At 32.7% G+C, this 72,089-nt stretch overlaps 3 protein-coding genes and 1 long non-coding RNA gene across 7 annotated transcripts; 2 read left to right on the forward strand and 2 right to left on the reverse strand.

Moving 5' to 3' along the window:
• The first annotated feature begins 556 nt into the window (after positions 1-556).
• Positions 557-4,217, forward strand: LOC141710620 (uncharacterized). Its single transcript, XR_012570980.1, has 8 exons — positions 557-707; positions 1,012-1,088; positions 1,393-1,522; positions 1,758-1,811; positions 2,682-2,751; positions 3,388-3,588; positions 3,721-3,792; positions 3,871-4,217. It is a non-coding gene; the product is annotated as an uncharacterized LOC141710620 (long non-coding RNA).
• Positions 4,218-29,112: 24,895 nt separating this feature from the next.
• Positions 29,113-41,253, forward strand: LOC141711905 (uncharacterized). 3 transcript variants are annotated; one of them, XM_074514609.1, is made up of 12 exons: positions 29,113-29,200; positions 29,363-29,400; positions 30,402-30,613; positions 30,698-30,819; positions 31,318-31,426; positions 31,537-31,576; positions 31,686-31,775; positions 31,871-31,970; positions 32,113-32,249; positions 38,735-38,837; positions 39,455-40,092; positions 40,713-41,253. In XM_074514609.1, the coding sequence occupies exons 3-12, from the start codon at positions 30,475-30,477 to the stop codon at positions 40,975-40,977; spliced, it is 1,743 nt and encodes a 580-aa protein (XP_074370710.1). In that variant the 5' UTR covers positions 29,113-29,200; positions 29,363-29,400; positions 30,402-30,474; the 3' UTR covers positions 40,978-41,253. The 3 variants fall into 3 exon arrangements, with proteins under 3 accessions (XP_074370710.1, XP_074370709.1, XP_074370711.1); XM_074514610.1 differs by having other exon boundaries at positions 29,188-29,206; XM_074514608.1 differs by having other exon boundaries at positions 29,138-29,400.
• Positions 35,844-37,947, reverse strand: LOC141711203 (pectinesterase-like). Its single transcript, XM_074513614.1, has 3 exons — positions 37,270-37,947; positions 36,753-37,047; positions 35,844-36,660 (listed from the first exon to the last, which is right to left on the reverse strand). The coding sequence occupies exons 1-3, from the start codon at positions 37,945-37,947 to the stop codon at positions 35,960-35,962; spliced, it is 1,674 nt and encodes a 557-aa protein (XP_074369715.1). The 3' UTR covers positions 35,844-35,959.
• Positions 41,254-41,386: 133 nt separating the features above from the next.
• LOC141711907 (putative glycosyltransferase At5g03795) lies at positions 41,387-43,485 on the reverse strand. 2 transcript variants are annotated; one of them, XR_012571480.1, is made up of 3 exons: positions 42,456-43,485; positions 41,664-42,250; positions 41,387-41,566 (listed from the first exon to the last, which is right to left on the reverse strand). XR_012571480.1 is itself a non-coding variant. In XM_074514611.1 (2 exons), the coding sequence occupies exons 1-2, from the start codon at positions 43,337-43,339 to the stop codon at positions 41,764-41,766; spliced, it is 1,371 nt and encodes a 456-aa protein (XP_074370712.1). In that variant the 5' UTR covers positions 43,340-43,485; the 3' UTR covers positions 41,387-41,763. The 2 variants fall into 2 exon arrangements, 1 of the variants encoding a protein (XP_074370712.1); XM_074514611.1 differs by having other exon boundaries at positions 41,387-42,250.
• Positions 43,486-72,089: the final 28,604 nt, after the last annotated feature.

Genomic DNA, 72,089 nt, shown 5'->3' on the forward strand with positions numbered 1-72,089 from the left:
TTGAAGAAGACGAGAAACTCGTAAGAAATAGAATAAGAGATACCTTTTTAAGAAAAACCTGTACAAAGATATAAGTCAAACAAATACGTATATCTATATATCTTAATGACTACTACTTATTTTACCCATGGGTAAATAAATTTACCCATGACCCAAATCCTATATATTTTGCTACATCCATGGACTATCCAATTAGGTTTAATTGACCCATCTTAATTACTATTTACCTATTTTTGAATTTCAAAATCCATCTATCTATGGAAAATAATTTTAAAAAAATCAAATCATGCATAATTTTCTCATAAGGATATTTTTTTAAATTCAAATTCAAATTAAGATATTACCATGATTTTCTCATATCACTCATTATTTGTTAACCAATACTCCTTTATTTGTAACATTTTTGAATTTTGAATCACAAATTACTTATTTATAGAAACTATCACTAATTTATATCTAACTTGATTTGTGCATTCAGTTGAATTAGATTAGATTGATATATACACATACACAAATTCAAACACACGTATAATCAATTAGTTTTCTTCACACAACTTTCAAATCTCAGAATCTCATTCATCTCCCTCTCTTTTTTGCAGGTTACATGCAAATTCTCATCTGGTTTCGTTTGATTTTCATGTTTTACAAGATGATGAATGCGAGATAAAAAGCAGTCACAAGAATTCTCACTTTTAATCTTACAAAAGGTTCGTAGACCAACTGTTTGATTAAAATTCTTAGAGAATTTCAACTATTTGTATTTGTTTTAAGTGTTTGTATGTGTTTTAGAGTAGATACGTATTTTATGCAATAAGTTTTGTGAATTTAATTGTTTTAAATCATGAACGGAGGTATGTGTTTTTATTATACAAATTGTATGTTTTTTGTCTAAATTTTATGCTAATATATGTTTGTCCTCGTGTTTTTGTCCACATTCGTTGTTGGTACTTATAATTTTGAAATTATATCTTGATTTGTAATTTGTTTTCTAATTATGCTATCACAATGGAGATACCATGTCAAGCATCACGATAAAGGAAAAAAGAAGTATGGTAAAGAAGGTGAAATTCGTATTCTCTCTTTACACGGTTAGTAAAGTTGATTTGTATTTGTAATTTTCTAAAGAACAATGTTGCAAAGTTGCACTTCTCGGTAGCTGAGGCTACTTGAGACCCTTTTTTCCTATATAAGGAGTGCTATCTTAAATTAAGTTTTCTCTCTCCCATTTTTATGTATCCTATTTTCTTTGATTTTTTTGTTACTTCTTGATTTGTTCATTCTCTTTTCTTTTAATTTATTGTTGTTACCTTGGTATAACTTAGTTTTGTTGTATATGATTTTAAATATTTTGAACTAACAAGTTTTAAATTGGTGAATTTTTCATATTTGTAGCCGAAAACGTGTATCTTGCAGAAGATGTGAAAGTTCTCAGCAAAATCGAAGATTAATAACTGCATCTATGTCTTTAAATTGATGCATATAAGAGACTTGTGTTAATGTTGTAGTTCCTATTGATTTTGAGGTAACTTTCTTTAGATGCATATGAGATATTTGTAAAATTGCTCTATAATTGATATAAATGTCATTGCGTGTTTGATAAAATGCATAGAACAAATTTACTGATTGTTATAGTTTAAGGTTTTCTTTTTCTTCGTCTCCATAATCTATCTTTTTTGTGATTTAAATATTGGCTAAATGTATTGATTTTAAATTTTTATATAGATATTCTTTAGTTAGATTTGTTTTGGTTTGCACAGGAGATTGATATGTTGATAAATTATGCAACAGTGGTTACAAAATTGTGAACGGAGGTATGTGTTTTTATTATACCAATTATATGTTTTTTTAAATTTGTGGATTGAGTTTTGCAGATTGATGAATGTGTGTGATTAACAACTCCAAGAATTACTAAATTTTAATTTTACATGCGAGTTTGTAGACTAACTGTTTGTACGCTAATTGTTTGATTTCAAATTTCAAACATGTAAATCTTATTTATTTATTTATTTATTAATTTTTGTTTTTATATTTCTTCCTCTTCCTGCAATTTATTAATACATGTTTGTACATATTTATCTGCAAATCCATTATTTGTTTGTTATATTTTAAGAAAAATATTTGACTTTCTTTGAGAGTTCTTGAATCTTTTATTTTGAGGCTTTTTATTTGAGTCTTGAGATTTCACATGTTACGTGTTTGACTAAATGCTCAAATCAGGTTTGACTAAATGAATTTGAGGCTTTTAATTTTGTTGAAATTTATTGCAGGTTAAATGCTTTGGTACATTTAGAAATTTTATTACAGGTTTTTACCACAATCCTCTAAACTTCTAAACAAAATTTAACCGTGAAGTATATCATCACGTGATCTATAGTTTTCAATCTTACAATATATTTTGATTTCAAAATAACTTGCTCTGTACTTTTAGTCTTATAGAAAATTCAAAGTTATACTTCTGAACGTATTAATTTTATATGTTATTTTTTATTTGTGCAGCTTGGGATGATGTGTTGATTAATCATGCAAGAGTGGTTATAATGTCGTGAATTAGTGTATCTGTTAGCTTTATAATTCACACATTATTTTGTTTTAACATACAGTTTGTACACTAATGGTGTGTACCAATGTTATATACTAATATAAGATGATTCTGTCTAACATCAAATTTTTTAATATGAAAGAAACCACTGCTTCTGATGCTTCACTTCCTTTGAGGCCATGCTACAGAGCTCTTGGAAGAGTTTTCACCAGGTAAGATACTTTCAACTCTGTTTATTAAAAATTTAATACCATCAGCTAGGAAATTTCTACTATTGTACTTGAATTGTTTTACAATAACAATTGTTAATAAATTAGTTTCATGGCTAATAACCAAAGTATCTAGATATTCCACTCGAAGTACATAATGCAAGTGCATGTAAATAATGTAAATATGGATTGTTAAATTAATAAGATTGTATCATGCAGACATGGTGACTGGCTGCATAATATTTATGTGCATGCCTTCTGTTATTTTATCAATTCACTTCTATTTTTGCCTTAACATTTTGTTGACGCCTTAGCAGTTTGGTCTTGAAACCGTATCTTAATTTCGCAGTAATTTGCACTTCTTGATCAAAGATTATGTAATGATCTCATACATCCACTAGCCGTGATGAAAAACATATAGCTTAATCTATTTATGTGATTGTATGCAAGTTTTTTGATGTTTGAACATGATGTACAACAAACTTAATCCCTCTTGCAATGTTTCCTATAATCTACCAATGCCTAAAAAATAACATAATTAATTCAATAATTTTTACTTTTTATATGGCTGGTGTTCTTGTGTTGGTTAGTGCTGAGTCCTATATGTTGATTATGAGTTTGTCCGCGGTTGTACTATAGGCAAGAAAAACATGGAATGCACTAAAAGTATTGGTGAAACTCCAAGCGTGAGTAAGAGGCCACATTGTGAGAAAGCAGAGTACACATATGCTCCAGCTGATGCAAGCGACGACCAGAATTCAGGCCCGGGCATGTGCACATCAGGCTTACACTTCAGAATCACCATGTTCTAGCAGCAAGACATCCCACTCGCACCAAACTGTATGTCTTATTTCTCATATAAACTTAAAAGAAAGATATTATTATCTGAGAAGTTTTCATTTACTTAAGTATCTTCTCTTTCTTTTATTATGTTTTTAATGAACTTTTCTTCAAATTATGGACTGACAACAGGGAGTCGCACCTTATGAAACATTCGATCACCAAATCCATACATATGGTAAAAAAACATTATCTTAAATCAAGGTATGCAATTTGTCTTCTGATATGATAACTGAATGCAACTTTGATCTTAAAATTGTATATTTGACTCTTATTTTTCAGATTTTGGAGAAGTGATTTTGCTCTTGTAGCTCTTATTATTTCTCCAACTAAAAAGGAGGAAAGTACTAGGACTGCTGCAGTTAATACTATTAAGTTGCATTGATATTGCACATTATATCATGTATCATGCAAAGAAGTGCTGCTGCAATTGGCAATGATTGAAGAAGCTAATGCTGGAGGAATGAATTGAAGTTTAACTGTAATGCCATATTTCAGTGTTAGCGTCGTTGATTTTTGCTAATTTGTAGTCTGTTGCTTAGTGAACTTCAATTTTCTAAATTATGTCCAAGTTAAGTAATGTAAGATTGTAAGAGTAAAGTAAATAGCCAGTTGGTTCTTTTTTAGTATATTTGGTCCAAGAATATGTAAGAATGCATGCTATATTTAATAAATATATTAATGTCTTCTTCGTCAGGTTTGAACTATCAGGACTTGCTGTGTTCTATTTTAATATATCAATTGACTTTATAAAAAAATGTACGTTTTATAGTTACGGAAATTGGGTAGTATAAAAATAATAAATTTAGTACAAGTTTATTCATTTTAAATTTTATTGAAAAAATCATATTAAAAGTATCATAGTATATAAATAATAAATTTAGTTTATATGCATACTTTTTATTGTAATTAACTAATAAAATTATTAATTTCATTCAAATTGTGTAAAAAAATATTATGAAGATAAAAGTGCAATATTAAACTATGAAAAGTTTGGATAAATTATGTAACCTTATGTAATAATTATTTTTAAGGTCAATTATCTTTTGATATTAAAATCTCAAATATTGAATGAATTAATGAAAATCTCCAAAAATTTAAAAAAGAGACATTGTGATATTTATGTGACATTTTTATGCATTTCAAAATATATGCATAAACAGTTTACATTTTCGAAGAATTATATTTATCTGCATTGCAAAATTATTGTTATATTTTATGTAATTTTAATTTTTTTACAGCAAACTATGTCGAGAAAAGAATATTTTCATTTTATAATTTTTTTCCAAGAATTAATTTTATAATGCTTAAAACAGGAGGTGTCAATGTAAGGTGGATATCAATAATATTAAAATGAATTTTAATAAAAAAATCTGTTAGAAAAATAATTTTAATGCACTAATGTTTACTTTTGTAAATTGTATACATTTAATATAACATAGTGGTTGTCAATTAATATATTTAAAATAACTTATGTAGTGTATTTTTTTTTCAAAGTTTAAAGTGTGAGGCGTCACCCTAAGGTGACGCGAGTAATATTGAACTAAACTGTATATCAAAATTCAGCTATTTTGAATATACCTATATAATTTTCATATGTCAATAGTATATATTTACCTTTTGACAATTAATGTAATTTATATAATTTTATATTTTTTTTATATCTTACCGTGTCGAGAAAATAAATATTTTGATTTTATTATTTTTTTTGAATAATTAATTTTATAATGTTTAAAATTGGAGGTGTGAGTTTAAGGTGGCTATCAGTAATATTGAAATGAATTTTAATAAAAAGTTTACGTTGCAAAATAATTTTAATGCACTAATATATATGATAGGAATAAATAAATCCTGATTGTGTAATTAAATATTACATTAATTATACATAATTTGGGTTGCTAGACCCAATAACGAGATGTATGACATTCAGACCAAAAAGGTTAACACAGTGATCAGGCCTGATGGACCAGATCAGGCCTGATGGAACAAAGAAGGCCCAAAAACCCTGAATATTAATTAATTTCGTAATTAATTAATAAGGGAAAAATCAGCTATTGAGAAGAGTCCCGATAAGGACATAAATCCTTGCAGATTAGCCTCAAAGGGACCTAGAAGGATAAGGAATCAGTTTCCTACAATTTAGGACTCCAAAGTCCATTCTAATTCTGAAACTTGACTACCAAGTCTCCTATACCAAGTCCAATTCAAGGACTCCCACATTTATATAAGGGGCCTCACCCCACAGATCAGAACTACGTTTTTTGGCTTGATTCTCTAATTCACAGAGATACGTAGGCATCTCGTAAAGGCAGAGTTAAGCTACGAAACACGAGAGCAACCATTAAAGGCCTTGAGCTCACGTTCCTTAGTAATAAATACAACAATTATATATATTAGTAAGGATCAGGAATTTTCTGGTCCTTACACTGAGAGAGACTCTGAATCTTCGGATGATGAAGTAGCCCCAAGAAGGAGACGTGCTGGCAAAGAGTCGATGGCTGATGGTAGCCAACGCCCTCAAAGCACCCAAGGGACGAATCCCCAAGAAGTGCAGGAAAGAATCAGGGCTCACGAGTCTAAGATTCAAAGGCTGAGGCGCGACCTGGAGGCGCACCAGACCACCAGACCCCCAGTACCTCCTAGGGGAGAAATCTTCCTCCCATCATAGACCTGGATGGTCCAGTGCAGAGAAGGGTTGTTGTTTCAAGGGCTGATCCAAGCAATCTTCTTCCCCTTGGGGATCCTGATGATCCTACTCCACCCTTCACTGAAGATATAATGAATGCCCATATCTCAAGGAAGTTCAAGATGCCAACTATAAAAGCTTATGACGGCACGGGAGATCCCGTTAATCATGTTAGAACATTCTCTAATGCACTGCTGTTGCAGCCCGTGAATGATGCTATTAAGTGTCGGGCCTTTCCTCAAACCTTGTGGGGTATGGCTCAAAGGTGGTATAGTCGCTTGCCCCCAAACTCTATTGGGTCGTTCAGAGAATTAAGTCAGGCTTTTATTAAGCAATTCATCAGTGGGAGAGTTCATGAGAAAAGTTCAGCATCTCTTATGAGCATTGTGCAGGAAACAAAGGAATCCTTGAGAGATTACCTGAATCGTTTCACAAAGGAGGCTTTAAAAGTCCCAGACCTTAATGATAAGGTAGTCATGATAGCACTGCAACAAGGAACTAGGGATGAGTTTTTTAAGATGTCCTTGGCCAAACGTCCCCCTGAAAGCATGTTGCAGCTCCAGGATAGGGCAGGGAAGTATATCAAGGTTGAAGAAAGCATGAGGAAGACCGTAGTAAGTAACGAGCCCACTGGAGGCAAGAAGCGGAAAACTGATCTGGAGTATATCGCTAAGGACAAGTATCCTAGAACCGAGCAAAACCCTGATTCAACCCCCAAGAAGGGAGGACATGGGCAAAAGTTCACCGAGTACGCTAAGCTGAATGCTCCTAGAAGCCAGATCTTGATGGAAATCGAGAAAGATCGAGATATTCGTTGGCCTAAGCCCTCGAAGGCTGATCCTGCCAAGCTAGATAAGAGCAAGTATTGCAGATTTCACAAAGATGTTGGTCATGACACCGATGAGTGTAGGCAGCTGAAAGATGAAATTGAATTCCTCATTTGAAAAGGAAGATTGAGCAAATACACTGGAGAAGGAGGAGATAGAAATAATAGTGGAAGGAATAACTTTGAAAATGGTAGGAGGGACCAAGACGATCAGGGGCGGAATCCCCAGCCTAGAGGACCGGTTATAAACACAATTTATGGAGGGCCACGACCTCGAGGGCCTGTGATAAACACAATCTTTGGAGGACCAACTGCTGCTGGATTGTCCAAAAACTCCAGAAAAGCATATACTAGAGAGGTTATGCATATTGTCGAAGAAGCCCCGAAGAGGGCCAGGACAGAAGTAACATTGGCTTTTGATGATTCTGACCTAGAGGGTGTGAAATTTTCTCATGACGAACCGCTAGTCATAACACCGATAATAGGAAATAGCTCGGTCAAGAGGGTCCTTGTGGATAATGGTGCTTCAGTGGATATTTTACTCCATGACGCCTTTCTAAGGATGGGGTATAACGACTCCCAATTGACCCCAACCGACATGCCAATATATGGATTTATGGGAGTGGAATGTCCTGTGGAAGGGATAATCAATTTGCCAACCACCATAGGTCAGGAACCAAGGCAAGCAACACAGATGTTGGACTTTGTGGTGATAAAGGCTAGTTCAACTTATAATGCTATCATGAGAAGAACAGGGATACATGCCTTCAAGGCAATCCCTTCTTCCTACCATTCAGTTATGAAGTTTCCCACCCGGAACGGGATTGGAGAAGAGAGAGGAGATCAAAAAATGGCTAGAAGCTGTTATGTAGCCTTTCTGAGGGCATATGGAGTTGGGGGGCAGGTTCTTCCTATTGAAGATATGGATGTCCGAGAAAATGATGAGAAGAGAGGAAATCCAGCAGAAGACTTGGTGTCGATTCCTTTAGACCCCAAGAATCATGAGAGGATGACTTTCATTGGAGCCACATTAGATGAGCCCCTTAGAGGGAAATTGGTGAGATTTTTGCAAGAAAATAGTGATGTGTTTGCATGGTCAGCAGTTGATATGCCAGGCATAGACCCGGAACTGATTACTCACAAGCTGAATGTGGACCCAAACCGGAAGACGGTAAAACAAAAGAAAAGAAGTTTTGCTCCAGTAAGGTAAGAAGCTATAAAACAGGAAGTGAAGAAGCTCTTGGAGGCTGGTTTCATTGAGGAGATTCAATTTCCAGAGTGGTTAGCAAACCCTGTAATGGTGAAGAAGGCTAATGGAAAATGGAGGATGTGTGTGGACTTCACTGATCTAAATGACGCCTGTCCTAAGGACTGTTTTCCGTTACCAAGGATCGATACTTTGATAGATGTCACTGCTGGGCATGAAATGCTGAGCTTCATGGATGGACTTAGTGGATACAATCATATCAAGATACACAAGGATGACATTCCAAAGGTATCATTCATCACTGACTTTGGTGTTTATTGTTATCTTGTTATGGCGTCTGGTCTCAAGAACGCAGGAGCCACCTATCAAAGGTTGGTAAACAAAATTTTTAAGGATCTTATTGGCAAGACTATGGAAGTCTATGTTGATGACATGTTAGTCAAGAGTCTAGTAAAGACTGATCATATAGCCCATTTAAGGGAAGCTTTTGAGGTCCCGAGGTACCACAAAATGATGTTAAATCCTACAAAGTGTGCATTCGGAGTAGGATCTGGAAATTTTTTGGGATTGATGGTCTCCAAGAGAGGGATCGAGGCTAACCCCGATAAAATAAAGGCAATCCTGGACATGGAACCACCAAAAACTATCAAGGATGTTCAGAAGCTCACGGGAAGGGTTGCTGCGCTGGGACGATTTATCTCCAAGTCAGGAGACAAGTGTCTGTCATTCTTCAAGTCACTAAAAAACATTAAGGACTTTGTATGGAGTGAGGAAAACCAGAAGGCTTTCGAAGAATTGAAGAAATATATGGCGCAGGCCCCGTTGTTGGCCAAGCCAGTTTGAATGAAGTTTTATTCTTGTACTTAGTTGTTTCAGAGAGTGCCCTAAGCGCTGTATTGGTTAAGGAGAAACTGAAAGTCCAGAAACCCGTATACTATGTCAGCAAAATTCTGCATGGAGCTGAGTTGAATTATTCAACTATTGACAAATTTGCTCTAGCCTTGGTAATGGCTTCGAGAAAGTTAAGACCTTACTTTCAGGCTCATCAAATTGAGGTGCTAACGAATCAGACCCTGAGAAATATCATTCACAGTCCCAAGGCTAGAGGGAGATTGATCAAGTGGGCAATAGAGCTGGGAGAGTTCGACCTTAAGTATAAGCCAAAAATGACAATAAAAGCCCAGGCATTAGCTAACTTCGTGGTGGAATGTACCATACCCAACCAAGAAGTCGGGGGGCAGGAAGATAACATACCTCAAGACAAGGAAGTTGATAAGGGGGATAAAGAGAAGGTTAATAAGAAAAAAGAATACTGGGTTCTCTATTTTAATGGAGCATCAAAAACAAATTCAAGTGGAGCAGGTTTGGTTTTACAAAGCCCTGATGGGTTCTTAATTGAGTATGCCATGAGTTAGACTTCCCAACCACAAACAATGAGGCAGAATATGAAGTTCTGATAGCTGGTCTTGGCTTAGCAGAGACACTTAGAGTAAAGAACTTAAAAGTCTGTGGAGACTTGAAGTTGGTCATATCCCAGGTGAAGGGAGAGTTTGAGGCAAGGGATGATACAATGGCTAAGTATGTCCTCCTGGTAAGGGCTGTGATGACCCAATTTGATGAATGCCATGTTGAGCACATTCCAAGGGAGGAAAATGCTAAGGCAGATGTGTTGTCAATGTTTGCTTCGTCTGAAATGGAAGAAAGCTCTGGAAGTGTATACTATCGCGTTTTGAAAACACGGAGCATTGATGTTAAGCTTGTAGCTCCTATAGGCCTGGGGACGTCATGGATTGATCCCATTAAGGCTCACATTCAAACCGGATGGTTACCAAACGATGCTACTGAAGTGCGAAAATTGGTTGTTCGAGCACTAAGATACTCTTTGATAGATGGAATTCTGTATAAGAGATCTTTCGTGGTTCCCTACTTAAGATGTCTCAGGCCTGATGAGGCTCGCTTGGCTCTTGAAGAAGTACATGAAGGCATATGTGGGCAACACTTGGGGGGCAGGGCTTTGGCTCATAAGATAAGCCGTTTAGGCTTCTATTGGCCAGAAATGATGGCCGATGCCAAAGAATATGTGAAAAAATGTGTCCGTTGTCAGAAGCACGCACCAGTTGTTAGACAACCCCCCGAGATGCTGACTTCCATCAACTCGCTCATCCCCTTTGTTATGTGGGGAATGGATATATTAGGGTCTTTCTCCATGGCCACGACACAAAGGAAGTTTCTGATTGTGGCCATTGATTATTTTACCAAGTGGATTGAAGCCAAACCCTTGGCCAAGATCACAACTAAGCAGGTTGCACAATTCCTGTGGAAAAGTATTATGTGCCGGTATGGAATTCCCCGCATCCTAGTCACTGACAATGGGACACAATTCAATAATGAGGAATTCAAGAAGTATTACATTAATTAAATATTACATTAATTATACATAATTTGGGCTGCTAGGCCCAATAAGGAGATGTATGACATTCAGACCAAAAAGGTTAACACAGTGATCAGGCCTGATGGACCAGATCAGGCCTGATAGAACAAAGAAGGCCCAAAAACCCTGAATATTAATTAATTTCGTAATTAATTAATAAGGAAAAAATCAGCTATTGAGAATAGTCCCGATAAGGACATAAATCCTTGCAGATTAGCCTCAAAGGGACTAGAAGGATAAGGAATCAGTTTCCTACTATTTAGGACTCCAAAGTCCATTCTAATTCTGAGACTTGGCTACCAAGTCTCCTATACCGAATCCAATTCAAGGACTCCCACATCTATATAAGGGGCCTCACCCCACAGATCAGAACTACGTTTTTTGGCTTGATTTTCTAATTCACAGAGATACGTAGGCATCTCGTAAAGGCAGAGTTAAGCTACGAAACACGAGAGCAACCATTAAAGGCCTTGAGCTCACGTTCCTTAGTAATATATACAGCAATTATATATATTAGTTTTTAATCCATAACAATATACTTTTGCAAATTGTATACATCAAATATAACATAATAGTTGTCAATTAACATAATATAAAATAAGTTATGTAGATTATTTATATTTATTTTTTCAAAGTTTAAAGTGGGAGGTGTCGGCGACACTCGATATTGACTAAATTGTATATCAAATTCAGCTATTTTGAATATAACTATATAATTTTCATTTGTCTATAACATATGTATACCTTTTGACAATTAATATAATTTTTGTAATTTTAATTTTTTTTACATCAAATTGTGTCGAGAAAAGAAACATTTTAATTTTATTATCTTTTTCTTGAAGAATTAATTTTTTAATGTTTAAAATTGGAAGAGTCAGTTTAAGGTGGCTATCAATTATATTAAAAAAATTAATAAAAAGTTTTTGTTGCAAAATAATTTTAATGCACTAATATTTTACTTTTGCAAATTGTTTACAAATTGTATACATCATATATCACAAAGTGGTTGTCAATTAACATATTTAAAAATAACTTTTGTAGAGTATTTATATTTATTTCTAAAGTTTAAAGTGCGAGGTGTGCGACGCTGAGTGATATTGAACCAAATTATATACCAAAATTCACCTATTTTGAATATAACTATATAATTTTCATTTGTCTATAGTATATATTTACCTTTTGAAAATTAATGTAATTTATGTAATTTTAAAACTTTTTACATCAAACTGTATCGAGAAAAGAAATATCTTAATTTTATTATCTTTTTTTTCGAAGAATTAATTTTATAATATTTAAAATTGGAGGTTTTAGTTTAAGGTGGCTATCAGTAATATTAAAATGAACTTTTAATAAAAAAAATCATTGCAAAATAAATTTAATGCACTAATGTATATTTTTGCAAATTGCATACATCAAATATAACATAATAGTTGTCAATTAACATATTTTAAAATAATTTATGTAGAGTATTTATATTTATTTTTTCAAAGTTTAAAGTACGAGGTGTCGCCGTAAGGCGATGCCGAGTGATATTGAACTAAATTGTATATCAAAATTCAGTTATTTTGAATATAACTATACAATTTTCATTTTTCTATAGTATATATTTACCTTTTGACAATTAATGTAATTTTTGTAATTTTAAATTTTTTTTCATCAAACTATATCGAGAAAAGAAATATTTTAATTTTATTATCTTTTTTTTGAAGAATTAATTTGATAATATTTAAAATTGGAAGTGTCGGTTTAAGGTGGCTACCAGTAATATTAAAATGAATTTTTAATAAAACATTTTCGTTGCAAAATAATTTAAATGCACTAATGTTTTACTTTTGCAAATTGTATACATCAAATATAATATAGTGATTGTCAATTAACATATTTTAAAATAATTTTTGTAGCGTATTTACATTTATTTTCAAAGTTTAAAGTGCGAGGTGTCGCCGTAAGGGCGACGCCGAGTAATATTGAACTAAATTGTAAATAAAAATTCATCTTTTTTTAATATAACTATATAATTTTCATTTATCTATAGTATATATTTACCTTTTGACAATTAAGGTAATTTTTGTAATTTTAAATTTTTTTACATCAAACTGTCGAGAAAATAAATATTTTAATTTTTTTTTTTGAAGAATTATTTTATAATGTTTAAAATTGGTGGCGTCAATTTAAGGTGGCTATCATCTTATCTCTCACATTATAAGGTTTGTCCATATGCTATTTCTAAATAATAATATCTACTTTATTATTTAGGCTACGCTCTTTTTGTATAATTTTTTCTACTAATATATATGTGTCCACATAATTTGTTTACATCCATGTCCATAGTTGTTGCTTACATATTTGATGAAGGTTACCTTATATTATTAACTCTATCCCGGTGTCTATGAATGAAAGGTTTAGGTAGAAAGATAGTTTTTCATAGCATAATTGTTGAATCATTTCAGGGGAAATTATTTAAGGAGCTATTGGACCAGTCAAGAGAAAATGTACAAATTTACATTTTCAATAGTTTGGATCAAGAAAAAGAAGTCATGTTGGAGAATTAAAATTTGTGTCGACGGGTATTTCAACCATCCTTATAGTATTCTATGTCATTTGTGTCGTTTTTAAACCTGATTGGCATTTGATAACGTCATATTTTTTGTTAGAGCGCTCATCTTCTTTTATAATCTAACTAAAGTAGGTTATAAGGTTAATATCGAAACCAAGTGCATATACTACATTTGTTTATGTAGATATTTGGTTATTGTTGCAATTTCGTCAATATTATTTTGTGTATGATGCTTCATGCACGGGTAATCTTAGATGTATGTGAAAATCTTAAACATGATATCAGTTTCAAGCATGTTGAAGGGGATTTTGACTCACCACAAGAAATTTGGTTATCTAAACAATTTGGTAATCATCACACACTGCTCAAGCATATGGGAGTGAAAAAATATGGTATCACTAATACACATCCTACATTATTTTTTTATTAGTTATTCTTCTATTTTTTATTTTGACATTATTAGTGGCAAGTTTAAATACAACATATCTTATAAATTTTCAGAATTTAATTTTTCTAAGGGGAACTAATGAATATGCTTTCTATCCGGGTGATTATGCTATCGAGGTGCGTATTTTTATACCTATATCACTTTCATCACCCTCAAATGCAAGTTACACGTGACCGGTTATATTGTTCCATTTCTTACTGTGTTAGACATAATATTCATGAAGCAAGTTTTCTAAACTCTCAATTATATTCTCTGTGATTACAATTCACAGAGAATATTGTGGATACACAAACTCTCAGTCAATTAATCAATAAAAATAGTGCATATCTGTTTAAAAATTAAAAATATTATGCAACTCTACCATAATCAACTTCGTTTAACTGTACTATATATTCACATGTTTGGGCTCTCAACCTATACTCAAACATCAGAAGAACATAATAGAGATACACATTCTTGATTTTCTCAAATATACATTGAAGTTCCATATTAATTTATTAAGTTTCTCCACTTCTTGCATTCAGATATGAACGACCATCAGTATTTTTCCGCTTTGGATGCTACTCAAGTAGCTTGGACATTGAAGGTTCGAGCGACAAGAATGTGGATATCAAGGAATAACCGTGGGGAGGCAGTCAGGCACAATCTTATTCTGTTGGACTGTGAGGCGTGATTTAATTATATCAGTTACCATTGTTCACATCTATTGGCGCATACTCTGCATATTAACATCCTAATTTTATTCCTGATTATGAGAAATCCTGATTTCTTCTGCAATAGGATATGAATCAAGATCAGGATATGTTCGTGGATTTCTCCTTCATCAGGATATGAATCAGGGTTTGTTAGCATCATGATTAAAATCAGGATGTGATTACAATCTTAACTTTCAATTAGATTCTCCATGACTACAATTTACAGAGAATATTATGGCTACACAATCTCTCAGTCAACTAATCAATCAAAATAGTGTATATCTATTTAAAAGTTAAAAAGATTATGCAACTCTACCATATTCAATTTCGTTTAACTGTACTATATATTCAAATGTTTGGGCTCTCAACCTATACTCAAACATCAAAAGAAGGTAATAGAGGTACACAATTTTGATTTCCTCAAATATATATTAAAGTTCCATAGTAATTTATTAAGTTTCTCCTTTTCTTGCATTCAGATATGGACGACCATCAACATTTGTCCGCTCTGGATGTTACTCAAGTAGCTTGGACATTGAAGGTTCGAGCGACAAGAATGTGGATATCAAGGAATAACCGTGGGGAGGCAGTCAGGCACAATCTTATTCAGTTGGACTGTGAAGTGTAATTTAATTGTATCAGTTGCATTCGTACCATTTCTCACATCTATTGAAGCATACTCTGCATATTAACATCCTGATTCTAATCTTGATGCTGAGAAATCCTGATTTCTTATGCAACCGGATATGAATCAGGATCAGGATATGAATCAGGGTTTTTCAGTATCAGGATTAGAATCAGGATGTGATTACAATCTTAACTCTCAATTATATTCTCCATGATTACAATTCACATAGAATATTGTGGCATATTCAGCATCAGGAATAGAATCAGTATGTGAATACGTATAGTATATTGTTTCATATCTATGTTTTTCGCTAACTTTTTTTAAAAACATTTGCAGAACACACATATGTTTACAATCATGTCATTAGCTATTTGGAATCAAATTGTGATTTTCATGACATCTACAGTTCAAAAGGCTTCCAGCAAATCTTTTAGAAAACTGGAGAATCATTTTTCAAATTATAGAGCATTGATATGGATCTGTGTTGATAAAAGAAATATTTTAATTGTATAATGTTTAAACTACGAGGCGTCGCAGTAATATTAAAATACTTTTGAATAAAAAATTTCCTTTAACAGAATAATGACTTCTGTTTTAATGCACTAATTTATATGTTTTGTATATGTATTCAGGTAAAATATTGTGATTTTCAATTCAACAGTATTAAAATAACTTATATTAGTATTAATATCTTTTAATTTTCAAAATTTTAAACTGCGAGGTGTCGCCGTAAGGCGACGCCGGGTAATATTGCACTATTTTTTTACATTTAAGTGTTATATATAGAAATACAGTTAGAGAGTAATTGACAAAAAATGATTTTGAATTCACATGTGTAAGCAATATATGTAGAAATGTAACAGTGGAGTTTTCAATTCAACTATTTTAAAATAACTTATATTGAGTACTTTCATTTTTTAATTTTCCAAATTTTAAACTACGAGGTGTCGTCGTAAGGCGATGGCGTGTAATATAGAACTAATTTTTTTATATTTAAGTTATATATATAGAAATACAGTTAGAGAGTAATTGACAGAAACTAATTTCAAATTCATATGTTTAAGCAATATATATATATATAGAGAGAGAAATGTAACATTGCAGTTTTCAATTCAATGGTTTTAAAATAACTTATATTGTGTATTTACATTTTTTCAATTTCTCAAATTTTAAACTGCGAGGGGTCGCCGTAAGGCGACGCCGAGTAATATTGAACTAATTTTTTATATTTGAGATTTATATACAGAAATATTGTTAGAGGAGTAATTGACAAAAATTGATTTCGATTTCATATGTTTAAGCAATATATGTAGAAAACATATATGTGAAAAAATATTGATTAACTGAAAAAACTTAAACAATATTTATAAACTGAAAAAATCGTGTAAACAATATTTATTGACTGAAAAGGTGAACGATACAAAATGAAACATAAACAAAATATTGACACCTATCTAAATTGAATTAATTATAAATTCATAACAAAATATATAAATGAAATTGTATATTTTAAAATATTTTTAAAATAAATTAAAGTTTAATGACCCACTCTTTATTCCAGATGCTCTTCGTCAAGTGAAGGGCTTCTCATCAGAATGGTGGCAATTGATGAAAACCTCGACATGGTTCCATAACTACTGGCTCAGCCAGCAACATGAGGACGATAATTTTTTGTATATAATGAAGATGACTTGGAAGACATTGTCGACATGCTGCCTGATGCCATTGATCTTGGCATTGAGAAAGAAATTTTTAACATGAAAATACAGTTTGAGCACTTAATATAATTATCTGAAGTAGAAGCAGGAAATAAGAAGTTATATTCGTCAATTTTAAGGAAACTCCTGGAAGCGGTATGTTCCTAAGTTACTTAATCTGCCTTGACATAAATTTTGCTAGCCACAGGACTATCTGGGTCCATTAATGATTGAGTATGATTCTGTTATACACGTGTTTTCTAATCTGAAGAGTGCATTGCATATATATACAGTACAACTTATTTAGTATAAAGGTATTTGTAAGTGGTAAGTCTTGAATGTATCAATTTGACAAATAAATTGGTGTCTTCTAATATTAAAGTTCCACATTAATTGGTTAAGTTTCATTTGCACAAAGCAGGACATGAAGTTGATTTAAAATAGATGCTTAAGTCTTATTCTGTCAAATTATTTCAAGGAACAAAATCTTAGGTCCACATTGCAATCAACAAAGTATTGGGAGAATCCAGCCAAGTCTGTGCGCCCAAAAATCCTGTCATCGTCGCATCCATCATCCGCGTTGAATGTTGGCTTCTTAAGATTGACTCCCTCGATTCATATTTGATATGATAATTTGATGTCATAAGATGTATGTACTATTTCAATTATTGTATATTCAAAAATGAGATTGGGTGTTACAAAAAGTTATGACAATATAAAATTTAACCAATTTTGTAAGTTAATTATAATCATATAAATATATACATTAGATTCAAAAAACAAATTATTACATTTATAATTGGGTCGACAGTATAAAGGAACTTTTTCCTATATAAATATATTTTTCGTTATTTTTTATAAATATGTTTACATTGAGTAAAAAACATATATACATAAATTTACATTTATTATGTTGTCTTAGTGTCTTAAATATATTTTTTTAACATATGTGAAAAAGTATATTCGCGTAATTTTTTTCGTTAAAAGAGTAATGTTGTGTTAATGTTCAACTGAAAAGTTAAGTAAACATTTCTCTTTATATTATTTAATTTTAAAAATTTTAAATTTATTTAGAACGCGTAGCGCGGGCAAAAATCCCTAGTTTATATACATAATTAGTTCAACGTGTTCCTAGAATAATGGTATGTGACCATTATTTGAAACTGATATATATCTCCAGTAAAGGTAGTTTGTTACTGAAGTCTTTGGTTACATAAAACACTAATTAAATAAATATATTTATAAAGTAACAACACATATTTTAAAATATATAGTCATAAAACTAAAATATATTACAAAAGTTTGGACACCATTAAAAGTTCTTTTTTAGCCATTCATGTTATAAAATATTTATTTTATAACAAAAACAATTTAAATTACTCCAATATATATATGTGTTTTAACCAAGAAAAAATGTTGTTATCACATTCTAGTCTCCTTAAAAAAAATTTGGTCCCAAATTTAAACAATTTTTTTTAAAAAAAGGAACTTATATATAACATTTATATTCAAGCTCCGCACAAGTTATAAATAATTGTGTACCTTAATCTGCGTTTGGCTCTGTAGGAAGCTTAAACACACATCCAAGCTTAAACACACGTCCATAGTTTGGTCCAAGCGCGACTAGAGTGCCAATGTTCCTATTTCCCTTGTCATTCAAAGTATCGCGTTTTGGACACTCTGCAATCTTATGCCCAGACTCCCCACAGCTAAAGCAGGCCCCAGTATTGCCCCAATATTCTAGCGACAATCCTTATCCAAGTGATTCATTCTGCATCTAGAACAAGAAAGCTTAGCTCTTGAATCACGACGATTAAAGTTTTCTCGATTGTTGAACTTCTTCGATGATCCATTCTCGTTAAATCCACTTGTAGGCTCAGCTCTCTTCTTAGACTCAAAATCTTTCCTTCCGTCCTCTACCATCAAGTCTCTCTCCACTACTAAAGCTTTGTTCAAAACCATCTTGTAACTACTTAGTTCAAATGCTGACACATGCCTCTTTATCTCACTTCGTAGCCCCTCTTCAAACCTACGTGCCCTACTAACCTCGTCTGCAACCAAAGATGACGCATACTTGGCTAAATGGGCAAATTCAGCTTCATATTCAGAGACGTGTATTGTTTTTATATTAAAAATATTAAAATTCTAGTCATAAAATAATTACATAATAAATTAAAATTATGCACACGTCAATTAAAATAATTTTTTTAACCTTACTGAATATTTTAGATAACTAGAATATAAATATTTTTAATATAAAAACAATACACGTCTTTATATTATATAACTAATATATATAATAAAATGTTATTTTCTTATCTAACCAAATAATTAACATCCTAAAAGTGTATATATATTTAATTACAAAAATCATGGCTATTACATTCTACCCTCCTTAAAAAAAATTGGTCCCCAAATTTAAACATACCAGAAACATTTAATGATACCAAAAATATTTCAGTCTCGAGAAAGCCACAAAACATTTAACCACACAAAAAATAAAAGTAATTATTTTTGGAAACACATATAACTAAACTCAAAACTCACAGGTCAAGCCTAAAATGCAGCCTATGGGAAGATAACCTAGGCTCTAAATACCAACTGTAATACCCCGACTTTTCAGACAATAATTATACTTAAATATTAAACTAAAACTCCAAATTATATTCATAATAAGAATAAGTTTCTAGCTGTCCATAAATTTCTAAAATCCGAGAAAGAAATAAATTCACTAAGCTGAAAATAAAGCAAATCCTGGGAGACGCAGCTCCAATACAAACATAATCACTAAAATATTATTTCAAAGGAAGCTCAAATCAAGTACACCTTTAAGATGTCCCAAAAGCTAAGCACCTAAAAATTTGTAAGTAATAAGAAAACAATTCTACACTAGTGGATCAAATATCATAATTTTATAAAACCAAAATCATTGTTCAAAATCCATATGACATAAGACATAGAATTTCACAGATCGCTAATGCCACAAATACCTGGTGACACAGTATCAAAAGTTCATAATTTCTGTCAATAATGCGCCCCTTACTAAGGTATCATAGAGTGTGCGCTCCCGAAGTCATCATAAGTAACACTCCCTAGTAAGGTATCAAAGGATAGTTTCAGAACTATACGAAACTAACATAATAACCCGTGCGATGCACGGATGATTTTCTAGAACTCCAACAATATCATTATATAGACTCTCGAGTCAAACTTTGAAGAAATGGAGATAAAAAAAATTCCAACAAGCTCCATGTCCCCCTCCATAACATGATTCCTCACTTTTAGAAGTGAATATCCCCTCAACTATTATTCTATTATATTTTTCTTACCCGTTATTTTATATTTAATGAATGAATATAAAGAGGGTAGTAAGTGTACGTTTAAAACGAAACGATTAAACTTAATCTGTAGAATGTCGTTAGTATGTTTACAAATAAAAAGCTACAAATTAACATATATGTTGAATACAAAATTGACCAAAATCTTGAATTTTATTTAAATAAACTATATGTACTGCTCTATATTATTACTGAGTTCACTACTAACTTACAATTAATTTGCTCAATTTTAAAAGATAAAAAATGCATAACTGAAGTCAGAATGACTTGCAATCATAATATACAATAATGTAAAATTTACATTATTATTAATATTAAAGTTGATTTTAATGAAAAATATTAGTTTTTGAAATTCAACGTATGTGTATATGGGAAAATGTTAGTTTTTTATTTACACTAATGTTAACAAAGTAAGATTAAGTTATAGGTATGTGTGTGTTAGCATGTAAATTATTGTATGTTACATCTCGTAGTAAATTATGATGGTTTCAATTATTTATATGCTAAATATCTGATTTATGTACATGTATAATCATTATTAACATCTAGTGAGATAATTGATCAATTAAATAACATGCATTTATAATTATTTAAAAATTAAAATTATGTAATAAATAAATTGCTATAATTTATATATGGTATTCACATTATCACTGACAAACCATCCATATCTATTTTTTACGCAACCGGATATCAATCATGGTTGTAGCATAAAAATGAATTATATATTTTTAAGACTTATTATTGATATTCATAATTTTTTTCAAGAATTCGAAAGAAAAATTATATTTATATAGTTATTTAAACCGTTTTTAAGTTTCTTTCATTACGATCCTAATATTTCTTCATATAATAATTTGATAATATTTTATATTATTCTTCTAAAATTAAAAAATTTCAGTTCGATAAGTTTTATAAATATTAGTTGAACTGGTTAATTCCTTCAAATTATTGAACAATATATGTTTTTTCCTTGAATAATATAAAATGCATTGAATCAAATGCTACAATATAGTATAGATATAAATTTTATATGAATAATTCAAAGTATTAAAATAATTCAAAATATGTGTACAATATTATCTTGATCAATGAATATTGCTGATCAAAAAAAATTCTTTTTAAAAACTTAGTTTTTTTAAAGTGAAAAATGAAAAATAAATCGATTTAATATATTATCGTAGTTTTAACAAATCTAGTGAGATCTCATTTCAAATTTCAAATATTCTTAAAATCGGGACAAATCCCAAAAATATTAATGCGTTACGAGTGAAGTTAGTAATTTTAATATAAATAATCAATTGACTTGATCCTATAAAACCTCAAACATATTAATTTATATTAACATAAGATATTAAAAAAATTCACATTATTGATAAGATATTCTTGCTGAACTTGTAATTTAAATTTACTAAACGTAAAATGTGACGATGTTTTTCGGCCGGGTCATGTAGTCAAATTTCGAGTATTTTTTGAACAATGAGCCAAGTTCTAAAATGCATTGACTCATTATAATTCGAACTTATTTAAATATGTAATACAAATATAGATTATTTATATATAAGCGATTCTATTTTCAATATTTTTTTAAAAATTGTATATGTACATTTTAATTATTTTTTATAATAAAAAATATGTTAAAAGCATATGAGATATATTTTCAAACTAAAAAATGATTAATAATTAAGATAATAATCCATTTATGTACAATGCCTAATTTTATATCTGAAATTCAATTCTCTAAAAGTAACTGTACAAATATTCAACTAACTATTTTTTTTTGCGGAATTCAAATAAGTATATATTTAAAGTTAAATAAAATATTCATTTAGCACACTTACATATTATGTGAATGATAAAAAGCACATGTGACAATATGTTGTAATGGTAAGAGATTGTATGTATAATTGAATGAAATAACTTGTATCGAGTCCGACAAACCATATTTTTTATATAAATATTAAAAACAAAAACAGAGTAATTTAATCTTTTCAATGAGACTTTTTAATCTCATAAAATTATACTCTTGTTCTCCTATTATATATATAAGAGATTAATAACTGGTTCATAAGTGAGAGCTCACTAGGAATTCATATTTCTAAAAGAGGGTACTTGATCCATAAATTTTAAAACAAAAGCAGTGCAAAAATATTTAAAAGATTTCAAAATAAAATAAAGTGTAAAAAGTTAACTTACCTAAAAGAGGGTAACTGATCCATAAATTTTAAAACAAAAGCAGTGCAAAAATATTTAAAAGATTTCAAAATAAAATAAAGTGTGAAAAATTAACTTACCATAGTTGAAAAATTACCAAATACACAATCCCCAAATATATGCTAGGAGATAAGCCTAAATTAAACAAATAAAAAACTTTATTATAAAACTACAAATAAGTAAAATAAAAATATGTAACAATCATGAAATTAACTCCAACAAATTAATAACATATATATGGTTAATAGAATATTAATTATACAATTACATTTAGGTCATGTAAATAACGTGACAAAAACATACGTCCATACACCTAAATATAATTCTTAACTTAACACAAAGAATTATATTTAACTTAACAAATTTAAATATTTATGACTACAATAATTAAATAACAACAATTATAACCACATTCTATTTTAAATTATGCTAAAAATGCAATACTCATTCTAAAAATAACAAACCCAAATAAAAGTATACGTATTCTTTTGTCAAAATAAACATTAGGATAAATACATTTATTTATATAAAATCAAATCAACAAGAAACTAAATATAATTATAAACCCCTTTTTTATACAAATAAATAATTTAAACAAGTATACAATTTAGTCATTCTTTTGCATATATTCAAACTAATAACATTAATTTTTTTAGAACAACAAAATAAAATATTTAAGTATTAACAATTTTAACTACTTATGTAAATAGGTTTTGTGAGTCCTAACACATTTATAGAATTTAACATCAATCATTGTAACATATTTACACAATTTAACATTATAACATGTTATATAACTAAATGTAAATCATGACAACTAACAATACATATTATATTATATATGTAAGTATTACAAAAGATATAGGCGGAAAAAAAGAAAAATGGAGACACCTATTGAGACAAGTACAATATCAATATCAATCAACACCTTAAAGTACTAAGTGCACATATGAGAGATATTTTAATAAGACAAGAAATAAAGAAAATAGAATAAAATAAGAGGTTTCTTGTTAAGAATAAACTATACAGAAATAAAAATCTATAATATACTATTATAAGCAGAACACCCTCTATTTGATAGTCAGTTGCTCGGTATAGTTGTTAGGTACGACAAATAACAACCGTCAGATCTAAAGTCAGAAAGATTAGGACCCCGTCAACAATTTATTATATTTAAAATTTTATATTCTTTATTTTAACAATTTCTACAAGTTTAGGACCCGAACAATATATTATATTTTATTATTTATCTTCAGTCAATTCTCAAATTATTATAAAATATATATTGTTATAACTTATTATATTTTTCAATTTATTTTTCAACTATTGAAAATTATATTATAAAATATATTATTAAAAATTATCGAATGTTAAAAGCAATCCGTGCATCGCACATGTTAAGAGGCTAGTATAAGTGAAGCAAAGTATTTATAGTTATATACATACGTTTAACGTGCTCTCAGTTAACTGACCACTATTTTAAAATGATGTCTATCTTCACTAACAACAGTTTTTGATTGAAGATACTTAAATAAATATATTTGGCAAGCAATTGCACAAATTTTAAAATTCTAGTCATAAAATAATTATACATTAAATTAAAATTATGCACACATCAATTAAAACAATTTTTTTAACCTTACGGAATATTTTAGATAACTAGAATATAAATATTTTAAATATAAAAACAATACATGCCATTATGTTATATAACTAATATATATATATAATAAAATATTATTTTTTTATCTAACTACATAATTAAAATCCTAAAAGTGTATATAAATTTAATTACAAAAATCATGGTTATTACTTATTACAAGCAAGTTGCAACAATTGTTATTCAGCGGCGTTTTGTAAACCACACTCAAAGTCCACAAAGAAAAAAAGGTACCTTTCATTTCACAATAATAAATTTTTAATTTAAAAATGTAAAATATTTATTACATATTATTGGAGAAAAAATATATAAATAATTGTTGTTGATGAATTTTATATTTTAGTATGTTCGAATTACTTTTTACTGTCTGGGGCCGAAAGTGAAAAAATGTTTAATTTTTGTTTTCTTAATTTCAGTTACAATTACATAATTTTAAACAATTTAATTATCAGAAAGAGATGGTCCAGTTGTTAGGGGTCAGTGATCAGGGTCCTCCTATGTTGAATAAGCAGTTCGCCAGTACCAAGCAATTTATGGAAAGCGAAAACCTTTTCTCAAAATTCTACATTTCTGTGCTAATTTTGTTGGCTTCTCTTTTGACCCAAGAATATAAACATTCTTGGTTTTATAGGAACAGAACAGAATCATTTAAATCGGTTTGATTTTTTATTATTTAAATTTTAATTTTGAATCAATTTTATTGGATCAGTTTTGTCCAATTTTTCTCGATTTCAATTTTAATTCGGTTTTTTCTCATCACACTGTCATAAGCACGATCTCGGGCCAGTAACAACAGGACCCAACTCGTTTATACTCTTTTGTCCAATTTAGTTCTATACAAATACAATGAGTACGGAAATTAAGAAAAAATATAATTTATTATTAAAAAGAAATTGGATAAAATGATAAGATCAATTAATATTTAATATGTAAAGTGGGTGTAGTGGGGAAAATTTTAATTATAATTAATTTTTATATTATTAAATTTTATTAATTCCAATAATTTTTCAAACATATAAAATTAAATAATATATCTAAGAAAATAAAAGGTATAGAAATGAACGGACGGAATACTTTTATGACAGGGCAAGATTGGGCAGTTGATATTGGGGCCTACCCCCTCACGTTTCTTCTACCGGTCCATTCATAAAGTAGGAATTTGGGTCATTCGAGGCCAAAATGAAAAAATTACAAAAATGATTAATTTTTTGAAAAATTTAATCAAAATAGTTATTTTGAAAAAATGACCAATTTTAGGTAATTAAATATTTTACTGTCAATTAGGTATTTCAATTTATATAATTGGGTATTACAATTTGTATAATTAGATATTCCAATTTGTATAAGACACTATATTGACAATTGAGTATTTCATGGGATATTTCACTAATAGTTATGTATCTCATATAAAGTGCTCTGGTGAAGCATGCTTCAGGTCTAGCATCCCAAGAGTTCGGTTGTTCGCCGATTCAAGTGGTACTTCACTAACGGTTGGATATTATATCCGTTAAAATTGGCCAACTTTTCATAAATTAGTCATTTTTATTAATTTTATATAAAAGTAAGTTAAAATTGTCCTTCACGGGGCCAAAATTTGGCATGTAATATGCGTGAGTATATTTCTTTATATACAAGATTACTGATTTATCACCAACAAGGTGTGAATGTGAATGTTGTGGATGAACGGTGTAATCGAGTCGAGCGAACCTGCCAATGCTGGTTCGACTCGAATTCAATTAAAATTGTTTGGGTTCATGCTCGAGTTGAATAAAGTCTTCATTTTTAAGTTCGTAGTTTGGCTTACAAAAAGTTTGTCATGCTCAAATTCGACTCGAAAACTCAATTCGATTTTATCAAATATTGATAAAAATATGAAATATGGTCAGTTCGGCTCAAGTTTGATTATATATATATATATATAATAAAAATAGTAATTGTTCGATAAGGCTCGTGAGCCTTACGATCCGAGCAATTTGAAACTCGAGTTCGACTCGGTAAAAAATTGAATATCTCAAGTTTGAACTCGACTCGGTAAAAAATTCGAATAGTTCGAGTTCGAGCCCAGCTCGATTATTACCGAACCGAATTTAAATATTTTGTGAGTGAAGCTTCACTACCTCGCGTATAATTTGACTCATTTACATCTCAAGGTTGAACTAGTATCTTTCTTGCGGGGTATCACAAGTCGACTTCTAGTATGTGCTTGTATGATTAATTATTAAACAAAAAAAAGTACTGATTTATCGTAACAATTCTTTTAGGAAAATATATTCGTACGTGGACTAATATTTGCTTACCAAAAACATAAGTTTGAGTCTATTTGTTTTAATATAACATATATTAATATTAAATGATTTTTTTTTAAAAAGTAAAAGAGGTGGTGGGCATTAGAAATGTTTAAAAAAAATACGAAACCCGATATGAAAAAAGTCAGGTCCGGTTCGGCCCAGTCCGCGGGGCTTAAATGAGCCTCCTTTTATCTCAAAATTCTGAAAGTCGGAAAATTCGGATAAAAGTCTGGATTTAACAAAGGCCGGATAAAAGTTTGGATCTAAAACCCGAGTTTTTGAAAAGCCCGATTAAAAAACATAACTTTTTATAAAAAAAAATGAAAATATACGATACTTTTTATAATTTTTAAAAAATTATATTATATTATTAGAAGTAATTAAGATATAAATGATTATTTGTCAATTTATTTCGTTAAAATTTTCTGTTTTTTTCTTCAAATTAAAAGGTATTAAATATAATTAATAAATTAGTTGTAACTGTAATCGAATTTTATTATTATAAATTACAAATGATGTCCTATTTAAATTTATAATTTTATATTATATAGTTTGTGACTATACAAAATGTATGAATTAGACATGGTAGTGTATCAAAAAGGTATAGTGCATACTGCATACAAGATGATAGCAACTAACAAGTTTGTGTGTGACACTTGTGTTTGACATTAACTAGCGACATTAACTAGCTGATCATACCAGATTTTGGACAATTGTTGTACATAATTATGTTATTATAATTATTTATTATATTAAAAAATAATTATTTATTATAGCGTCTAAACTAATCTATCTAATATATTAAGATATTATTTTCTCCAATATTAAAAATACTTATAGTTCGAGTTATAAGATATAAAAATATTATTTAATATATAAATAAAAAGTTTAGATAAAATTCAATAGGGTCCGATTTGACCCGGTCCGCAGACGTAAAACGGTCCTTATTTTTAGGAAGCCTGGGTCGGCCAACCCGATTTTTTTAAAAAATTCGACCCGATCCTTTTCTTAAAAAACTGGGTGTTTTAGAGGTCGGATCACTGGTGTAGAATTAATTGAATGAGTCAACCTGCACCTGTACCTGCTGGCCAGTGTTGGACTTGGGTACCGTGGGTAGCCCACTTATTTCTCTACATTCCGCATGACAACTACCGCTAATGCTCTTCTGGCGCCTCTATGCAAATGGTGCAAATCCTTTAATTTTATTTCAGTTTAATTTTAATATGAGTAAAAGTTCATAAAATTAATTTTAAAAAAATTATCTAAAATTATTAATATTTTGCATATAAAAATTAAATCATATTTTTATAATAATAAAATTAACCTTCTATATTTTCAAAAATAGCCTTAACTTTGTATTAAAAACTCACTTAACTTTAAAAAATTATCTAAAATTAATTTTAATATATTTAAACCTTTTAAATATAAACTTTTTTACTAATCAATTATACACATCAACGTCAGGAGTGAACTGTTAATTTTTTTTTCAAAGGAACAAGAGTTCACTAGCTGCAATATTTTATTCACAAATAACGCACAAATAATAGAGAGAGGACGATTAAATTTTAATATAGACTTGCCAGATCTCACAGACCAATACAATTTGAAAAAAATTCAAATCTGGGTATTATGAACACTTATACACTATCGCTCCCCTCCATTTCAAAATAGGAGGAGCAATTCACTTTTAAATATTAAGGTGCAAATTGTGAAACATGAGGAGGATTCTAAAATTTATTTAAAATATTATATATGATGGGCAAATCTAAAACCCGTATAGTATAATATTTTTATAAAAAATAAAACATATTAAAAGATAAAATTATTTATTAATAGTAAGTTACAGAGTAACTAAGAAAACAACATGAAATATTATGGATGAAGATTAAAATATCCATCATTTGAAATGTAAATGTCTAAAATATTTATTTATGAAATATTCCGTTCAAAATACCCATAGAAAACGTATCTAAGAGATGCTGTTCAATTTTTCAAAAATAACAAATACCTATTCACATTTGTCTTGTAGTTAATACGAATTCCCTCATATATATATATATTTTATTATTTTTTTAGAGGAATACACATTGAAAATGCATATTTTTCGTTATTTAAAAAAAATTGAATACGTATGTGTAAAATGTGTGTTTATTCGGTACTTTGGGCGGAAATCATCAATTAGTATTTTAGGCAGTTGAAACTATAAATTAGTGTATTTTGGCCATTTTTTCAAATATTATTTTCAGAGTTAAAAAATACGGAAAAAATCAAATTAGCCTAACATATTTTTATCTCAGGACTTTGACTGTGGGAAAATTTTATTTTTCCAAGCTTCTTTTTTCTCTAAAAATAAAAGAAATATTTTTATAAATAACAATTTCTAAAACAAACAATGGTTAGTAGTAATAAAGAGGGTGAAGGACAAATTTAACCTATTTTTACACAAAATTGACAAAAATAACCAATTTCTGAAAAGTTGGTCAACTTTGACCGATGGGATACCCAACTGTAAGTGGAGTATCCACTTTATATAAGATACCCAACTGGCAGTGGAGTATCCCATATATAAAATACCCAACTACCAGTGGAGTATCTTATAAAAATTGGGATACCCAACTGACAGTGGAGTATTCAATCGGCCAAAATTGGCTACTTTTTTCAGAATGACTATTTTTGTTAAATTTTTTCAAAAATCAGCTATTTTTGTCATTTTTTCTAATAAAGAAAGAAATAAATAATTGGAATCCCTGAAAAGAAGAAGATTCTAAAAAGAGAGATTCGGACATAAAGGCTAAGCTGGAGATTAGGTTGTGCTAATAAGTACTATTTTGGACAGGTATGTCAACTCTGTAACTTTTGAGTACTTTGCTTCCTCCTTTTAGTATTAGCCCCCGTGTTTGTTTCTCCCAACAACATATCACAAAAAGTTATGATACGGTATCGGTATTAACGCACCCTGTCTGCTCATTCGTTTTGTTCAACAATTTTAAATTCTGTGCATATACATACATACATAACATCATTTTCCTCTTATTGAGATCTCTGCAACGACCCCTTCTCTCTTTTAATTCCATCTCTGCCTTTTCTTGACTACTCCAGGTTACCCAGCAGAGTCATGTTTAATTAGCTACAAAGTTGTAAGTCTCTTTTTTTTAAAGCTTAAAATCTTTGTTTAATTTGCATTCAACCTGTTTTATGTGATGATCAAGGTGTGGAGTAATTTAAAGTTGATTTGAATGATTTGTTTAAGCTTTAAATATGGGGTTTACTTTATTTTAATGTTGGTTCTGGCTTTAATATGTTAGCAGCTTTCTATGATGTGATAATTAAGCATTTGATTACCAATTACAAGTTTCCAAGTCTTTTTTGACACCCTTGTTGGATTTAATTTGTTCATATTGCCAGAATTTTATGTTGAATTTTTTCTTACTAATGTTTAGTGGATAATACCAAGTCCATCTTTAGTTCTTAGGATTCGAAAGGTTCAGTCTGCATTTGATGAATCTGGCATATATGGGAACGGGATGGACATATTTCCATCGGTGCATAAATAGCAAATGGTGATTCCTGTTAACACACACGTGCTCGCACACTTATATGAATTGGTATAAGAGTTTGTCTACATATTTCAACGAGTCTAATGGTTTATCACTTTGTCTGCTAAGTTCCAAGTTTAGACCGTTTTATGTGTTTGCACAGAAGCTAGTTGATATGATATGTCACAAATTGTTGTACCCTTTCGTATTAGAGGAGTTGATCTGTTGTGTATGCTTTTGCAAGCCCTTTTGATTCTTTGCAACAAGGCATGATACAGATGTACAAGCATAATTTTGTGCAGATGAGACTAGCAAATTGTTGATATGTAATTGAAGTTGTGTTTATGGTTCTAAAGCAATTATTGGCTATTTCTAATTATTTTTTGGTAAGAATCTATTATTTTTGCTGTGTACTCATTTTTGAGTCCAGAACAGTACTCTACCAATTTACTCTTTAGTTCCATGGCTTACAAATTTGGGTCATATATCCGTTTCTCACTTTCAGTAATGCTTGTATGAAATTTTATGACAAATTCTTTAGGTCTATGTTAACATGCACTATACCGAGAAGCCCCTAGGCTTAATGATTAATTTTCTCTCAGACTCTGTAAAGGTATACCCTTTAGCTCTAGGTTTTGCAAGAAAGGTTGTTTCTTCTTACTTGGAAATGCGTAAATGGAGGGGAAACACAACATCACGCAATACAGAGAGAGGCTAGACAAGGCACTTGCTTCTGATGACCTTACAGACGAGGAAAGACTCAAGTCACTTGTTAAAAATCAACTAATTTACTCATCAAGAAATGGACTTGAAGGTTAAATTCTCGAAACGGGTATACGCTGCTTTAAAGTGCCATTTTCCAACCATTTCATGCATTGATATGACTTCTGTTATGCAGCATATATTGATGATGTGGTGGATAAAAGAACCAAGGAAGTATCAAACTTTCTTGATATGTTGAGGAGTGCTTCTGTGGGCAATGGCGAAGCAAAAAGGAGCGAAACTCATGTTGATTGGAAAGTATGCTATCTTGTTTCCATGTATAAAACCTTAAAAGAGAACCACTAAGAACCAACAAATTGGAATTTGTTGAATCCTTACCTAAATAATATATAATTTGCTAAAGGTTCCAATACCCAAAATAAGGCATAGTTACTCAGTATCACTCTAATGATGTCACAATTCTCTTCAAGGGTTCACTCTTCTGAAAATAGGGTATTAATGCTTGTTTTATTTAATAATTCAACAAACTCAATTTGGTAAATCTCATCAATACTTTTGTTTATGAAAAAATTAAAAATGATTAGATCTTTTAAATTTAATGGGTGTTTGTTTTTAATTAAGGCTTTTGCTAAAACCTGATCGTATATATATATATATATACATTACTTCACCCATATTGACTGAGAGATTATTTGTTGCGTTGAAGTATAAGTGGCTTCATCACTGTCTCACATGCAGAAATTAGTGGTTGGAAGTTTTAAGTAAACTGAATGAAATCATTTTCTTTTTGAACAGCTTAAACAGGATACAAAAGAGTATCGTGTTATGTATCGGGAGGGACCAAAAGGCAGTCCCTATCATACACTGCTTGTTGAAGGCTATATAGACGGGCCGCTAGATATATGTAAGTCAATGAGCAATGAGCAATTTAATAACTTTTCTGGTCTTAAGTTATATTATAAATTTCTTTACGTAATTGTGATGATTCTTGAATTTAAATGCTGGGCTATGTAGGTTTATGCATTTCAATGGAATCAAACCTGTACAAAAAATGGTAACAACTGTTTTTATAGATTGTTATCACTTTTCCAAAGTTATAGAGGACAACAGCAGCCATTTGTCAGCCAATATTCATGAACATTTTTTATTCGTGCGTTTACCAGGTGGCCTCAGTCCATGTTTCCTCCTTTTAAAATTGTAACTACTGAATGTGTACAAAAAGTGGGAATCAGTGAGCAGATTTCTTATGTGAGGTATTGCCTTCTGGTGTTGGTTCGTACATATTTTTAAGAATTTGGGCACAACGCTGATTAATACTTACAAACTTCTCTGATTCTTTGGAAGAAAGGATGAAGGTTCCCTGGCCAGTGTCGGCAAGAGAGGCCCTAGTGCATTACTTTGTGTTGGAGTACTTTCAAGATGATATTGTTATCGTGCTACTTACCTCGGTAGTTACATTTTGGGTTAAAAAACTGAATTTACTTTTTTTTTGCTAAATAAAAACTGAATTAACTTAATTTCCCCTTCCCCGTCTATGTATGATGCAGCCTGATATACAATTCATGTATTCATTTTATTTTTTCTTTTCAGATCTCGGACTTGGAAAGCATCAAGATGAGTACTCATGGATTCGATAGAAATGGATTACCAGACACGGAGGCTGTAAGAGTTGATCTCGTGGGAGGTTTTGCTCTACAGAAAGTATCTGAGGGAAGAAGCTACTTCCGGTGAGTTCTTTCAAGTTAGTTTTTTGTATTTATAATGGAGAGCTCAGTAATAGGTGCATTCCTGGTTATTATTTCATAGGCCATATTGGTTTCTACTTATGCAGTGAAGGAATAAAGTCAAACCCATGTTTCCATTATAAGACAAAATTTCAAGCATAGCTGTGAATTGGGGACTGATGTGAACAATGACATTTTCTCCCATGAAAAAAAATCATTGGATACCTTATATGTATGAGTATATATAGTACAAAACCAACAACCAAGTATACCTTATGGGCCTATTTTACTTATAATAATAGTATAATACTAATTGATAAATCAATATAATTCATACTAAACTATAATAATAAGTTATCCCATTATTTTGGTTATTAAAAATAAAAATAAATAGTGTTATACCCCTATTAAACTACTAAATTGCTAAACTACTAGACATAGTTTCCCGTCACTCTCCCTGTTTCGCTAAACTACAACCATCATTGATCCTGCCAAACTACTATCATAACTTTTTAAAGTTATTTTATTATTTTTATTATAAATATATAATAATTACATATTTAAATTAAGATATTTAAGTTGTTATGTAATTGTATAAATGAATATATAAAAATATTTAAATATTAACGAAAATCCGTTCATCGCACTGGGTTTAAGTTAGTTTTTATTAAAAAGTGAAATACAATGATATTTTGATAACAATTTCGGTTCCACCTATTTTGATTTTCTCCGCACATTGTTATTTACGGTACAATTCAATTATATCTTTAATTCTATTTCCTTTACAATTATGAATTGTCTTTTAACTGTAAGTCTTTTATTATAATTCTAATGAGTTGTATAGTAACGTATTCATTAGAATCATGATATATTTTTATTTTACTTTCCTAAAATAAAATAACATTTATTAATAAGCGAAATTCTTTCTTTTAATAAAACTTCGATATCTAATTTGGTTTCACCTCTTATTTTTATTTCACTTCTAGATCCTGTCTCCTCTACGTTTCTATATTTTATTTTAATAAAATAATACAATTGTTAAAATCCTATTATAATTAAAAATTATTGTTGCATAAATAACGTAATTTTATAAAGTATATATGTGACATTCTTTATTTTAATTTTTGTGTTATTGTTTAATTATACTGCAATAAATAAAATATAATATAATAATTGTATTATAATTATTAATAAATTTAAATAAAAAAAAAAATTCGGCCTCGTACTAGGCACGACTATTATCTAGTTAATAATAATATAGAATATTAATTGAGAAAATGATCAAAATACCTCTTTCTCACACTATGCCCCTAATGCTCATAACCGAAATAATGGCCCTAATACTCGTGTAATCCCGTACACGCAACTCTGTATCATGGAGCTGGATACTGCAACATATATCACTTGCAATTTGCCTTTTGTTTTACTGTATATATTTATTTACCTGTTAAAGAAAACCTATTTATTTATTTTTGTCGTGATTTTAGCAGAGTAGTTTTAATCTAGGAAGTTATAACTTCACTGCCCCCAGAAACTGACATGGGAGAGAAGTAGTTTTATTTTAATATCAAATATTTAATATATTTTCTCTGAATCCAACTCCGTGCATCGTCTTTTTCGCCTCTATATATAAAAAACTACTCATAAGTTTGCATAAACTAGAAAGCATACATAGTTGTACAACACTACCCGTTACGGCATTGAGTGTAGTTCATCAAGTAGATACGTTGGACAATGTACCGTTTCTTAGCGGTACACGAACTTCCGTGTCCCAATTATGCTGCACACGATATCCCTTGACACACTAATGCTGCACCCAAGATTTCATATATGTTTTGTTGTTGTACACTAAATACCATGTCAGAGAGGTATTTTGGGTATTTTGGACCTCATTCTTTTAACATTAACATTGGTTATTCAAGGTCATCAGTCATCAGTCATCACCCATATTATTAAATATTATATAACAAAAAATTATTGCTCTCATTTTTTTTTACAAAATAGATAATACTAATTATAAATACTCCCCCGTCTCGGTATTTTTTGTCAAATTTAATTTTTGCACGCACTTTAAGGTACAAATAAAACATAGTTCCATATTTTTTTAAAAAAAACTCTTTTTTTGAATAAAAATTCAAATTTTATTCAGGAAAAAAAAATTAAGAAAAAATTTGTGCAACTATGTTTAATATGCACCTCAAAATGTGTGCCAAAAGTAAAATGAACAATAAAAATGGGACGAAGGGAGTATAATTTTCTCTCACGGTTTCAGTTTAACAAGGTGTATCATGTATGTGTTATTGTAGTTAATAGGATTTAAAAAGTTAAGTTTTTATACAACATTAATTTGTGTGTGATACAGAGTAATTTTGACTTTTAATATCGAATACAAATTAACTTTATTAGCATGGTTCTAAAAATCGAACAATTACCGATTAATCGGCCTATTAATCGGCAATGGGAGCAAAATTGCCGGAAAAAACATTTTTCGGTCAATTGGGATAAAATTGTGAAAAATCGGGTCCAACTCCGACAAAATTCAGATAAGTTTTTACATATCTTATGATTCTACGAAAAGCTTGCCGATAGACAAGCGATTTGGAAGAGCATAAGAGGAGAAATTGAAAATAAGAACAGACACCGAAGTAACCAAGGAAAAGAAAGAGGACACGTCCCAAAACCAATATTTTTAATCAGGAATAAGCGCACATAATCATGTACATTATGAGTTTGACGTATACCTATATGCCACATTATATACTAAAACATTGTATTATTTTTCATAAAAAGGATAATATACATAGTATAATTATAGACTCGTAAGAGCATCTCCAACCCACATGTGCTATATGGTATAGCTATTCTCTATAAAAACAGGCACTCCAACCATTAAGTCCCTCTCAGTATAATCACAGATATCCTGTTGAAACCATGGAGGGAAAGATAGATATCCTCTAAAACCCATCCAACTCATCTCCAGCTTTTTTCTCTGCCTCTTTCCTTCTCTTCAACTACAAATGTTTGCTTAATCTCCCATTTATTTTTATAATAATAATAAAATAGTGTTTTTAAAATATAGCTAATCATAATAGTTAAGACAATTGGAGTACAGGTTCCAAATTTTAGCTAATCAATAATTGATAATATTTTAGCTAACCATTCTAGCTATCTTTCTTGGAGATGCTCTAATATTCCTTTCGTATTGTGATTATAAATGAAGTTACAGAAGTTAAATTTGCATAAAATTATCTTTAAACTTTTTTATTAATATTTTTTAATTTCAATTAATATTTAATAATCATTTAGTTATATATAAATATTAAATGTTATTAAAATATATACGATTTTTGTTCTGATTAATCCCCGATTTACCGATTAATTCCTAATCCGTGCCTAAAGCGATTAGTTCCGATTACCGATTTTTATAACCATGGTTTTCAGACACTAAGTCACTAGTTTATTTAGTAATCTTGGATATATTCAAAGTCGCACACATATTGAGCATGCGACCTGTGACATGCTTGTTTGTTTGTTTGCGACTGTGCGATTGTGCATCGATCAATCTGCGTGTGCCTGACTGCATGATAGTGAAAGATGTGGCGTTGAAGCTCAGTTTATTTAGTAGATTAATTTCTGCACAGGCGTCATATCAAGAATGATACATGTACAGTACAGTGACTACGGAAAAACAAAAAAAAATAAATCTGATAAATTTAGATTTTCATCATTCCGGAGTCATATGGGATGCCGGCGACTGGGATCCATGCATCACCTTGGAAGAACCTTCCAGCAGTAAATTCAAGAATATCCTGCTGAGAAAGATTCTTCTGGATACCTTTCCATGTCACTCTTCCGGAGGTTTTAGATCCTGGTCCTCTATTCTGATACTCGACATAATAGCTTGTGTCCATACCAAAGGTACCTGTCCATGGTGACCATCCCTCTGGAACAATATTACTATCAATATATGATTGCATGATTATTGTCCTTGAGAATTCTTTCCATGGGCGGCCCAAGTAGGACTTAATTGGAGGCTGAGCTTGCATGAATGCTGGTTCTGCGGTGATTGAGCAGTTTTGAAGGATGATTCCACCGGTGGAACGATGGTCTTTCCTGCCTTGTGCTGTCACCATGCACCCTTGGTTATCCAGTGGCTTCCTCACAATCATTTTGCAGTTTTGGAATACGGCAGCAGCGTCACCAAAGATGAAGTCAATGGTGCCGGTGATTGTGCAATCACGATAGAATTGGCGGTAGGTGTGGGTGTATAGGGTATCTTGGTAACCATCCATTTGGCATCTGTAAAAGATAGCCCTGTCAGCAGACACACGAAGAGCCACAGCTTGATGTTTTGCAGCTCCTGCTGAGTTCTCGAAGCCTATGTCCTTGGCCATGAAACCATCACCATTCACAGCTGTACATGACATAAATTGAAAGTTCTTATAAGCCTGTGAATTGATGTACAATTATAAAAATTGGGATATGAATTGTCAGAAAGACACGTACCGACTGTTGCAGTTTTGTAGGTACCAACTCCATCTATGAAGTTCTTATCCCCGGTGATCTTGGTTTTGGTTGAACCTTCTCCAATCATGACAACATTGTCAACATGCCTTGGAACATCAACATACTCGTGGTAAACACCAGCCTTGACAAGGATAACAAAGGGGGCAACATTCTTACGTGGGACTGTCTTGAGGGCATCATTGATACTCTTAAATTGGCCAGAGCCATCTAGAGCGACTACAGCATTTGGTTTTGGATTAGCTTGAAGAAGGCTCCTTTGGTGTGCACCCGTCCACTCTGGAAGACTATCTTCGCTAAAAAGTCTGCGTGAACCAGGATCCTCACTTGGAGGTTGTTCCTGTCGAGGACCATAATCGTCATAAAATAGTCTGCGTGTTCCTCCTCCTGCTCCCCAACCAGGATCCTCACTTGGAGGTTGTTCCTGTGGAGGACCATATTCGTCATAAAATAGTTTGCGTTGCCCAATAGCTTTCAGCCACTCATAATCAGGATCAACATCGGACATCTTTTTCCTGGAAAGAAGTCTCCTTTGAAAGCCCGGAATATGCAAGGATGAAAGCATAGAATTGAGCTCCGTAACCATAGCAAGACCATTGCTGGAGACTTCAGAAGAAGTTTTCAACAAACTCTTCATTTTCTCCCCAGCATCACCAGTTGTGTTCTGGAAAGCATCAATGCAAGTCTCTTGATAATCAATCGCACCACTGAGCCATGTCTTGAGATCCGCAACATACTCGTCCATCTTACTAACTTCAAAACGAGCAAGCTTTTGCACAGATCTCTCAAGATCATTTACAGATGTTTTCAACAATTCCCTACACAATTCATATGCATGTTTAGTTCGCGAGTCCTTGGCAGCATCTTGAAGAGTTTTGGATTTGCTAATAACATCATTAATGTCGTTCATGGCTGCTTCAAAGCCAGTCTTGATGAGTTCTTTAGGATCAGTCGAGTTAGACGACGAAAGGCTCTGGACGCATGCATCCTTATAATCGGTTGGCTGGCAAACGGTCTTAATGGCTTTATTAGAAGTGGACACCTCGTTCGTGGAATTGCCGCCGCTAGCAACACCATGAACACTGTGTTTATATTCAGTAACAGCCACCGCAACCACCACCGCAACCAGCACTATCGAAGATAGTCCTATAACAGTCACCTTTTTGGACAATCCCATTTTTATAAATTTATCTTAACATATAAAATAGGAAAAAAAAACTCAACTGTCTCCAGTATGAGTTTTTACCAGAGCTTACAAGGGATATCTTTATTGGTTTGATACCCCTTAAGGGCTCTGGGTAAATTGCAAAACTTCTTTTATGCATGTATATATAGTGGGGAAAAAGCAGAGAGAACCTGACAAAACAAACCGTTAATACAGTTTGTTAGGAAATTTGGGGTGTAGCACGAATATTGGTGTGGTTATGGTCTAAAGGTTACAGTTGGATTCATCCATTTTTGGTAAATTTGACTCCAGGCTGTTTTATTAAACGTCAGCTGGTATGACAATTGCGTAGAACTGCTAATACTTTAGTTATATTCTATTTTGGTCTATTAATTTCAGCCATGTTTCTGATTTCTCTTATATTTTTCTAGCACCTCACTTTGACACATTTATCCAGATTTAGGTTTTTTTTAACCTTCTGTATATTTTAAAGTTAAGCCTATAACTTACAAAAATTTGGTATTCCAGGTTGGGGTATATAAATAATTTTATATTTAGCACATATTGGAGGGTGTAATATATCATTTTTGATGTTATATTACAAATTACAAATATACATCATATCACTTATAGTGTTATGAAACCTCACACGGCAGACACTCTTGATTGCGTCATTTTATGAACATAAATTGAAACATGATCCTAAAACAAGCATTAACTTGTTCAGCTTGTCTGCTGCCGTAACACTAACTTGTTCAGCTTGTCTACTGCCGTAACACTGATCTCCTCGACATTTCAGGACAATAGTTAACATGGATATAAAGGTGGACTTTGTTCCTCCAGCATTTATCAATTTTATCTCAAGGCAGCTCATAGGTAGCGGCTTCAGGCTCTATCAAAAGGTATCACCAATTTGTTGCTATATTTTATCTTAATACATTTAAGTGGTAGCAATTTGGCTTTATATTTGATTATTAGCACATTCACCACCTTTATCTGGTATTTTTATCAGTAATCATCATCACCTTCAGTTAGGGGAGAGCATGGGCCGGTTCGGCTCGGTTTTTTGATAAAACCGGAACCAAGGATCTCTGGTTTTAAAAATTGAAAACCGTAACTGTATTAAACCATCGGTTTGGTTTCGGTTTCAAGAATCTTGGTTCGTAACGGTTCGGTTTCGGTTACAAAACCGGATAAAATAAAATGAGAAAAAAATACAGCTTTTTAAACAAAAATGTACTTAATTAAAAATTATTATTACCTTCCAAGTTTCACAACACAACAAAGTTCAAATAAAAGAGAATATTGTGACAAGGAAGAAGTAGTTAAAAACTTTGGAGCGCCTATTAAGGGAATTTGCACCAGTATAAAAGCTAAACGATTGTTGACATGTTTCTAACAATTATTTTGTCCCAACTTGTCATACCAAACAATAAAAATGCTAACCGTATGATTAGGCAAATCATACATCTGTTATCTCAATAGTGTGTCTTAATTTCCCTTTATGGATTTTGTACAGGAAGTTGCTTCTGTCTCTAAGGGTGATGAAGATTTTGCCAAGGCCTTGAAAGATCCATTGTATGCTCAAATACGTGAAGCTCTGTATTCGGAAAATACGGTTAAGGAAGTACCGGAACCAATAGAACTCAATAGTGACACACATGTTCTACCTGCATATCATGCAGTAAAAACTTTACAGGCCGAGGGGGGAGATATGGATAGTGAGGTTCTTCCAAATGGCCATGCAATGGATTTTAGCCCAGATACTCCAGTAATCATGGATCAGAAAGTTAATGGTGAAATCCAAGAGATTGAGGAAGAAGAAATTGCACATAGTAGGTCCTTAAAAGTGGAAAGTAAAGAAACACGTAATTCTATATCTAATCAAGTTGTTAGAGAGAAAAAGGAAGTAGTTATTAGCTCTGAGGTTAATCAAGCTCTGGGCATACTGGAGAAGGCCATTTCTATGTTTCGTGAATTTGGACCTAGTCCTGAAAGTAGGTTCTGGACTGCAAATCTTGGTGAAAAGTTACTAAATTTAGAAAATAATGGGAGAGAACTAAAGCTTGCAGAAGATAACCAAGGTCATTTAGATGGTGGAGATTGTGAGGAGACGATCTCACATGAAGCAAACAGTTTGTGCAGTAATAGCTCCAGGTATCATCTTCATTAAATGTAATTTAACCAGAAAAAAATGTTTTGCCATGTGCTGCATGATACATCTCGGAAGAGAAAATTAGTTTTAATTAGAAGAAGATTGTTATAAATATTCCTTGTTTTGTTCTTGTTTTACATGTATAGGATGCTTTTACTTCACGTTATGGATTATATATAACCCTTAGTCTTAAGCACAGATCTTCCTAGTCGTAAGCACAGATCTTGAACAAAGAAGAAACTATTGCCTCTGCATGAATGATATATGATACTGTTTTCTTTATTGAAAGTGAAGGATAAGAGAAACTTTCTTTATTGAAAACAAATAAAAGAAACTTGAAAATAAGGAAAAGTTAAAAAATGAATATTCATTTTAGTGTACACGTTTAAAAGTTTGCATTTGAAATTTGTAAAGCTATCAACTTTTGTAGTTCAAAATTGATATATTTAAAAATTTGTAGCCACGACCTTTTCCTTTCCATTAATTTCTGTATATTTTATTCTAATTCGGTTAGAATCATGATACTGGGTTCAAGCTGAACTAATAATCCATTGCATTTTGTCAGCTAAAACTTGTGCAGTTGTATTCAAAGATGAGTCTAATACTTTCAATTTCTTTTCAGGCTTAGAACTTCAGCTTCAGCAAACATAGCAAATCGAGATACATCACCAGTATCACTGAAAGAAGATATTCGAAATCCAACTGAGGCTCCCCAAACAACTGTTTCATGTTCTCCAGGGGATCAAACGATAGAGGCAGCAGCTTTAGAGAAAATAAGTGACGGAGAAAAGACAATTCATGCTAAAACAAATGGCATTAATCAAAATAAGTTAAGGAATAAGTCTAAGAAAAGAAGGCAATGCTGCTGGTACCTTTTGTCTGGTTAGCAAATGGTTTGAGATGGTAGATTTAAATTAAACAGATAGAGTTTCCGCATGAACGCTAAATATTGTAAGATACATACACATGTATCTTGGACAATACCGGCATATATAAACGTCCACAACATACATGTTATACTTTGTGTAAATGAGATATGGTATTGGAGCCCAGAAATGATAGCTTCTGTGGAGTTTCGTCTCACTACAGTACAGTGACTAATAATGTTGTAAAACACCCTCAACTGTAGTTATATATAATTTCACCTTTGTTTCATATTTCTATATTATCATGTTTTATATTTCTATAGTATCGGATGAATGCTGTATAACTAGTATGAGCTGCTTAAGAAGATAGATATTGGGTGCAACACTAACAAGGTTTGTATTACTAACAAGGTTTGTATTTATAAAAGCAAAACGAGATTCTTAAAGAGTGTCTTTATATATAAGAGACTTCGAACTCGTACCCTTTGTCATGAGTGGAAGAGGAAGAAGATACAGATACATGTACATTGCCCATTACAATATCACTGAATCCTCGCAATGCTGACACACTAAACACTGGGCTCTCCCTTCAAGGATCTACAGATGTATTCTAAACAAAAATTTATATATATAACAAATAAGTCTTCATATATACTACTATTTGAAAGCATTGTCTTCTGAATTCCTAAATGTAGCTGCTGACTTACATTTGTGATGGTGCTGATGAAGTACAAGCACAGCTGCACCGGGAAGGCTTGACTTCAGAAATATCGGCTAGAACATGAGAACCAGAGGCTGACTGAGCAATTAACGAGGTAATCGTTGTAGGCCTCTCCTCAGCCATAATTGATATGCTGTCATGTAAAAGGAGTCGTAACTTCTTGGGGGTTCATGCCATCTGAAGTGTCTCCTAACTAACTTCAGATTCTGGTACATACTTCTGTAAGTTTCATCTGGTACTGACAACAATATCGTTTTTAAGGATGCAATGTCTACTTCATTGATGATGATTGAGAACTTACTCCAATCCAAAACATTAGCAAATGGTAGGTCGTAATAATTGGAAAACAGAACAGGAATGCACCCATAGTGTATAGCGTCACTGATTCTTGCAGTGTTTACTTCGTATCCTTTCAGGTGGAGGCAGTATTTGCTCCGCTTAAATCCTTCTTCAAAAGGAAAAGGTGCATTTCCGGAATATATATCCATGGAAGTATCATTGCTCCACAGAGCTACCAGTTTATGTCGAACACGCGAGTTTTGTATTCTCCCAGCAAAGAAAGCAAGTTTAGGCCTGCATTCAACAATCAATTGAGGTAACTACACGAGATTATAACGTACTTGAGTACTTCAACTTAAACAGTATCTCTCAGTAATTATAACTAAAAAAAACTTGTAAGTTAGAGATGTAAGTTGCCTAAACAGACACAGTCACACATGTAATGAAATTTAAACAGGACCAAAAGGTCCAAAACAAATAGAGAAACAAACACAAATACCTGGCATTTATAGATTTATGATCTGCTAATCGCCGAGGCCAAACCTGAGGCAATCCAATATCTTTATGTGCAACAAAAAATCTCTGAAAGTAAGTAGAAGAACAAGTCACCTGAATGGCATTGTTACTTAAACCCCTATGCTTAGACGCCGCCTCTCGCCCCACAGAATGACAGTAGGCATAAAAATGATCAGCCCCGCCAGAAGCATTCCAGTACTCAAACCCGCAACTAATTCTCTTGACATACTCCGCCACAAAATTCTCAATGGCCTCTTCAGAATGCAACCGAGGGTCATTCCGCATAGCATTAATCGAAAAAGGCATGAAGAAAAAATGTGCTAACTCAGGACTTGTGGTGATCAAAGAACTCTGCAAAAGAACTGCCTTGAAAGCGTGCTCACTATAATAATTCCCAATTTTAGAACTTGAAATTAAATTAAAGAGAGTTGAATTTGGGAATGGCACAAAGATTTTAGCAAATGGGGAACAAGTGTTGTAGGCTTCTGGATATACAAATATCTTTAAATTTTGTTGCATTTCTTGATAATCTGCAGCAAAAAGGTCCCAATCATGATAAGGACTGTTTAAGTTCTTGATATTTGATGGTGAAGTAGATGAATTTAAAGATTGTAGTTTCGGGGTTTTGTTTATGAGTATGGGATTTGAAACTCGAACTCGAACTCGAACTCGAACTTCAACCAGTTGCGTTAGCACTACTTTGGTGAGTAACAATGTAAGTAGTAGAAGAAGTAATGCAAACAACTTGCATATGTTTGTTTTTCTGGGTTTTGATTTTAGTGTTTGTGAAATGAGAAGTGGTGTGGTGCCGGCGGTTGAGTTGTTTTTCCGGCGGCCGGATAAATAAGGAGGTGCAGAGGAGTGCATAATAATGAGTAGATTGAGTTGCGCTGGTGTCACGTTGATGCATTAAAACAAAAAAAGAAAATAATAATAATTACTATAACGAGATAAGTTTGGATGAATTGATGGAGTCCCATAGTCCTAGTACAAGTGAAGGCGATTAGTACAAGGCTATAGTATAGAGGGAAAACTATCTATTCTAATTATTAATGAGCCGGGTTTTTTTTTGACGGGAAATGAATGAACAAATTAAAAAGTTGTTTTTGTATGTTGAAAGTTTTATAATGACGTCGTTTCTCCCGACTTTTGCTGGGGAGATTTATTTCTGTTATTTTATAAGATATTCTGTAATTTCTCTAAACTCACTTAATTCAAAAGTAATTCTTTTAATAATTGTTATATATTGTAATTTTTAAACAGAAATTCGATTGTTAATTTGAATAGATAATTCGATTGTTAACTTTTTTTTATATTCAAAATTTCCAGGGAGCTCTTGTATCTCGAGACATTCCTCGCATGTTTGAAATTATTTTTCGAGACGAGTAATATCGTAAGATCCCAACAAATTTAAATATTTTTGTTTGTTTTGTATTTCAAAGTGGCCGAAATCAATCTCATTTTCTTCACTCTAAAGGGACCGCTACGGGTACACTTGATCGGCACTTGAAAACTCAACACGGAATTTCAAAACAAAGTCACAAAAGTGGAGAGGCACGTGGAGAATCACCGCAACAAACACAAATTGGTGGTTTCGTGCAATGGTCTCCCGATGGAGGAATGTCTTTCCTTTATAGTGGAGATAGAATGATTGAATCTTTTGCTACTTATGTTACACAAGACGAGTTATCTTTCTCTCACGGTGAGAGTCCGAATTTAGAGCACATGATTAAAGAATCAATAAATCCGGCATTTAAAGAATTTCTAGGAATACGCTTAAACGTCACACATAAAAACAATATTATAGTCAACGAGCACAACTAAATGAATTTTTTCATGATTTTGATGGCATGGTTTCCTTAACTAGTGATTGTTTGAGTTCGAGTTGCAGTGAGCCCTTTATTTGTGTCACCGTTCATTGGATTGATTTCGATTATTTTTTACAAAAATGAATAATTGTCTTTGATGTTATGGACGAGTCACACACGGGTTATAACATAAAGACGAGAATTGTCAAAACTATAATGAATTTAATTTGCAACAGAAGGTATTTAATATTTCCTTAAATAATGTTTCGGCAAATGATAAAGCTATTTACTATATTACACAAGATATTATTACTACTTTAGACGGTGTTATCTTGCATATTAGATGTTGTGCACACATAATTAACTTATCGGCTCAAAAGGGTATTTCACAAATAACCGAATTTTTAGCACCTATTAGGAAAATAATTAAGTATTTACGTATAACACACACATTAAAGAGACAATATAAAAAATTATGTAAAGAAAATGGATTGATACCAAAAAATGGGGTATTGATTGTCCCACGAAATGGAGTTCAACTTATAAATTACTATGTGAGGCAATTAAATATAAGATAGTTATCACCGAGTTATATAATTCCGATCGAAGAAATCAAGTGGAGGATAGACTTATTACCGAAAATGGATGGGACTTGGAAATTAGGGTACGTGATTTGCTTGATTGTTATGCACGTGGTACTAAGATATTTTCTTACGTTTAAAAATCAAATGTACATCTTATTATTATTGAGTGTGTTAATATTATTACTACTTTAAAAGCCTATGAAAAAAATCTTTGTTTTGGTGCAATTATTGTTGATATGAAAACTAAGTGGATATAATCTTTTACCGAATTTCCTTTTATTTATGGTGTTGCATGTCTTATTGATCCCGGTGTTAGAAAGGAAGGTTTAAAAAACATGTTAGAACATTATTACTCGGTGTTAGGAGTTTCATATGATCACGTGCTTTATGTGCAAAATTGTTTAGACTTATTACACCGTCTTATAAATCTATATACTCATAAAACTCAAAATATTATACCACCCGAGACTGGTATTTCTAGTAGGTTTAATCCCACAATGCTTGGTATCCTAACTTAAAAACACATGTGTAAAATTTCCACTACATCATCTACACCTACAACTTCATTTAGCATGACTAGAGAGTTTATTTCCATATAACTACGAGGTGGATGAGGATTTTTCAACACTAACATGGTGGAAGAATCATAAGAACCAATTTCCGGTATTAGCTAAAATTGCAAGGGACATTTTAGTATTTCATGCCTCTACAATTGCTTCTGAGCCCGCTTTTAGTGTCGGTAAAAGAGTGTTGGACGAGAAGAGATCAAGTCTTGCACCGGATGTGGTCAAGATATGTGTTTGCAAAAAGGATTGGGATCAAACGACAAAGAGACAACAATGGAGTAAAAAAGATTACTCGGACGGCGAAGAAGATACTTGGATGACGATGGACATTTCATTGAAATCGGGCACGTCAGAGAAAGATCCACAATAACAAGAAGAATTTCAATTATTTTTGCCATCTATTTTTAGAATTTTCTATGTTTTGTATTTTATTTGAAATGTATACACGATTTATTCCGTTTTTTTAGAGAGGAGTCCTCTCAAATCAATTGTAATATTTTTTTATAATTAATAAAAATTATAGATGTACCGTCCTCTTTTTCTTATTTTAATACATATTAGTTTTTCAAATTCGGAAATATATTTCAACAAAAAAAATGAAGATCGGAAAAAAAGAAAAAGTAAATATAAAACATACATGTGTACAATTTGCATAAACGTGTACAAAAAAAACAAAAAAAACAAAACTAAAAAGTAAAAACATGTGTACAAAAATAAAAACAAAAAAAACAAAAGTAAAAGTAAAAAGTAAAAAAGAAAAAGTAATAACTCGGTTATTCGCGAGTTAACCGCCCGGAGTTCAATTTGCATACATGTGGTACAAAATAAAAAAAAAACAAAAGTTAAAAGTTTTATTCGTCTTTATTCATCTGTGAACAGCTTAATAGTTTTATTCGCCTGGATCACGGGTGTGAAGACTGAGAATTTTGTGACGTAATTAAGTGAATAAAGTGTGATTTACGTGTTGTGATTATAAATTATGTGATTAAGTGATGATTAATTGTCTTTATTGTATATTAGTATCTGAGAGCGTAGATAGAAGCGTTCCAATTTAAAGAGTCAGCTTAGGAGTAAAGTTGTGTTGTTGGACCGTCAGGTAGAACGGAACCCGTCATAAAAAGGGATTAAAGTATTTAAAATATGAAATATGTGTTATTATGTGAAATGAAATGTTTAAGTAAGGTATTGCGTTCTAGTAACGTGTCAGTTAGTAAAGGTATTTGAGAAGCGTAATTGAAATGCTAAGCGTCGAGCCGTCAGGCAGAACGTGACCCAGTACACGTAAAGAGTAATAAGAATAAAAAGGGAAAAAATTTATGATTGGACATGAGTTGTGATGTGTGAGTATATGTGCTTGCTTGTCTGTATCCATGATTACGTGATCTGTTAATATTTTTATGAATTTAAGGGAATTATTTGAGCACATTTTTATAAAATTATCTGAGTAAGGTAAAGGCATGGAATTTGTTTTGTTATCTTCGAAATAGTTCTAGAGACTTTCTAAAAATGATAGACGGATTTATTTTATGATCGTTGCATTTTAAAATGATTTTTATGTGTTAAAAGGCTATTTTCAGCATAAACTTGTGAAAATCATATAAAATCAACCGTACGCTCAAAAGTTTATTATAAGTAATGGCTGGAAAGCTAATTTTGAGATCTACGTCTTAAAATTGTCATTCGCAATAATTTTCAACTTTCTGAGAGAGATATATTTAATATTCAATTATTATTTTATGGGAGTAAAAAGAGAATGGAAATTAAGCAAAAAAGGGGGATTAGTAAGTTACTAAGATACCCCTGCCCTCTATTATATATAACTCATTTCTTTCCCCCCTTTCTTTCTTTTCTCTCCCGTGATACTCTTCTCTCCCTCTCTTTCTTTCTCACTCTTTCTCGGTCACACACTATCTCTCTCTCTCTCGGCTTTCCTCTCTCTCTCTCTCTCTCTCTCTCTCTCTCTCTCTCTCTCTCTCTCTCTCTCTCTCTCTCTCTCTCTCTCTCTCTCTCTCTCTCTCTCTCTCTTTCTCTCTCTCTCGGTATATCTCTCCTCCCCTTGCTAAATCTCACCAATCCTTCATAAATCCTCTTGATAATCATATATATATATAGGAAGAAGAGTGTGCATGTGTGTATATACACTTGCATGTAGGTGTATGTGTGTTGTGCGTGCTCGATGTGTGTGTTCACCGAGAACCTCTCGGTTCTTGTTGTTCTTGTTGTTTTTATCTTGTTTAAGCATGATTCCTTGCAAATGAATGATATCTAAGATGTGCATGTTAGTTATTTTGAGGAATTGATGAAAAATCGGGGGTTTTGTGGTTGGATACCCTCGAATGAGGGCACCATCGTGAAGCCACCGCCACCGGTGATGAATTTTGGTGAACCGGTGGTGAGTGATGATGTTATTATTGAGCTCTAATACACATAAAACTTAATTTTGGTACTTGCATGTGGTGATTGTCTAAAAACCGAATGGGTTTTTGATCTTTGAAGTTTTTAAGTTGATTTTTGTTGAATAAAGTGATTATGGATTGTTGTTTTAGAATAATAGTGAGAAATTAGATTGGTTAGTGGTTTAAAAGAAGTAATTTTGATGTTGCATGTTAAGGTTTGGTTCGGTTTTGTATAAATAAAAGGGAATTGGATTTTGTGACTCGATTTTGTTATAAACTAAGTTTAATTAGTAAGAAATGAGATTGCATGTTGATTTGAAAAAGAAATTAGTGATGCATGTAAGTTTAATTGGAAAATTCGATTAGGGTTTGAGTCACTAAGTGATGTTTTGTTGAGAAATTTGAAATTATGATTTAAGATGAGTTAAAGAGAATAAGAGTTGGATTGATCCCAAGTTTTTATGCAATTTTGATATATGCATGTCATTGTTGATTCTTGGATTGTGATTTGTGGTTATAGCCGAATGAAAAATGGGTATAAAAGGGTTTGGTTTGATGCTAAGTGAATGCAAGTGTGATTTTTAGAAATTATATGATTTATATGTGAGTTTTAGTTTGAATTTTAATGTTAAAAGAAAGACAAATGATTTTTTTAAAAGGTTTTGATTGAGCTATATGTTTATGTGAGCTAAAGTGGAAATTGATTGATTTTGTGGTTGATATTTTCAATAAGGCCGAATAGGCCATATGAACCTAGAATCAAAACTTGATTTATGGTAATCAAAGAATGATGGAGTGTATATAGGTAAATATCTTTGGATTTGTTTGTTTGATTGTTGTTGTGGTTCGAATTAAGGAATAAAAGAAAAGGGGAATTCAGTTGTTTGATTTTAAAGAACTATAAGTGATAGTTATGGTCGTAAAGATTTAGTTGTGAATGAATTGTGTACTCGTATGAGTTATAATAGTTTGATTTGAAGAATAGTTAAAGTTAAGCGAGTATAAGTTGATTATTGATTATATAAAGATATAAAGGCTATGAGAAATGAATGTGTTATGAGCTATGTGAATATGTGTATAAACTATACTCGTATAGTTTAAGTCAAGAGTATAATCGAGTTATCGTATTAAGTGAACGTTCCGGGAACGTGAGTTGAGAAACTAATTAAGGTTTTAGTTTTGGATTGTAGATTCGGAGCGTGAGGGCATTCAGGCTAGGATAGGGAAATGAATACTATGTGGCAGTAGTTCAACTTTCAGGAAAGCGAATTCATGCAAGTAACTCTAATTACTTGTGCAAACGGTTATAAAAAGGATATTGTTCATGCCATGTAGAGTATTGAACTGTTAAAGTAATGTACCCTTGTTATTGATTATTGAGATACCTTGTCATTGATAGTTTATTCATCCAGCCCATTGGTAACCTTTTTCTTGTTTTGAACACTTGATATACCATGAACGGTTGTAAACCCTATAAGTACCTTTACGAACCCCTTCCTTGTAATGATGCTTCATTCCTTGTTTATCATGTCCTCTATTGATCCTTGAAACGGTTTTGATTTCCCTAACTTGAGAACCATGTTATCATTGATCAAGATCCCTAGAATTGAACTTTGCTTATCCCTGATTCATTTCCTTAACTTTGAATTCTTGAAATTGAACTTAAGAATGAGTTTCGACTTGAAAGAGTCCGAATGATTTCATATTCTTGGTAATGATAAAATGAAATTTAGTAAACCTACTTTTTCCAACTCAAGGTTTTCCAAACGAATTCCTGATGGATTGGATTGGGACATAAGAGGCTAGTGGGACCAACCCAGTCATAGTAAGAGGCTAGCGGGGCTAGTCCAGTTTAAGGCTGAAATTATGTTAATGGTACCTTAAAGACCGGATGGAGGTCAGTACGGGCTGATCACCCGTATTATTATTATGAAATGAAAGATAAAGTGGTTCAATCAAGGGTTCCATAATTATTTTAAAAGGAATTGAAATTTCCTACTCAGTAATTGATTCTTTATGAAAAAAGTTTATATTGCTTTGAAAAGAGCTGATTGTGATATTGTGAAGTTTATAGCTTGTGAACCCTGATTTTTATTCTATTGATCATATATTTGATTCCTTATAATGAAAAGATTGTCGTTTTCCATTTGAAAGATCATTCGTGATCCTGTTAATGATTTGTGATAAATGTCGGCTTTCACCCTATCTTGAGCCTTGTTCCTTGAAAGCCCAAAGTTTTCTTCCTAAAACCCTTTCATAGCCCAAAAGATAGAAATCTGCCACCTAGAAATGATAAAGTAGAATGCCCCGAGATCAGTAAAGTATATTATGGATTTTATATTGTAGAATTGCTTTATAGTTACTTGCTGAGTTTTATACTCATATGTTTTGTTTAATATAACCATGGCAGCCAAGCAAGAAGATGGCCAGGCTTAGGCGCACTGCTCGTAAGAGCGTACCTGGTGGTCCCTATCGTGTTGAGGGCTTCCGGTTTCCAGAGCAGGTAGTACAGTTTTGAGTGAGCAAGCGCTTAGCCAGAGTGTTGTAAAGATATAATGGGTTATCTGTCGGTTCCAAGCCGGGATCGACTATGTATATTTGGTTTCATTTTGGGTTGTAAGTTATATTCTATGATTGGTAGTTGTAATATTGTCTCATACTTTATCCTGTTTGATCCTGTTAGTAGCTAATTGGGGTTTATGCTTATTTAATTAGTTGATTAAAGGTGTGTGGGTCGTCATTTCCTAACTCCGAGATTGAGGGCGTCACAACGGGCCATTCCTGGGTTATTGATTTCTCCGATCGGTACGACACGACACGGGTTGTGACGATTGAGAATTTTGTGACGTAATTAAGCGAATAAAGTGTGATTTATGTGCCGTGATTGTAAATTATGTGATTAAGTGACGATTGATTTTCTTTATTGTACATTAGTATCTGGGAGCGTAAATAGAAACGTTCCAGTTTAAAGAGTCAGCTTAGGAGTTAAGATGTGTTGTCGGACCGTTAGGTAGAACGGAACCCGTCCTAAAAAGGGATTAAAGTATTTAAAATGTGAATTATGTATTATTATGTGAAATGAATGTTTAAGTAAAGTATTGTGTTCTAGTGACGTGTCGATTGGTAAAGGTAATTGTGAAGCGTAATTAAAATGCTGAGCGTCGGGTCGTCAGGCCGAACGTGACCCGGTACGCGTAAAGAGGAATAATAATAATAAAAAGGGAAAAAATTTATGATCATACATGAGTTGTGATGTGTGAGTATATGTGCTTGCTTGTCTGTATCCATGATTACGTGATCTGTTAATATTTTTATGGATTTAAGGGAATTATTTGATTTTAAATAAGGTTTATTTAACCTTTGCACATTTTTATAAAATTATCTGAGTAAGGTAAAGGCATGGAATTTGTTTTGTTATCTTCGAAATAGTCCTAGAGACTTTCTAAAAATGATAGACGGATTTATTTTATGACCGTTGCGTTTTAAAATGATTTTTATGTGTTAAAATACTATTTTTAGCCTGAACTTGTAAAAGTCATATAAAATCAACCGTACGCTCAAAAGTTTATTATGAGTAATGGTTGGAAATCTAATTTCAAGATCTACGTCTTAAAATTATCATTCACAATAATTTTCAACTTTACGAGAGAGATATATTTAATATTCAATTTCTATTTTATTGGAGTAAAAAGAGAGTGTAAATCAAACAAAAGAAAAGGATTAGTGAATTACCAAACTACCCTTACCCCCAATACAAATACAAGCTCATCCCCCCTTCTTTCTTTTCTTTCCCGTGAGCACCCCTCTCTCCCTCTTTTTCTTTCTCCCTCTCTCTCTCGATCACTCTTCTCTCTCTCTCGGCCCTCTCTCCATCTCGCTTCTCTCTCTTGCATGCAACAACAAATACTCATCTAAATTCAAAGATTTTACCATCCTTAGTCTTCATTTTCGATATACTACTCAAACACCCTTTGTATGTAAGTGTTTATGTAGTTTCATTGTTCCATCTCCATGGTTGTGTTCAAGGAAATGCGATTTCTTGATATATGATCATAAGAGAAGATTAAAGTGATTTTGTGGTTTAAAACTTAAAAGGAGACCCATTATGGGCACTCTTAAGTTCGACCACCACCGGCTATGATCCAATGAGCGCCGGTGGGATTTTAAGAAAATGATGTGCTAGTTAAAATAATGTGATTTTTGAGCTTTATGTACTTTAAAACTTGTATGTAGCCTTTGCATGTCTTGGTTTCTTGAAAAGTTCAAATAGGGTTTTGTATTTCTTTTGAAATTTAAGTGTATTGACTGATAAAAGGATTTTTATGATTGTTTTAAAAGTATTTGGACTTGTGTAGTTGATTGGATGCTTGAGAAATCAAAATTTGAGGGTTGCATGTTGAGGTTTTGGTTCGGCTTTTGTACTAATAAAAAGGGAATTGGATTTTGTGACTTGATCTTGGTGTAAACTAAGTTTAATTAGTAAGAAATGAGATTGCATGTTGGTTTAAAAGAATAATTAGTGATGCATGTCATTGTTTGATTCTTGAGTTGTGATTTATGGTCATAGCCGAAAAAAAAAGGGTCTAAAAGAGATTGGTTTGATGTTAAGTGAATGCATGCATGTTTAATTGGAAAATTTGATTAGGGTTTGAGTCACTAAGTGATGTTTTGATGTGTAATTCAAAAATTATGAATAAAATGAGTGTTTGATTTAATTAAGAGATGAACTTGAATTGCATGTAAGCATATATGTATGATTTGGTTTGAATTTTGTTAATAAAGAAAAGGGTGTTAGTTTAAATGTTGGATTATGCTAGAACTAAGGTTGCATGGTGTAATTTTTGAGAAATTTGATTGTATATATATGGTTATGGTTTGAATTTTGATGATTAAAAGAAGGGAAAATGATTCTTTAAAGGTTTTTGAATGAGTTATGTATTTATGTGAACTAAGTGAGTATTTGATTGATTTTGTGGTTGGTATTTGCAATAAGGCCGAATAGGCCATATGAACTTAAAGTCAAAACTTGGTTTTTGATAATAAAAAGAGTGATCGGATGTATATTTGTGAATATCTATGGATTTGTTTGTTTGATTGCGGTATGTGGTTCGAATTAAGGAATAAAAGAAAAGGGAACTAAGTTGATTGATTTTAAAAGCTATAAGTGATAGTTATGGTCGTAAAGATTTAGTTGTGAATGAATCATGTACTCGTATGAGTTATACTATTTTGATTTGAAGAATAGTCGAGATTAAAGCAAGTATAAGTTGATTATTGAGTAAATAAAGATATAAAGGCTATGAGAAAAGAATGTGTTATGTGCTATGTGCATTTGTGTATAAACTATACTAGTATAGTTCGAGTCAAGAGTATAATCGAGCTATCGTATTGAGTGAACATTCCGGGAACGAGAGTTGAGAAACTAATTAAGGTTTTGGTTTTGGATTATAGATTCGGAGTGTGAGGGCATTCAGGCTAGGAAAGGGAAATATATACTAGGTGGCAGTAGTTCAACCTTCAGGAAAGCGAATTCAGGCAAGTAACTCTATTTACTTGTGTAAATGGTTATAGATAGGATATTGTTCATGCCAAGTAGAGTATTGAACTGTTAAAATAATGAACCCCTGTTATTGATTTTGAGATTCCCTGTCATTGATATTGTGAACTTGTTATTGATAAGCTTATTGATCCAACCCTTGGTAACTTTCTTTTTCTTATTCACTTGTTATATCATGAAATGTTATAAACCCTATAAGTACCTTTATGAATCCCTTGTAACGATGCTTCATTCCTTGTTTACCTTATCCTCTATTGTTCCTCGAAACGGTTTTGATTTCCCTAACTTGAGTACCATGTTATCATTGATCAAGATCCCTAGAATTGAACTTTGCTTATTCCTGATTCATTCCCTTAACTTTGAATTCTTGAAATTGAACTTAAGAATGAGTTTCGACTTGAAAGAGTCCGAATGATTTCATATTCTTGGTAATGATAAAATGAATTTAGTAAACCTACCTTTTTCCAACTCAAGGTTTTCCAAACGAATTCCTGATGAATTGGATTGGGACGTAAGAGGCTAGTGGGACTAGTGCAGTCATAGTAAGAGGCTAGCGGGGCTAGTCCAGTTTAAGGCTGAAATTATGCTGTTGGTACCTTAAAGACCGGATGGAGGTCGGTACGGGCTGATCACCCGTATTATTATTATGAAATGAAAGATAAAGTGGTCCAATCAAGGGTTCCATAATTATTTAAAAAGGAATTGAAACTTCCTACTCAGTAATTGATTCTTTGAAAATGAAAATGGTTTATATTGCTTTGAAAGAGTTGATTGTGATATTGTGAAGCTTATAGCTCGTGAACCCTGATTTTTGATTCTGTTGATCACATAGTTGATTCCTTATAATGAAAAGATTGTCGCTTTCCATTTGAAAGATCATTTGTGATCCTGTTAATGATTCGTGATGAATGTCGGCTTTCACCCTGCCTTGAGCCTTGTTCCTTGAAAGCCCAAAATTTTCTTCATAACCCCTTTCATAGCCTAAAAAGATCGAAATATGCCACCTAGAATTGATAAAGTAGAATGCCCTGAGATCAGTAAAGTATACTGTGGATTTTATATTGTAGAACTTCTTTTTAGTTACTTGCTTAGTTTTATACTCCTATATTTTGTTTAATCTAACCATGGCAGTTTAGCAAAAAGATGGTCAGGCTTAGGCGCACTGCTCGTAAGAGCGTACCTGGTGGTCCCTATCGTGTTGAGGGCTTCTGGTTGCCAGAACAGGTAATAAAGTTTTTGAGTGAGCAATCGCTTAGCCAAAGAGTTGTAAAGATACAATGGGTTATCTGTCGGTTCAAGTCGGGATCGACTATGTATATTTGGTTTTATTTTGGGGTTGTAAGATATATTTTATGATTGGTAGTTGTAATCTTGTCTCATACTTTATCCTGTTTGATCCTGTTAGTAGCTAATCGGGGTTTATGCTTATTTAAATTAGTAATTTAAAGGTGTGTGGGTCCTCATTTCCTAACCCCGAGATTGGGGGCGTCACACGGGCCGTTGATTTACACGGGCCGTTCGCGAGTTCAGTTGTAAGCAAACCGACCCGTTAAAAAATCGTCCCGGCACGCACGACCCACTCGTTTGGCCGGCTCGATCTGTGACTAAAAGGATAATTATCCACTCTATAAACAACCGAGCCAACCATTACGGGTTTATTTATGCATTTACTTGTGACCTGCACCATAATTCACTTTGCCAAAATAATGATGCTAATTAAAATAACAAATCTATCTGGACTATATTATAATAAATAAAATATTCAAAAATTGGAAGTTTGTTGGTCGGTACTTACTGAATTTATCTAATTTCACAAACTTAAAATCCGTAAAAAAAACCTTAACTTAACAATTTTTTAAAATAACTTTTAAACTTTTTATTTATCCTAATATTTTCATAAATAAATAAAAGGTTTTCATTAAATAGAACGAAATACAGTCGAAACAAACCCCCAACTGACTATGCAATCATGTTGAAAAATATATAATATATTAAAAATAATTAATTGATTTATTTTCTAATTGATTAACAAATAAAATTTAAAAAACAAAAATTGAAGCTAAAAACAAAATGAAAGACATCCTAAACTCCAAACTGCATCGACATCCTTAAATCAACAGTATCACAATTGACCTTATCACAAAAAAAACAATTATTAGCTTGGTATTCAAAAATCCCATTCATATAAATTGAGGTTCGAGCAGCGCCATTTAACTATCTACATGTCGGATATGAGTTATAAACATGACGAGAGCGTAAATCTCCAAAAAAATAACAATCTTTTATTTTGAAATGTGAACTATTGTAATAATCACCACCGTCCCAGATTCGATGATGTCTTCTCATATCTCATAAAACATCAATAAAACTATTTTTAGCAAATATAACACCAACTAAATTCAAACATAACTAAATAAGGACATAACAAAATATTTCGAAAAAAGAGATAAGATAAATATTATAAAAAGAGAGATACGCAACTACTTTACGGCTTTAATCTACTTAATCCATGTTATACCATTTTATAAGCATGATAAGGTAGTGGCTAAAATCACGTGCGATGCACGACTTTTCGTTAATAATTAAATTTTTTATTTATCCCGTCATATAATATTTTTTAAATATTTATATAAATATATAATAATAATAATAATAATAAATTTATAAAAAAAAATAGAATAATATGTGGTCATAATTCAGTAGGACAAGTATATTATATTTAGCAGTTTAATCATTTAGTAGTTTAGCGGATATATAACATTATTTATTTACTTTTTTAATAATAAGTTAAAATGTGGTTGTAGTTTAATATGATAAGTAGACTATGTGTGTAGCAGTTTAATAATTTAGTAGTTTTGCGGATATATGACACTATTTATTTATTTTTTAATAAACAAAATTAGGGAATAACTGTCGAATCAAATTATACCTCATTCTGATTATTATAGTATAGATAGATAAGTATGAAATATTTTATAATCGACCGAGACTTTTTGGTTCATGGATTATAAAATGGGAGCTCATAAATTTTAACGGTGGATATTAACTATATGAAATCTAATTAACGAACAAAATAGTTCAACATTGACCCGGTTAATCATACTGCTAATGCCAAACCTCTTGGATGAAATATAACGAAGTATTAAAAGTTTTAGTTTAACGATTATTATGCTTAATAACGGTTATTATGATTTCAATTGCTAAGTAAGTTTTATTGGTTTAGATGGCGGGTTAGACAAAAATTTACGTTTGCTATTCTCTAGGGATATGGGGTTTGATATGTGTATTGACTTGAATGGGTCATCTCATTTGAATAAGACCATGATGTATGATTTTTATGATTTTGTACCTGGTCAGGTGGTGATTCATGTTTCTCAACGCAAACGTGTTAAATACGAGGCTAAATATGCCGTAATTAGATATGATTTTCTTCTTTTCTCATTCTCTCACCGAGAGAATTAGATAATGAAGCTATTAAGTTACTAATAAAAAAAATTAGAGGATAACCGTTGAACCAAATTTTCTGATTATTATAATATAAATAGATAAGTATGAAATATTTTACAACCGATCGAGACTTTTTGGTTCATGGATGATAAAATGGGAGCTCATAAATTTCAACGGTGAATATTAACTATATGAATTCTAATTAACGAACAAGATAGTTCAACATTGACCCATTTATCATACTGCCAATGCCAAACCTCTCCTGGATGAAACATAACAAAGTATTAAAAATTTTAGTTTAACAATTATTATGCTTAAGAGCTGTTATTAGGATTTCTGTTGCTAAGTAAATTGTTATTGGTTAAAATGGCGAGTTAGAGAAAAATTTACGTCTACCATGCTCTTGGGATATAGGGCTTGATATGTGTGTTTGTTGTAAAAGACATGTCTGCACTTTAACAAGACTAAGACATTTTGTCAACCCTAAGTAAGTTGTATTGTTATCTTAATCTTTATTTTGTACTTGTAACACTTTAAGTCTGTTAAAATGCAAAGGAGTAGACTGGAGTCTTTTTCCTAAAACAGTATCAAGCCTAAGGATTCTATCTGGAAGAAGAACAAGAAGATCATGCCTCAGAAGAATTTTGAAGAAGCTTGGAGTTGAATAAATCTGTTTGGAGAAAAATACTTCAAGTCAAGATCTCTACAAGTCACAGATTTAATGCTATGAAGAAGTCATTCGAGAACTCCATAATGGCTTATCGAGAAGTCATGAAAGCTACTAGAGAACTCAGAGATATCGACAAGCCAAATTGAAGTCATGATGATTGGAGATATCGACAAGTCATTTCTTCACTAGAGAACTCAGAGTTATCGACAAGTCTACATTCAGTAGAGAACTCAGAGATATCGATAAGTCGAAATTCACTAGAGAACTCAGAGACATCGATAAGTTAAATTTTGACTAGAGAACTCTGAGATATCGACAAGTCAAGAAGCTACTAGAGAACTAAGAGTTATTGATAAGTCAAAGTGAAGATGTGAAGACTAAAGATCTCGACAAGCCCAAAATTCTCTTATAGAGAACTGAAGACCTCTATAAGCCAAAACTAAATATAGAGTACTAGAGATCTCGATAAGCCAATATACTTATCGAGATGTCAAGTATTCTATAGGCCTAAACTGGAGATCTCGAGGTACAATCTCAAAGTACAAAGTTGCAGATCAGTTCAATATCCAAGATAAATAATCAACAAACAATCCAACAGCTGGATTGACAAGTCTACAAAAAGCAGCTTGAAGAATGTGCAAGATCAATTGTGAGGATTAACTTTCAAAGGAATATCAAAGTGAATACGGGATGCTAAAGATATGTTAAGCCAGAAATGGAAGATCTACTTTTCTATAGATAAAAATGACAAGTGACAATTTAGAAAAACTAATAGCATGTCTTATTACACACTGTGTAAACCAGCAGTTAACTTAGTTATAAAGTTAACATTGGTCCTAAGTCAGTTAAAAAGAATTGAGATAGAAATCTTGTAACACTCTCAAGGAGAAGCTAAGCACTTTAACATCAAAGAGCCTAGAAATTTTGTAGCAAAACATTCTTAATTTTAATACAAAATTAAGTGAGTTTTGAAAAGATCTGTGTTCCTTATTCCTGCATTCAAATTCCTGCAATGACACATTTCTACAAGATTAAATTTACTTTGTTCAACCAAGCCTAAAACATTCAAGAAAAACCTAAAAACAGTAAAACACATTCACCCCCCTGTGTGTTATTCATTTCAAAAGTAAATAGATACAAGATCTTGGAAGAATGAATACACAGAAAATCAGTAGCATCAAAATTCCTACCTTTGACAAAGCTAATTACACTCTTTGGAAAAAGAAAGTGATGTTGTTTATCAAGATGGACAATCCACTCTACATTCAGATCCTCAAGAATGGACCCTTCATTCGTATGGTTAGAGTTGAGGAATATACAAATGGAGACATGGTCATCCCAGTTCATTTTGCTCCAAAAGATCCTTTTGAGTATTCTGACCCTGAAAAGGAGAAAGTCTCCCTGGATAGTAGCTTGCAATTAATATTGATTGAGTCACTTGACAATGTGATGTACAACAACATTGTCAACTGTGACACTGCCAAGCAAATATGGGAAAAGATTGAGATACTATGTGAAGGAACTAAAGAAGTTAGGTCAAACCAAAGGAGAATACTGATTTCACAGTATGAGGGTTTTATGGCAAAGCCAAAGGAAAGTATTACTGATGTGTTTGAAAGGTTTAACAAGCTGATAACTGATTTGCAGCTTCATGACAAATATTAAGAAGTTGAAGAAGTGAACCTGAAGTTCTTTCTTACTCTCCCTGATCATTTGGAACATAAAATCTCAGCAATCAGGGAAGGAAGAGACTTAAGTAGGATAACACTGGAAGTTCTATATGGAATTCTCAAAACATATAAACTTGAAATGATTCAGAGAAAATCATTGAGATCTGACCAAGGACATGTTGTAGATGGTTCAATTGCTTTAATTGTCGATGAAAGCCAAACATCGACTGATGAGTCAAGATCTCAAATACCAGTTGCCTCAGCAAGTGAGCAAAGAACAAATAATTCATAGGAACAAGTCATTATGGAATTAGAAAAAGATGAGTTCTACACTCTTGAAGAACTGGATGAGCTAGATGAAAGAGATATGTCCTAAGTCCAATCATGTATGAGGATTTAGGAATAACTTTTTATGTAATCTGTTTTGATTTCATTGATATTAATAAAAGACTTGTTTTGTTTTTTATTATGGGCTCTATCTATTTAAGTGTTTAAATAAGATATACCATAGTTTAGAGTAAAGCTTTTTATGGATTATGGTGAGACCTAAAAAGATGATAACTCTAAACTTAAATAGTTCCTGGTCATAGGATTACTAACTGGTAATTAATAATCCGCAAAGATCGGTACATACTATGCTTGCTTCATTATGAAGGATGTTTGTTCTCATAGACATTTGTGTGGTGACACTATAGCTAGTATGTAGGTGCTTATTATAGAATAAGTTCACTGAACATGACTCGCACAGCTGAACAACTGATGGAGTTCACTCACGTGTCAGCAGTTGTTCATATAGTGATAGTTGTACAGGTATCCTTAGACTTGAGGTCATCATAGTCATCTTGTGTACACTGAACTATGCTTTGGTTTAGTTCTTAGTCTCCAGGGACTATTATTAGGGCTCTACCGGGTATAGAAATTTGTACACGAAGATAGTGTATGATCAATAAAGGATCTACCCCTTCCAGTGAAGGAAGAGAATGTTCAAGGCTGATCCACTTATGCTAGTTCAGGAATCTCTGGTCAGAGTGAATGAAATTAGAAAGGAGTTTCTAATTTACATAGAACTGAGCATAGTAAATGGGAAAGCAAATGATTAAATTAGATAGACTTGACACAAGATCCATGCCTTGTATTTAATCAGGACATTGGAGGGTAGAAGGAGTTAATTGTACGGTAACTATTCACTGAATAGGTTCTTGGTATTCTAAGCAATAAATTCGTATTATCCGGATAGTCGCGATATGCTGAGAAGTATCCCTCACGATGTAGAATAAATATGATTAATTAATTAATCATATTTAATAAATTAGAGAATTTATATAAATAATGATAAAATAGTTTTATTATTATTATTTATTTCTACTACCGGCTTAATATTGAACCTACAGGGTCACACCATAAAAGAGAATGATTTAATGGTGGAGGAATTAATTAATAATGTCTAATAATTATTTATTTATGAAATAAATAATTAATTGGCAAATTTAATAATTGATTAAATGAGATTTAATTGATTATAAATTAATTAAGAAAAGTTCTTAATATTATTAATTAAGAATTTAATTTTTGGAAATTAAATCAAGAGAGAGAATTATTTCTAAAGTGTTTAGAAAAAGGATTAATAATTAAAAGATGTTTTAATTATTAATGTGAATAATAAAGGGTTAATAATAATAATATTTTATGGGAAAATTTCAGCTGAAAATTTTGCCTATAAATATACTATTATAAACCCTATTTTTATTCTAACCCAAAATTTTTAGAAAAACCTAATTCTCTCCACCTCCTCCTCCTCCTTAGCATCGTTTTCTTGGTGGATACCGGTGTAGTGCTTCACATTTGAGGAGCAGCTGCTAAGGATCTCCGATCGTTGCTTTTGGATCGCTATTAAAGGTTAGTAATCGATTCATATGTTTTAATCACGATTTATATGCTTTTATATGGATTTTATATATGTAAAAGTGTTTTACCATGCTTCCGCTGTGATTAAAATCCAACACTAGATCAGTCAATGGCCTATTTGGCTAGAAAATTCTCTAATATTAGAGTAATGAAGCCAAGATACTTTAGGAGTATAGGACAAACTTTCAATAAAGACAACAGCTGGAAAGAAAAAGGGAAGTACAATTCTAATAGCAAGAATGGCTACAAAACTGGATCTATTGATAGATCTAATATTAGATGCTTCAATTGTGATGAACGAGGCCACTTTGCTACAAAATGCAGGTGTTAGTCCCTTAACAATGTAAATGGAATTCTTGAAATTTTTTCTTGAATAAAAATGTTCTAACTCAAATATATATAAGTGTGAATTGATTAGCGGAATGCGGAATAGTTACTTGAAATGAATCAAAATACAAGTAATTAAAACAAGAGTCTTTAAAAACTTTCTGGTGGATTTGAATGATTCCACCAGAGATATATAATATATATCGAGAGAACGCTGTGTGCAAAAAGCTCACAGCTGCTTACAAAATGATAACAACTAAGAATGAGAGAAATGCTAAGAATACAGCTTACAAATGTTTCTCTCTTTCTATCTGAGTTTCTTAGTTCCTTAGTCATTATTCTATTTGCTACTTCTAGGTTTATATATCACCAAGATTACAAAGCAATAAGACAAGATAATAAAATAAAAACTATCAAGTCTAATAAAATGCTACTTCATTACTCTATTCCAGCATCTTTGAATATTTTCATAATAGCATGGAAATGGCAATGTTTCTTTGTTCTCGAAAACCCAGTTGAATAGGCTACCACATTCCATTTGCATACACTCGACGCATATGACTGTGTTGTCACTGTCAACAGATATTTGAATTCTTTATCCGTCGGGTTTATGATCATCCGTCGAGTTAATGATCATCCGTCGGGTTGTTGATCATCCGTCAAATTCATTGTTGTTTATCCGTCGGATAGCAATCAGGCACTTGACTTCATTTCATTTATATAGAATTACAAGACATCATCTATGTACAATTAATTAACCTATTCTGCATATCTAGTTACGGTCAACATGACTTAGGAGCTACTACAGATTCTAAACAATGTGTATGCAGAAATGTGCTACAGACTTATTGTTACATAAGCTACTCACTCGATGGATAATAAGTCATCATCCGTCGGGACTAAAATGAGTTATCCATCGAGACTATAATCCTTATCCGTCGAGTGCTACATTTTCACTAAGTAAAATCTACCAAGGTGTTTTGTTCATAAAATCATCAAGTACACAACATATACACAACAATCTCCCCCAATTTATTTTACTGTAATTGTAGCCATAAATTAAGAGATACTTGATGATAACAAAACACCCTAAAAATACACCTTTGAAAGTAGATAGATAAAACTTTAAAGTGCTTCAATTAGTAAAATATACAAAGTTTAGCTCACAGTCATTTTCAAGATGCTCCTCTAGCCTGAGCAGATTTATCTTGTTCCTTGAAGGTCTGGATCTCTTTCCAAGCTTTTTGTTGTTTTCTTTAATCTGATTTTGGAGCTGCCTCTGGAATTCTAGTTCATCAGATTCTGAGAGATTTAGCTTTTCTTGCATTTCCAAGAGAGTCTCATTGCTAGAGATGCTCAATTGGTCTTCTAAATCTGAAAAATCTTCTCACTCCTTTGTCATCCATGAACTCCATCAGCCAATAGGGCCTTAGATGTACTCTTCTCCCTGTATAAGGGATGATTAGAGTCTTTGGGAGTGCATCTTTAGCTCTAACACTCCTTAGTTCTTCAATCTTCTTCAGTACCAATCTTCTTGCAGTAACATTGAACCCAAAGTTCTTCTTGAAAGATGAATAAACCTTAATCAGTACAGCTTGGCTTTCTTGAAGGATCCTGTAAAGTGGCCACTGAATCTCCTTTCCTCCCTTGTACTTGAACACTAACCTTTCAGGTAGGTTTCTATATGCATCAATTCCTCTCACTTCATCTAGTTCATCTAGATAGAGGTTTAGATCAAAAAAATCCTTGATGTCACACAAGTACATATAATCTCCTTTGTTGACTTTAGATTGAGCTTTGACTAGAGATTTGGATTTGAGAGGTGACAACTTCACTTTCTTGACTGCTTTTAACTTTGTTCTCTTTGGCTTGTTGAGGATTGGCAGATTGAAGTCAGGAATTGGTATGTTCTCCCATTATATTGGCTCATCCTTTGGCACAATAGGTTCACCATGAATGTTCTTGTAAGGATCCACTACCTTGATATCTTCAAATACCACAGAGGGTTTTGATGCTTGAATTGTAGTTGGAGTGGATTCCTTGGGAAACTGATTCTCCAATTCCTTATAAACAATGCCCAGTTTCCTTTTGGTTCTTTTAGCCAATTCCTTGATTCTTGGAGACTTCTTCTGTTGTTCAACTTACTTCTTTGGATCTTGAGATTCAATGATTTCAGATGACTGAGCAGGAATTTGTTGTGATGAATTTACAGCATGTAGCTTGGCCAATATAGCAATTTGCTCTTTCTTTTGTTTAGCCTTTTTAGAATCTAGAGCAACTTGCTTCTTTTCCTGCTTCAATCTGGCCTTTTCTTCTCTATTTGCTTCAGCAAATTGAGGGTGTCCAGCCACTACACAAATTTCTTTCCCATTTCTGAAAACTTTAGCAATTCTCTTTTTCAAAGCTGAATCAGTTGGATCTTTGTAGAAAGCAATTGACCTTGACAAAAGCTTCTTTTCATCAGGCTTAGGTGTCTCATACACAGTATCCAAAGGGTTCTTCAAATGATAATTTTGGATAATTCACCCTTGGTTTCAAAATTATTTCAGCCTTTGGAGATTTGATGCAGGATGACTGTCCCCTTTCCAGATAGTTTATGCTCATCTCATTCACAGAAATTTGCTTGACTTGAGAGTGATGGATGGATGGCTGACTTTACTGGCTCCTTGACTAGTCCAAACTTCTTTTGTATATCCTCATCAATCTTCTCCCAGTTGATTGGCTTCAACTGCTTCATTTCAGCTGCTCTGATATTGGCTGTTGCTGCATTTATCAGATCTATACTGTTTGTAACCGGTGGTTTTGAAATAGTAGTTGAAGGCACAATTACTTTACTGATTTGAATTTGAAGCCTCTCCCCCTCACTTGGTCCTTTCTCCCCCTTTTTGTTATCATCAAGTTGAGTAGAGGGGGGGGGGGGTTTGAGCAGCCACCAGTTTTTAAAGTAAATATGTCTGTTGGGCTTGATGAAGATGAATGGCTGTTAAAGATGCTTCCATGGCTGACATTCTTGTATCCAAGGCATCTATCTTGGTGGCAAGATCAGAATTTTTCCTTAATTGCATCTTGATGTCAAGCATTGTAGCTTTTGGAAGCTTAGAATCTATCTTGTCTGAGATGGCCTTCTTCATCTCCTCAATATCACCCTTGATGGTGTTTACATCCCTAGCATGTTGGAAGCCTTGAATTTATTGAAGTTGTAGAGAGACTAGATGTGCCTGAAGGAGCTTCTTGGTGCTGGCATTTGAAGTGGTTTGAAGAGCAGTATTTGTCTGATTGATTAGTTGGATCAAGGTTGTCTTGAAGTAGTGATCATCACAGTGCTTTAAAAATGCCCATGATGGCATACCTGATCTTGAACTGAAACCTACTTCTCCCCCTATGTCCATTGCTTCATCTTCACTATCCCCACTTTCATCACCAAAGACATCAGCTGAGCCACCAGTCTCATAATCCACATCACCAGCTGTAGAGGGCAAAGGCACCAGATTGAGCATCCTTTCTGCATTGTCATTGCCCTGTTCAGCTGGAAATTGATAAGATGGAACAGGGTGAGTAAATGCCTCAGCATCAAGGGAGGTGGAATCTATAACAGCTTTAGGTTGCTGAGATAGTCCCTCCCTGTCTGCATCCTGGACATTCATTGACTCACTAGCAATGACATTTATCCTTATAGCTCCAGTACCTGTATTTCTCTCATTTTCTCTCTTTTGTTGCATCAGGGTCTCACCCTGGCTCCCCACCCTCACCTTCACCATCTACGGGGGGACTCCTCTCACTTTCTTTTGCCAATCCTGAAGAAATAGATAGCATAATTTGACTCATTTCCTCTCCTTTTTCCTGGAAGCAACCCAGACTCTCACTCATAACACTCTTCTCTCTCAATCCTAATAGTGATTGTACAACCACTAATTCTTCTGCACTTGAAATAAATGAAGTTTGAAGTTGTGCAGAGATACTCGATGGATGAGTGATATCCATCGGGTGAGTGGTTTTACTATCCGATGGATAACTGTTGTTAAGCTTATCCATCGGGGTACAATCACTACTCGACGGATGAGCAATATCCATCGAGGGAGTAGAAATGAATGAACTAGAAATGGAAACTATTGTGGACTCTGTGCTGATTGAAGATATTTTGGGCACAGATGATTCAACAGTTCCTGAAAGAATGGGCAAGTGAGCCAACAAATTATCTAAAAGATGATGCTCACTTGCACTAGATTTTGGCTTCCCCAACAAAGTTAAAGAAGGGGAATCAAGAATTGATGTATTTATCATATCCACATCCAGTGAGTTTGTGGGTGAGTTTGGTATTTGAGGTGCTTCTATTACTAGAGATTTTGGCTGTGACTCCATATTTATTGGAGTCACATCAAACTGAATTTGTGAAGGTGCAGTGACTGTGTCTTTAGCACCAGTTTACACAGTGTGTGTACCCTGTGCATCCCCAAGGGTTTTAGATTTCTTCTTTCTGGCATAAGTTTGGGGGGAGATTGTATCCCTAACCCTTTTGGCATGTGCTCTTGGTTGAGAGCTTTGTTCAATAACTACATCCTTTTGGGATGATGCAGTTAGAAATGAGCTTTTATCCTTTTTAAGCACTGCAGTATGTCTAGGCTGGGAACCACTCAACTTTACATCCTTATCCTTAGGGTTTCTTTTATGTTCACCCCTTCCCTCACCTGTCTTACCCACTTGCACACTCCCCTATTTGGTTTTGGTGGATTTTGCAACTGGCATCTTTTGAGAGATACTAGAGGGGGCTTTATTTGATTTGGGTTTTGAAATATTTGTAGGTTTGGTAGCTTGGGTAAGCAACTATTGGGTCATTGACACAGTTGCCATAGCCACACTAGAACTCAAAAAAATTAGTGAGGTTGGAATAGTGGTAGGAATAGATGAACTTACATCACTTACCTGAGGTGCTTCCATTACAGGGAAATAGAACAGTGGCACCTCCTTGTGATGATTGGCCCTGTTCAAATCTGCAATGAGCCTTCTCTCTTGAACCCAACAATCTAATTTGTTGTTAGGGTTCTCAAACACAATACCCCCAGAGAGATGGTTAGCTAACATCATAAAGAATCTAGCATAATACACATTCTTACCTCTCTTATTTAACTCTCCTAGTTTGAAACCCAACTCAAACAAAACAAGGTCACTGAAATTATAGAACTTATCTATAACTAGCATGTAGAGCATAGAGATATTGACTGAATCAAAATTACTGACTTTACCTGAAAATACCTTTGTCACTACATCACACATAAAACTCCATTCCTTCCTAAGACCCAATCTCCTAATGTCACTTAACTTAGAAGTAGAAAGAGCATAGTTCATGGATTTAAGCATATTGATTATATCAGTGTCAGTGTGTGGTGAGGTCAGTGTTATTAGGAATCTTGAAACATGCTTTTATAATATCACTATTGATACAAAATTCTTTACCTTTAATGGTTAGAGTGATGGTCTTATTTGTTGAGTTGTATGTAGCAGTGGTCCACATATCTTCAACAACTTCACAAAAGATTGTGGGAGATTCCAGCATGGCATAGCTAAGCTTGCAATTCTTCATAAAGTCCATCATCTTGTGATAGTCACCAGATTGCTGAATACCCTTGTCTACTAGTGCAGTGAAATTGTTCTTCTCATAAATACATCCAGTTTGAGACATAATCTTGACAACGGGCGCCATTGTTAAAGAATGAGAGCTTGAAGAGAGAGAGTAAGTGCTTTGAAAGAGAAAGAAATTGAAGCAGTTGATTTGAAAATGATAAAAGAAAAACAATAGAAATGAAATAAGCTTTTATACTATCTCAAAAATAACTGCTAAAAATAATAAAGTAAAATAAAGTAACCAATTAAAATTGCCTAAAATAACCGTTTAAAAATAAACTGTAAAAATTCCACCCATTATCTGTCGTGTCATGCTTACAAACTGTAAGTATACTCGATGGATAATGTTCAGGAAATTAACGGCTGAGATTAAGACAATTCGACGGATGAGGATAGACTGTTATCCGTCAAGTCATAAAATATTCCAGAAAAATAATTGATTTTTATTAGCAAATAGTATACCGATGGATGATCAAACTCGATGGATAAAGATCATCCGTCGTGATGTAAATTTTGACTTAGCCAAAATTTCAGCCAAGATTGAAAAATCAATTAAATTTCTGGCTGCATTTCAACTTGCAAATTATCTCATATAGATTTAAGAAAAATTAAGCATACCTAACTCACTTACCAACCTTGAAAAGGTGGATTCATCCAGTGGCTTGGTAAAGATATCTGCAAACTGCTTCTCACTTGGAACAAAATGTAGTTCCACAGTACCATTCATTACATGTTCTCTTATGAAGTGGTACTTGATATCTATGTGCTTTGTCCTTGAATGTTGTACTGGATTTTCAGTGATGGCAATTGCAGTTGTGTTATCATAGAAAATAGGAATCCTCTCAACTTGCAAACCATAGTCTAGCAATTGATTTTCATCCATAAAATATGTGCACAGCAACTGCCAGCAGCAATATATTCAGCTTCAGCTGTAGAAGTAGAAACTGAATTTTGTTTTTTACTGAACCAGGACACAAGCTTGTTTCATAGAAATTGACAGGTTCCTGTTTACTTTTTCTATCAATTCTACAACCTGCATAATATGCATCTGAATAACCAGTTAGATCAAAACCAGAATCTCTAGGGTACCAAATGCCAAGTTTTGGTGTTCCCTTGAGATATCTGAAAATTCTCTTAATAGCTATTAAGTGAGATTCTCTAGGATCAGCCTGAAATCTAGCACATAAACATGTAGCAAACATTATATCTGGCCTACTAGCTGTTAAGTACAGAAGTGAGCCAACCATGCCCCTATAACTTGAAATATCCACAGACTTTTCAGTAGTGTTTAATTCAAGCTTAGTTGCAGTAGCCATGGGAGTTTTTGCAGATGTGCAATCCATTAGATCAAACTTCTTTAAAAGATCAAAAATGTATTTAGTTTGACTAATGAATATTCCATCACTAACTTGCTTAACTTGCAAACCAAGAAAGTAAGTTAGTTCTCCCATCATACTCATTTCATACTTACTTTGCATCAATTTGGCAAACTTTTTGCAAAGTTTCTCATCTGTAGAACCAAAAATAATATCATCTACATAAATTTGAACAAGTATACTAGAGCCATTAACATTTCTAAAGAATAAAGTTTTATCTACAGTACCTCTTATGAAATGATTTTCCAAAAGGAACTTTGATAAAGTGTCAAACCAGGCTCTAGGTGCTTGCTTCAATCCATAAAGTGCTTTCAAGAGATAATAGACATGTTCTGGAAAATTTGGATCTACAAAACCAGGAGGTTGACTGACATAGACTTCCTCCTCCAAATTTCCATTCAGAAAGGCACTTTTAACATCCATTTGATAGACCTTGAAATTGGCATGGGCTGCATAGGCTAAGAAGATTCTGATGGCTTCAAGTCTTGCAACAGGACAAATGTTTCATCAAAATCTATTCCTTCTTATTGACGATAGCCCTTAGCAACCAATCTGGCTTTGTTCATGACTACTATGCCATTCTCATCCATCTTCTTTCTGAATACCCATTTGGTGTCTATTGGATTCTTTCCTTTAGACTTGGGCACCAACTTCCATACATTATTCCTTTCAAATTGGTTTAGCTCCTCCTGCATAGCTAAAATCCAATTAGGATCGAACAAAGCTTCTTCTACCTTCTTTGGAAAGAAATCTGTTGTATAGACATTCTTCTTGAGTTGCTCTCCTGGTTTGAACTCTAGAAGAAACATCACCAATTATGAGCTCAAATGGGTGATCTTTTGTCCATTTCCTTTGTTGAGGTAGATTAGCTCTAGATGAAGAGGTATCATTATTGTCTTGATGTGTGATTGAGTTTTGATTGTTAGAAACTCCCCCTGAGTTTGTGGATCTTTAATTTGAGAAAGGGGAACTTTCTATAGGTGATCTATCCTGACTTCCTGCTCCTTTTGATAACCCGACGGATGGTGAATTTTGAGTACCGATGGATGAAGCGGATTGCCTTCCGACGGATAAGGCAGATTGTCTCCCGACGGATGAAGCATTTTGTAATTCGACAGATGTTGAATTTTATGCTTCATTGGAAGTAGATTTTTCTGCATTATCCTTTGATAATGTTTCTTGATCACTTTCATCATCACTAACCATCTCCACATTGTCGAATTTGTGGCTCTCATGGTAATCTCCATCTTGAAGTCCTTCAATCTTTTTATCATCAAACACAACATGTATTGATTCCACAACAATGTTTGTTCTTAGATTGTAGACTCTATATGCTTTACCAACAGCATATCCAACAAAAATTCCTTCATCTGCTTTAGCATCAAACTTCCCATTTTGATCAGTTTGATTTATCAGAATATAGCATTTGCAGCCAAAGACATGAAGAAAATTTAGAGTTGGCTTCTTGTTCTTGAACAATTGGTAGGGAGTCATGCATCTTGCTTGATTAACCAGGGAAAAATTCTGAGTGTAGCATGCAGTATTTACAGCTTCAGCCCAGAAATATGTTGGTAGTTTAGATTCTTCAAGCATTATCCTGGCAGCCTCGATAAGTGATCTGTTCTTCCTTTCCACTACTCCATTCTGTTGTGGAGTTTTTGCTGCTGAAAACTCATGCAGAATCCCATTTTCCTCACAAAATACTCTCATGACAGAATTCTTGAACTCAGTTCCATTGTCACTCCTGATTCTTCTAACCTTGAAATCAAGATGATTATTGACTTGCCTTATGTGATTGATGATGATTTCACTAGCCTCATCTTTAGACTTTAGGAAATATGTCCAAGAGAACTTTGAGAAATCATCTACAATTACTAGGCAAAATCTTTTCCTTTATATGGACAACACATTGACTGGTCCAAACAAATCAATGTGTAGCAGTTGCAAAGGTTCTTCAATTGTTGAATCAAGTTTCTTCCTGAATGATGCTTTAATCTGCTTCCCTTTTTGGCAGGCATCACACAATCCATCCTTAGAAAACTCCACTAGAGGAATTCCTCTAACCAGTTCTTTCTTTACTAGCTCATTCATGGTCTTGAAGTTTAAATGGGATAGCTTCTTGTGCCATAGCCAACTTTCATCCTGACTTGCTTTACCTAGAAGACAAGTAACAGCTTCTGCATTAGATAAGTTGAAATCAGCTAGGTACACATTTCCTTTTCTCACACCAGTGAGAACCACTTTGTTGCTTCTTTTGTTAGTCACAACACAGGCTTCTGAGTTGAAGTTACTGAATTGCCTTTATCACAAAGCCGGCTGATACTCAACAAGTTGTGTTTGAGACCATCCACTAAGGCAACCTCCTCAATGATGACATTGTCCTTTGAAATCAAGCCATATCCCACGGTATAACCCTTGCTGTCATCTCCAAAAGTAATACTTGGGCCAGCTCTCTGCTTGAACTCTGTGAGCAGGGTAGAATCACCAGTCATGTGTCTTGAACAACCACTATCCAAGTACCAAAGATTCTTTCTATTTCCCTGCACACATTAAAATAAATTAATTTCATTTTGGTACCCAAGTTTTCTTGGGTCCTGCCTTGTTAGCTTTCTTTTTCTGTTTCTTAGGCTTTACCTCATTTGACTTGGGGATATCAGATTCATCCTTAGTCATTTGAGTTGGGCCTTTGAAACCATTCATTGCAACAGAATTATCATGTATATTATAATCATCAGGGAATGGCATGCTATTAGTGAACATGTTATTCCAGTAAGGCATGCTAAATGGCATTTGTGGCATACTAAATGCAACATAATAAAGATTAGGTGCAAATGGCATATTAGCAAACTGTGCATTCATATTCTGTGTAGACATAGCATTCATAGGCATGGGAGGCATGGCATTCATGTTGGGAAAGTGAGGTGGCACATACATGGAAGTAGGCATGGCAGATTTGTAATTAACAGACAAATGATTTACACTACTACACTTGGCACAGATTTTTCTGGGAGCATATTTATCAGGTGTGTAGTTATTGTGTTTGTTAATCCCTACTTTACCATTTCTATTATTTTTCTTTTTAGCCTCTGTTTTCACCTCAATCTTTTCAAGTCTGTCACTTAACTGTTTGACAGTCATGTAACCAACATTAGCCTTTTTCCCTTTCTTAACTTGACTCGATTCTCCTGAAACAAAGTTCTTGGAAACAGATCCATACTTTTCATTCAACTTAACAAGTTTGGCTTTACTGATAGGCTTGCTTACAGCCGACGGATGAGGATTTTCATCAGTCGACGGATAACCTTTTTTATTATCCGATGGATGACCCTCATCATCCGTCGAGTCTACATCTGTTAGCACTCCATCCACCAAATTTGATTCTAGTTCCTCCTTGTTCTTTTTCCAGGCTACATCACAGAAGGACTTGATTCCTTGAACTTTGGTGATTTGAGCATGGACATCTCTAGATGTTTTCCATGCCTTAATCACCTCCTGTTCACGCTCGAGCTGCTTCTTCAAAATTTCTTCTTTCTTCAAGGACTCAGTTAATTCCTCCTTGGCAATCTTACACTCAATTCTTAATTTTTCAAAATCAATGAACTCAGACTCTAGCACATTGTTTCTCACACTCAAAAATAAATTGTTTTCTTTGATTTTAGCATTTTTTTTAGCAAGAGACTTAAGTGTAACAC

Source organism: Apium graveolens, chromosome 3 (genome assembly GCF_009905375.1).
Source record: "Apium graveolens cultivar Ventura chromosome 3, ASM990537v1, whole genome shotgun sequence".
NCBI lineage: Eukaryota > Viridiplantae > Streptophyta > Magnoliopsida > Apiales > Apiaceae > Apium > Apium graveolens.

Coding starts and splice junctions, on each gene's coding strand:
- LOC141711905 (XM_074514609.1), top strand. CDS start 30,475: ATGGAGGGGAAACACAACATCACGCAATACAGAGAGAGGCTAGACAAG. Junction 31,577..31,685: donor TCAAACCTGTACAAAAAATG/GTAACAACTGTT, acceptor TGCGTTTACCAG/GTGGCCTCAGTCCATGTTTC. Junction 40,093..40,712: donor TTGTGCAGTAATAGCTCCAG/GTATCATCTTCA, acceptor ATTTCTTTTCAG/GCTTAGAACTTCAGCTTCAG.
- LOC141711203 (XM_074513614.1), bottom strand. CDS start 37,947: ATGGGATTGTCCAAAAAGGTGACTGTTATAGGACTATCTTCGATAGTG. Junction 37,048..37,269: donor CCAGGAAAAAGATGTCCGAT/GTTGATCCTGAT, acceptor AGTCTTCCAGAG/TGGACGGGTGCACACCAAAG. Junction 36,661..36,752: donor CTACAAAACTGCAACAGTCG/GTACGTGTCTTT, acceptor TGTCATGTACAG/CTGTGAATGGTGATGGTTTC.
- LOC141711907 (XM_074514611.1), bottom strand. CDS start 43,339: ATGCACTCCTCTGCACCTCCTTATTTATCCGGCCGCCGGAAAAACAAC. Junction 42,251..42,455: donor CATAAATCTATAAATGCCAG/GTATTTGTGTTT, acceptor TGTTGAATGCAG/GCCTAAACTTGCTTTCTTTG.